The following is a 60,948-nucleotide window of genomic DNA, read 5'->3' as shown; positions in this document are numbered from 1 at the left end:
ATACATCTGAGCTTGTGAAGCAATTTTTGAAGTCGGAGAAGGCTACCGTCTTGCCACAGCCACCATACTCTCCAGATCTAGCCCCATGCGACTTTTTCCTTTTTCCTAGACTTAAAAAGTTCTTATCTGGTTTTCGTTACAATTCCCGACAAGCCCTTGGTTCAGCCATCAGTCAGTGCCTCAGAGGACAACTTAAATCAGCGTACCATGACGCATTTCAGAAATGGAGACCGCGGAGAATACTTTGAAGGGATGTAATGTTCATTTCACTATTTGAGTCGAATGCTTTTGAGATATCGTACAATACACATTACATATCGAACAGCCCTCGTAAAGTGTATGATTGCATTGATTGATTGTATATGGTTTAACATCCCTCTCGAGAATTTTCACTCATATGGAGACGTCACCATTGCCGGTGAAGGGCAATCTACCCACAGTTATCGTTCCCGCTACGCTCCACTAATACCTCTGTCAACGTCTAAAAATCATATCGAAACGTACTAAAACTAACTTAGCATATCAAACTGTAATGATCATATCTAAGCAAATCAAACACTTCTCTGAATTTTATAAATGCAGAAGCTGGTAAATATGAGACACCTGAGCGAATTAAAAGGTTTTATATAAATATTCATTCATCCAATAATACTAGAATAATCATGGAATTCGTTGTTTTTGTGAACTTACTGTAAGATTTTAAGCTTAACACTAAAACTTGTAAAATCATACTTTATAATGCAATAGGTAGAAATAAGTTTTGCCAAGAATCTTGACATTCAGACGTTGACAGAGGTGTTGTAGCGCAGCGTAATACGCCCTCTGGTGAGAGATTGGGTGAAGGGCTGCAAAATCTAGGCGTATGATCAGCACTTAACGGCCTTTGAGCAGGGAGGGATCTTTATCGTGCCACACCTGTTGTGACACGGGGCGTCGGTTTTTGCAGTCTCATCCGAAGGACCTCCCCATTTAATCGCCTCTTACGATAAGCAATGGGTACTGAGGACCTAATCTAACCTGGATTCCCACGGGAAAATATGAGATATCTTATAAAAACAGAAGATATCTTATGAATAAGATATCTTATAAAACATATCAGATATCTTACATGTTTTATAAGATATCTCATAAACTTTATAAGATATATATTTTATGAGATATCTTATAAACTGTAAATTCCTATGATACTTTATAAAGTTGTAAGATATCTTATAAAAAAAAACCCCAGTTAAGCAGTTAATAGAGTTTTAAACGTTTTCTATAGTCACCATTATTGATTAATGACGAAGAACCTTCCATTTGAAGAATGTACGTTTTATTAAGATATAACGTATATCCCGGGTTTTAAAATGTTCCAGGACTTTAAATTACAGATCTAAGAAAAGTATGCAAATGCTTTTTGAAAGTTTTATATGGTGTCATTTTTATATACATGTATGTTTTTTTTTTAAATTTCAGAAATATCATTTTAACGATAATATAGCTTTAATACACAACCAAACCAACAAGGACTATCTTGACCACATAGAGACTTTGAGGTAAAAATTTCATGCAATCAACTAATTATTGAAATAAGTAGATATAAGAAAGTCTCACCACATTTAACAATTTGTCAGCACTGTTATTGAAATGATGTTGGTGATGGAATATGGATTTGATGATTTTGTGAAAATACAATAAAGGCAGACAAAAGTTACTGACAGTTGTAAATGAAGAATGTTGTAATTTTTACAATCTACTATCAGTTGATAAAATTTCCTTGGTGGATGATCATTGAAAATTAAAAAATGTTTTGCCATTGTCCAAATTTATTTAGCTTCATTGTCATCAATATTGCATATAATACACTGCCTAATTTCCAACATCTGTGTGCAGTATTATGTTTGTGTAAATTATTCATAGTATATATATATATATATATATATATATATATATATACTAGCTGTCATGTAATTTACATTTTGAATATTGTTTTCTTGAGTGATAACTTCAGATCAGAAACTTATTACTTTACCGATATATCATCATTTTATTACAACGTACCAACATGGTCTAATATTAACCTATATTATACATGCATGTTCCTGTTGTTTCTCTGCTTTATATACAGACCTCTTCCTTGTGCAAAATTTCCATGTGCTCTATGTCTCCCGGGCCTCCATGAATGGCAGCAGATCATTAGTATCTGTTTATTGCATCTACATCAAATCCGTGTATATATAATAATACCACATTTATATAGCACCCTTTTCATACACTATGTACGCTCAAAGGTATATTGAAACATAGTCTGAGTAGAAAACACGTCACGGGTGGTATGGGAACATTGTGCATTGTTCCCACATTATAAGACACTTTTAGATAATTTTCCTCTAGAACAAGGATAAAATTTATCAATTCAATATGCAAACATTTTTATGTGGGGAATATTCGTGTAGGTTCAACGCATATCCTTCTGGTCATGATAACGGTTATAATAGAGCTTTGATATTTATATGGGAATGCATAGGACATTTAAAATAACCACTTGAATAATCCCTGGGATACAGTTACTGTATTTAGTATGGAAGTGTTCATTTGAATAACCACAGGGACACAGTTATTATAGTTAGTATGGAAGTGTTCATTTGAATAACCACAGGGACACAGTTACTGTAGTTAGTATGGAAGTGTTCATTTTGAATAACCACAGGGATACAGTTATTATAGTTAGTATGGAAGTGTTCATTTGAATAACCACAGGGATACAGTTACTGTAGTTAGTATGGAAGTGTTCATTTGAATAACCACAGGGATACAGTTACTGTAGTTAGTATGGAAGTGTTCATTTGAATAACCACAGGGATACAGTTATTATAGTTAGTATGGAAGTGTTCATTTGAATAACCACAGGGACACAGTTACTGTAGTTAGTATGGAAGTGTTCATTTGAATAACCACAGGGATACAGTTACTGTAGTTAGTATGGAAGTGTTCATTTGAATAACCACAGGGATATAGTTACTGAAGTTAGTATAGAAGTGTTCATTTGAATAACCACAGGGATACAGTTACTGTAGTTAGTGTGGAAGTGTTCATTTGAATAACCACAGGGACACAGTTACTGTAGTTAGTATGTTTTCTCGTGTAGTGTAGATTCAGTTCTCTTCATTCCATGACATTGGAGCCAGGATGGCCCCATAATGGAGGATTTAAAGATTGACTAGTACACCATCAGTGTGAACAAGGTAACCCAGGTGAACGTTATGGTTCATAAGCCTCTTGTTACATAATTATGGAAAATGGAGTTATTTCATGATTATGTTATAATTCCAATGTTATTTATTACAATTGTTTTGATTGGACAAAAATAAAGCTGAACAAGAGTTTATACATCAATAAACCCGAAAACGCGATGTATTCACACACGCCTGAAAACAAATAACATAGTGAGGGGAAACTATTCAAATTTTTGCAATTGTTAAATAAGTGAATGAATTGTAATTATAAGAATCAAGCATTCTTCAAAAAGAATGTTTAATCCTATAGTAACACCCTTTTCTTTTAAGGGTCCGCTAGAGTTGATCCGATATCTTTCAGTCATAAAGTATTTCTCTACGTTTCAAGTTGTTGACGAACACATACATGAGAGAGAGAGAGAGAGAGAGAGAGAGAGAGAGAGAGAGAGAGAGAGAGAGAGACTTATTTCAAAAAGTAACATGTTAGAAATAACAATTCCTCAGTTCGATACATTGTTCGTTCCGTTATGTTTAAGATTTTAAAAAAAAAAAATCTTGCGACATTTAAACTTCATTTCAAATTACTTTCATTTCCAGCTGTTTTTATCAGATTAATGAGTTATAGATATAAAAAGAATCTGAAGAAAATTATCGTGATTTTTTATTGCTTGCTTAATTGATAAAATAAATTTTCCCTGTCTCCTCCATAAAACTAAATGTAGTATTATCAGAAATTCAAGCTATAAGAATGAGTATGATTTCTTCACAACTTGTAGCTCTATAATTAGAGAATGGTTTATGCGAAATATTCATCTGAATTAATTTTGATAATTTCCGCACTTGTTTCAAACATCTAAGTTAATTGACACTGAACATCATTTAGCACTCGCGTTAAAACAATCTAGAAAGAAAAAAAACCCACCAACAGATGAACTCCGCAGTCCAGTGATAAAAAACGATCGACATTCTTCATTTTATAATCCAAATCACCAAGGGAAATCGTGTTAGCAAATTTCACAGCACAGATTATAAAATGACTCATATTGTCTCTTCCCAAGGCCAGTAATCCATACAGTCACGATCCACTGTCATTCCGCTGCTGACTTCACAAACATATACACATTTTTCACCAGCATATTGTGGGTACGTTACTTGGCAATATTTACAGTATTGTACACATTCCTGAATTTTCAAAGTGGAAGCTTTCTTGATTTCACCTGTCAGAAATAGACTACAGTGAGGGTCCAGTCGTCCTCTCACACAGCTATTTTGGCAAGCCCCGATATCATATTCTCCATCAGCAAACTCGCGGCACTCGTCACATCTTTCTAAACACTGTGGTACTCGAGAATCAGTGGACAGTATAAAGCAACAGAGGGCTAGAATCAGACAGGACGCTCTCAAGTAGGCCTACAAGAAATAAGAAGCGTACATGATTGTAGTTCTTTCGTCATCTCTATGGAACAAAGTTGGAGGGCAAAGATACTTGTCCGTGCACTCATTTGTTGGTAAATGACTCGCAATCTTAGACATCGTCCATTTGATTGTACCAGTTTCAGTGAACACATGATTCAAAGATGATTTAGAATGATTTATTTTTCAAGAATTCAGACATTGTATTTCATTATCTGATAGGAGAGAGTTATTAAATTTGTATCATATAAATCTATACTATTACTAAAGTACAAAATGTTTACACAAGCTTCCTACAACTGTAACTATGAAAACGTATACTAGTACTAATATTCCTACTGCGGATAATTAATTTATCACAATAATTAAAAAAGAAAGTATATCCATTCTAAATTTTGTCAACACTTGATTTTAAAGCTAAAACTCTCCTTCATTCTCATCTGACTGATTAGGCAAAGGATCCCAAGCGTCCAATGGCTGAAAAAGTCTGGTTCACCAATAATTTATACAGTTAAAATCTACTTTTAACCCATCAGAAAATTTACATTCGTCTACACATTTCTTTCCATTATACTGCGGGTATGTGACTTTACAATAATAACAGTATTTCTTGCACTCCAAAGAGCGTTTGTCGAAGCTTCTTTTCAATGGAGATGTTGAAAATTCACTACACTGGTAGTCCATTTTGCCTCTTAAACAACTGCTCTGACACAACTGTATATCGTAATCATCTAGTCGGTCCTTGCATTCATCGCATCTCTGGAAACAGCGAGGTACCAGTGTAGCTGACAATGCACCAATGAGTAGAAGTACGACACATGTTCTAAAAATAGTCTGCAAGAGATAAATATTGAAAACATATTTAGATATTCCGCATAGAAATACCTTCATTTACATATACTATGAAGAGTGCGACATTGTTTAACTGGAGGTTTGATGGCGGTGTACATTTAGATGTGTTCAATACTGGTAATGAAGTCCAAAGAGCCGTATTTCAACACATATCCTTACCCGCTTCTTTCGATTTTTCTGTCACCCTGTATTTTTGCCTACAGGATTTATCTATGATTATAATACCTTTGTACATGTTTTGTCTCAAATGATATCAACATACTAGAAAATTCGTAAAATACTACAAATCGAACATGAAAGATGATAATGATATTCTTAAATCGACTCATGCATTTTTTAAATATAATACGAACTACCGGGTAGCAATACAAATTAATACTTATTTTGATGCCAATTCACAGTGTCATTCGTAAAAGAATAGCTTTCCTTTTAAAATCTTAAAAACAGTGAAAATTTGCGAGTTTGTAAACATTTTAAAATATACCACCTCAATTTATTCCACGATAACATATTCGTCAGACTTATCAAAAGAAATGTTAACTGTGTTTAATTTTGAATATTAAATATATCTTCAAAAGATACACCTTTAAAAGTTGTTACCTGGGGGCGGTAGCTTAGTGGTAGAACATTCATTTCGTAACCGGGAGGTTGTGAGTTAGACTAGAGCTCCGCTCGGGGCATTACTCCTTCGCTCGGCATTTAGAAACGAGAATCACGTGTCTTAAAAACGAGATCCCGTGTCGCGGCAGGCGGTGGTACGTTAAAGAACCCTCACTGTTACGACATGCTAAACATGGGTCTCTTTGGTACCTCACCTGCAGCTCGTGACGTCTCATTATGAGACGGGACATAAAACGAAACAACCAACCAATCAAAAGCTGTCTACGTCATTCTCTAGGCGATATCAGTCCATTATGCACGACCATGTAGGCGAGGGGGCGGTGTTGCCATGGCAGGCTTAAAATTGTGGCTTGTACAATGTGATTGCAATGATCTGAGATATACACTCTGTAAACTTGCCTGGTTTCGGGATCATAGTTGAAATTTCTTGGTCTCGGAGAATACTCCGTCACAGCCACTGTTAACAATACAGCCATTGTTTCTTAAAGTTAAGGAACACTGAAAGCATTATAAAATATTCGCGATGTACACGTACCCATGGAAATACGAGTGATAATTGGTTTTCTTGTATTCAAAGTAGCCTTAATTCTTGTAGTTTATGATACATTTGGAATAAGGAAACCCCCTTAATGTTGAATTTGTAAAGACTGCTGTCAACCAAAGCCTAATGTGTTCAAGTGGACTTCTGACACGTTCGATTCTTTCAAAGTACAATATACAGAAAATCAAAAACAAAATCAAAATGTGAAAATTACTTGAGCGTTCTATCTAGAAATATATTTAAGCATTTCGAACAGGTGATCACCGTCTCCCTGTGCAGTGGGTACCCGGTAGGTGGAGTGATACTCCGAGAAATGAAGCAATATTATAGGGTTATTGAACTTATATTGGTGAATATTGGCACGAGTTGGCTGTGAAAATGCACGAGCTTGCGACAATATAAGTTCAATAACCCTTTTATTATATAGCTAAAGTATTTAGTTGTTAAGTTATATCCCCTTTCACTCAAACTACTCCAAACTAGACGAGAATTCATCAATATTGGCAGTGTGCAATATCAGCATGCATTTCTTAATTGTTCAATATTTAACCCGTCATTAATGCACACGGGCACTGGAAGTTAATGTAAATATATAGTATGTGCATGTATAAAAAAGGAAGGGTAGGACACTCTTTTTGAGGCAAATTCGGGTTTGGGTTATTGTGGACATTTCTCAAACGGCCTGACGCGATGAATCTTTCACACATGCCTTACTTTCAATATCTGTAGGGTTTCGTTTCGTTCCAATGCCGTTCATACGAAGAAATAGATGTTTTTACACCTTCAAGTGTCTAAGAATTTCGCTAGACTGTCTAACTTCCGGTTTAATTGCACTGAATTGAAAGGTAAGTTCTGATTGGTCATTAATAAAATTAAAGTCTGAATTGACACATGTTATCTAATCCATAAATACATATGTAGAAAAAAATAATTCTCAGGATTATTACTTCATGATGGTATTAGAGACTAGTGGTTAAGTACATGAGCCATGTTTGTTTTTATAGTTTAAATATTCTTATCATTATTTCAGAACCAATAAGAATGACATTATAAACTTATAAATGTTTATTACATTGACCAATTAGAACTTGCATTTCGATTCGGTGCGATTAAACCAGAAGAAAGACAGTCTAGCGAAATTCTTAGACACTTGAAGGTGTAAAAACATCTTTTTCTTCGTATGAACGGCATTGGAACGAAACGAAACCCTACAGATATTGAAAGTAAGGGATATATGAACGATTCATCGCGTCAGGCCGTTTGAGAAATGTCCACAATAACCCAAAGCCGAATTTGCCTCAAAAAGAGTGTCCTACCCTTACTTTTTTATACATGCACATACTATATATTTTCATTAACTTCCAGTGCCCGTGTTAATGCATGAAGCAAACTGATTTTGTAAATGGGGACATCATAATTTATGTATAGTAAAACATTTTGCGTAAGTAAATATCAAATACCGGCTCTGTCAGATTCGGAGGACCGTCGTCTGCCATTTCGGCTTGTTTACGTCGTTACGGTAACGTCGATATTGAACGCTCATACTCGGAATGTTTCGGGCGCATACAATTTACGCTATGCAAAGTTAGCGTTCAATAAATTCTCAGGATATTGAACGCTAACATTCTCTAGATTTTACGCAGATTTTATATTAGACTATTTATTAGCTATATAATAAATATAAATATTGCATGTAGTTGAGGGGAACATTGAAAATTTTCACCCCGAGAAAACTATAATGTATGTCAACCGAGACGTTGTTGTTTATATAACATCCAGTATAATAAAACAAATAAATTGCAAATTTTACCCCTTGAGACACCGTTGTCAACGTCGACTACGCCTCGGTTGACAATGGTTTTCTCGGGTGAAAATTTTCAATGTTACCCTCAGCTACGTGCAATATTTTATATATATAGCATTTCTAAACGCAATAAAATCATGTGTTAACTTGCAATGAAATACTTTTCGAAAATGCGTGGGGAAGTCTGTTCTCCTGGTCCTACCAATATAATTATGTGACTTTTAATTTTGAAGAAAAGACCATATACTTTGTTTCTTCTTTTTTTTTCTTGCTTTATATTTGCAAGAACTCTGCTTGATCTTTCTCTTATGCCTGTATCGGTAAAATTTGTACTATACCTGATATATCACATTTGTGTGTGATTTGAGTGTAATAAATAAACTTGAACTTGGTTTATGGTTCAGTTTTTGTGGATTATATTTTACAACCCCATGTAATCACGTAAATTTATCCAATCCACAATATATTTCTCTAGGAAAGAGACATCTGTCAAACGAAGAAAACTGACTCTAAAGAAAGTAAATAATTAATTATTTCACTGTAAATTCGCAAAAGTTTGTTCTCACACAAGACAGAAAGTCTTGATAAAGAATAACTATTTCGTTTCGTTGTTGTTTATAATGTGAATAAATTTGATGATGAGGTGATTTGCACAAACAAAAAGGAAAAACAAAGAAAGAAACAAAAATCGAACAAAACAATAATAACAAAAAACCCAACACATTGTAAACTGCAATGGTTTCAATACAGAATTCTTCAAACGCATACTTATTCAAAATCAAAATTAGAGATGGTAAGAATTGTACATTCTGTCAGATAGAAGAAGAAACAATTGAACATTTGTTTTGGGAATTGATAGTGTTCAGCATTTCTTAAGAGAATTTGAAGTTTGTTTTCAATAACAAAAAATAATTTTATTTTTGGATGAAAAGAAAACCATACAAAATAATCTTGTTCTTTGGCTGAAATATTATATCTATACTATGAGATGTAAAGGGAAGACACTGGATGTAAATGTTGCGATATCGCTAATGAATACATTTTATGAAACTCAAAGACATATTGCATATAAAAATGGTGAAAAAGATTTGTTTGACACCTGCTGGAACCGCTGGAATCAATTATTTCATTGAGTGTTTGGTTGTTTTTTTTTTGTTTAAATATATATATATATATATATATATATATATATATATATATGTATAAATTTCAATATATATGTACCTTTAATATATTAGATAATGACTGAATGCACCTCTCTCTCTCTCTTTCTCTCTCTCTCTCTCTTTCAGAAAAGAATATATACATATACCTTTGATAGCTTCTTATAAACATTTTGTACATGTTTCTTTGCATATATATATATATATATATATATATATATATATATATATATACACTGTATGTATGTTTAAAAAAAAATTATTAAAAAAAACCCATAAAAAAAAACCAACACATAAACAAACAAACAAAAAACCCCAGTTATTACATTTACATTATTACTGATTCATATATCCCTATGCTTATGATTGGAAATAGTCAGGTTTTATCATGGTTAAAATAGGTAGCGGTAACTCGGTGGTAGAGTGTTCATTTCATAACCGGAAGGTCGTGAGTTCGAGCCTCGATCATATGCCATGGCCGCGTCAAACATAGATAGTGATTGCTCCTTTACCAAACGTTCGGCATTTAGGAGTCTTTCGGATATGACTTTAAAAACGAAGGTCCCGTGTCGCGACAGGCGTTGGCACGTCAAAGAACCCTCGCTGCTACGGCCGTAAGCGCTAAGCATATTTTAAAATTGTGGTACTTCACTGATGAGCCGTTTGGCTCAAAGATAATAAAGAACTTGAACTTAAACTTGAACTGGCGACGTCTCAATATGAGTGAAAAATTCTCGACGGGACGTAAAACAAACAACCATTCTTTAAAAATTGTGCGTATGCAAGCCCTGCCCTGCACCCTAATTCTCAAATTGGTAAATTTATTACGTAAGCAAATCATATATTCATGAAAAAATATTTGTTTACGGAAACGAAAAGAATTCTGGACTAGGCTGTTTCACCACGTGCATCTGGTGTTTTTTTTGTTTTTTTATTACGCCCATGAGTTAAAGGAGTGTGATGACGCAATACTTATTTCGTAGTGTTACAACAGAGAAAGACACCGTGAAATGCAAATCTCAAAACACATGAAATTTCTAATCAGTTTTCCTATTTCAATATTGGTTTACCCACATGGATATGACGCACATGATAAATCGCGTAGGTATTTTCCCAAATATTTACCCAAAGTTAGGTACATATTGTGAATTTCTAAGTTTCTTTGGATTCGTTTTACCATTGCAATGATTTCGTAGAACGAATATATTTTCTCAGGAAAGTAAAAATGAATTACAAACAGGTAGGAGACTAATAAAATCGAATATATTATCAACACTTTGTCATATCACAAAAAATTGACCACACAAGGACATTGAACATTTTTAATATCAAAGGCATCGCCTACAACATAACATAATGAAGATTGAGAATGAGTGTGTACAACCTGAGGCAGTGTCGTATTATTTGTAAGAGACTCGGAGACAAATTACGAAAGAAATCCCAAAATATAAGCAAAGTTTGATGTAACAAATAAATTTGAATGACAAATTGTCGATTTCCGTTCAACGACGTTAACTAGAAATGAAATTGATTGCTAATGACATCTGTCAGCACCAAAGTAAACAGTCGATAATCGCTAATTGTTTCATTTGTTGTCAGTGTCTGGTAATAAAAGTAAAATTATCCCATAATCTCAATACGTATTCCAAATGATAATTACGGAGTATTTCTAAAGAACCATTGCTGTACTTGAATTATTACAATTGAACGATTTATCCCGCTAAGTTTTTGTATAACAAGTGAAGCCTTCAAGTGCACTTTAGTACTGTGTAATTATGCATTTTCAAAGGAATATATTTTCGTGGTCAGCAGATTTCTCTCTATTTAGTGGTGGTGTCGCAGTCAATGCGATGCTTTACCTACACGAGAAGTATACTGGTCAACACAGAGGGTGGGGTGAATGCCGTGCTGCAGTTAACAGTATAGCTAAAGCGTCGTATTGATTGAGATCAATAACTGATTCATCATGTGATTGAATAATTTGAAAAATCGAAACTAGTGTAGCTATCAGAGCTTACGAACCGAATCAACACTAGTGTAGCTATCAGAGCTTACGAACCGAATCAACACTAGTGTAGCTATCAGAGCTTACGAACCGAATCAACACTAGTGTAGCTATCAGAGCTTACGAACCGAATCAACACTAGTGTAGCTATCAGATCTTACGAACCGAATCAACACTAGTGTAGCTATCAGAGCTTACGAACCGAATCAACACTAGTGTAGCTATCAGAGCTTACGAACCGAATCAACACTAGTGTAGCTATCAGAGCTTACGAACCGAATCAAAACTAGTGTAGCTATCAGAGCTTACGAACCGAATCAAAACTAGTGTAGCTATCAGAGCTTACGAACCGAATCAACGCTAGTGTAGCTATCAGAGCTTACGAACCGAATCAACACTAGTGTAGCTATCAGAGCTTACGAACTGATATCTTGTCGGGCATCTTTATCTTCAGATAGAGTATAAGACCTATTCGAAAGTTATTTGAAGCACCAGGTTTCATCTAACGAACATTAAATAAAAACAAATAGTATCAATTTGTGAATTTCCATTTGGTTGATCGAGTATGCGAATTTCACCGAATTTCACTCACTGACTGGCCGTACGGTTTCAAAAAGAGTGAGTTTGGATGACCATGCCATTCTTTCAATGTGATTGGTCACTGAGAACAAAAGTAAAATCCGTTTCATTGAAATCAATAAGAAGTCTGGCCCAAAACTTTGCACGCTCAATCAAGCAAAGTAAATTTTGATCCAATTTTGGACAAATTAAATATTCACCTCGAAGGTACGTGAGGTGGATATAACGTTCTAGTTTTTCTAGTTTGATGGATCATCCAATCAGAATTCTCGGTATCAACCAATCATATAATGTTGTAAACATTATTGACAATTTTGATGTCAATGCGATGCTTTTCAATTACAATATTTACAATATTGTACTCCGATGGTTGCTTAAGCATCGTACTGACCGAGAAAATGTCATTATTTGAAACACCAAAAAAAAAAAAAAAAAAAAAAAAAAAAAAAAAAAAAAACAACCACTAAAAAAAACTCCCAACGATACCCGATCGGTCATCTTTGTTTGCAGCTAGACTGTTAGACCTAGTCGAAAGTGTTTAGAGACGCAAGTTTTCATTGGAAGATAAAAACGGATCAAATAATTTTTGGTCCGACGTTGGAAAAACCAAATGTTGTATTTGCCTCGAAGGAACGTGCAGGTGAACATAACGTTATATTTAATCATATAATAAAGCTACTGTCATTGTAAAGCAAATTTAATGTCAGCGATTACAGGTTTCCTGAGCTACACCTTTGTTTCCAAGAATACAGATGAGCTATCACGCCCCCGAGATAGAACTTCCGGACATATTGATTTTTAAAAAAAAAATTATCCATATTTGTTTGTCTGTTTGTCTTTATTCTGGCTGATCACAAATGAATTTGATCACGTTCATGGGAAAAATATTTCACAAACGCAGCTTGTTTTTCTGTATCGTACATTGGTAAAGTATAAAAGGTAAATTAACACAAGATTTTTCCATTATCATTACTGGTAATGTAACTTTCGAGTTGACCCCTCACTAGTAAATATATGTGTTGATTATCAGGATTTATAGACAACATTGGAAGGCATCCTTCATCTCTCCTTTTTTCTCATTTCATTTTTTGTGTGTGTGTTTGAGAATTATCCAACGTGACCTACATTACCACAACGTTTCTTCCCTAGGCGCCATTAAACATATAGCAACTGCTGTTAGAGTGACGTGTATCTTGATTAAGACATGCAGTTTCTTTGTCCAGACCCTATCAAATATGCTTACTAGTTACAAAGACGGCAGTAGCTGCAATAATGTAGCCCTATCCGATTTTTTTATTCTGACGTTTTCGGGATCTCCAAAAAAAAGAAAGAAAAGAAAAATCGGAGAGGGCTACATTATTGCAGCTAAGACGGCAGATAAGCCTATGGTGCTGTAATTGAAGATCATTAAAATAATTATTCACCATTTAAAGGGGGTGTTGACAGTGTCACCCAAAATTCAAGTATTTCTGCTACATGTAAGAAGGCAATGTTTCGTGCATATAATAATACATTAGTTCATATTTGTTTTAAAATAATTGTAGTATTTAACAATATCTGTCCCCATTTTGCTGCCTATGCTTAAAGGTTTGAGCATAAAGTTTGAAAATATATGGTTATTCTTTTTGCGCTATGTAAAGAACAATGGTAGGGCCTAACAATATCTCCTATTTTCATATGACCCTATATATCTATAATCCCCTGAGATCCCTGCCTTGTGAATTGAACATGAACTCGGTTTCAGTATCCTAATTTGATATATAAAACAAAAGGAAGGTTGTATTAAAAGCGACCCTATAAATAATTTAATGAAATGCAATATTGCTTAACAAAAACAGCAAACAGGGTAATTTCATTCTTTGTGATTGAAACGATAGTACAAATGTACGATACAGATAGAATTTTAGGGATTGAAAAAAAAGATGCACTTTCAGGAATTGATGTTCAAATTGGAAACAATACATCAATTAACAGTAAACGAAACATTTACAATTTAACTCGAGAAAGAGCAACTTTCAATTTAGTTTCGTCTTGAATTTCGGCATCATGTTAGAGATTCCGTTGTGTACACTCTAAAAACAATGTTTAGGTTTGGAACACTTTTTAAACGTGTTTAGGTCTAAACGTGTTTAGGATTGTGCTTATATCCTAAACGCGAAGTGTAATAAACATGTTCTACCCTAAACATGTTCAGACTGAGAACATGTTTAGCTATACAAAAATACAGTATCTAAACACAAAATAACATGCTAAACACTTGCTAAACACATTCCTAAACGTCTAAACACAATCCTAAACGTCTATGCGTTTAGGTTTTGAACATGATAAGCTTAGTAACATTGTTGACATTAGTTTTACAGTCTTCATGTAGAATATTCCTGTCTTCTGTAAATGAAATTCGAATTGCAGAAAAAATTGCTTGTCAGAATTGCCATACTTCAAACTGCTATAGTGTACCAGGTCCCGATAGTGACCATAGTGTACATCATACGCCGTATTGCAAGTATACACTGTCGAGGTCGATATCCAAAATTGATGGAACCATTAGAAGAGCCGTCTATGGGCTTCAACCCTTTCCTGTTGGAAATGAGCAGAGTTTAGGAGTATCCAGAAAATTTTGATCTGGAATTCCATTTCAACTTGAACAGGTCTAGACACATACATATTGAATTTAAAAAAATAGTGTAATTCATTGTCTCTGGTATTAGACGTGCCTTTAGTGTTAATTTAAACCAATGCATCACTCTTACTTTGCATTGGAACAAAATTCATTTAAATCTTGTGAAAGAGAACATCAGTTGCAATTGATTCCCCCCCCCCCTTTTTTTAATTCAACATGTGACAGTGCCTGTTATGCGAAAACTAGCATATCAAAGACAAAAAAATTGTTGAAGTTGTACTTGCCGGATGATATTTAACCATGTATAGTTTACTTCTTATATGTGCATAAGTGATTTTTAATGGTTTTGTCTTTAACATGTATCGCGGAAATGTCAACCGTGTTGTTTCGGCAATTAGAATTTAGAAATAGACTTGCAATGTAATTTGAGAAGAACCGCCCAAACCCGTGTAGTGATTTTGGGGGGTGGATTTTTAGTATTTCTGGTCGGGCTCGGAGTCCTCTGAGCCTGCACGTGATTTTCTCTCTCTCTTACCCGCGAACTCTAGGCAATCGGACGTGTTTTAGAAAGTGCAGCAGTGTAGTTATTGTATTTGTTAACCCCTTGTAAGTTGTTCTGTGTATTTGTGAATATATCTGTTTATAAGTGTTTTCCGGTGTTCTTTGTGTGTAGGAAATCACTTTACCCGCATTGTTCGATTTGAAACATCATGGATCCCATAGACACAGTTTGTAATGCAAGGGATATTCTTGCTAGATTTTGCAATGTTATTCTCCTATAATAGAAGAGAAAGCTACTATTTAAGACTCTTTAATGCTGTGGATTGAGTTTTAAATAGAAGGTTAGCAAATCATTTTGTAATTGAGACAAAGTCAAAACCTAAATACAAGGAGAACTAAACATGTTCAAAACCTAAACACAAAAGAGGTAAACGTGTTCAAAACCTAAACACAATAAGGGTAAACATGTTCAAAACCTAAACATAATAAGGGTTAAACATGTTCTACACCTAAACATAAAAAGAATTAACATGTTCAAAACCTAAACACAATTAGTTAGACGTGCTCCAAACCTAAACACAAATAGATTTAAACATGTTCAAAACCTAAACACATTGGGTTGAACATGTTCAAAACCTAAACGTAAGAAGTGTTAAACATGTTTAAAACCTAAACACAGAAAGTGTTAAACATGTTTAGATTTAGAACGCGTTCAAAACTGTACACAAGAAATGTGTTTAACTTTGTGTTTAGGATCTAAACACCATTTTTAGAGTGTACTTACTTCACATTCTATTAAACCGTACAGCAGGTATGCATGCGTGTGCGTGCGCGCGCGCGCGTGTCCAAACACTACTACATACATGTATTATCATATAAGATGAAAAAGAATTAACATTTTTTCTTTGTGTTTATATACATATTTGGAGGGAAATACATGCATGATGAAATATCAAAATCTTCATTAATCCACCGAACGGAGAAGTTCATAAAAGTTATTAAATATACATGCATATTCGTTCATATAATTTCCCACAGGGTGTTTTCGGCAATATGATATATAATCGAACTACAAAATTCCCAGTTTCCTGTTTCATTCCTTGAAATGTAATAAATGATTAATGTTTCGCATTTCATTGTTTTAATTTCCCATTATGCCCGTACAATAAATATAATTTTGAATTGTTACTCGCTTTCAATCATTAAAAATTGAAAACATGGATGCAATTTTCGTTCAAATTGAATTATCGCCGCTTAAAATTCCTATAATGATGTTGATCATGTTATAATATGAAAGCCTTTTGAGATAGCAAAAATTACTCGAGACTTCATAATAAGAATCAATTTCGAAATTAAACTTTCTACTTTATTTTTTTTTTTTTTAAATATTTATAAACAAACATTTCCCCATTGACCTCATTTTCGTTGCCGCAAATTTTTTTTCGCGTTATAACGCGAAACTTTCGCAATTAAAATGCGTAACTTTCACGAATTAACGCGAAACTTTCGCGAATAAACGGATAACTTTCACGTTATAACGCGAAATATTCTATATAGATATAGTTATGTAAAATAGGAACCCGTGATTAGTACAATGAATGAAGACTGACGTTTATGCATTTATAAGTAACCTTAAAGTAAAAAAAAAACTTATCCGATTCGCTTACTCGGACAGTTGGCTACCGAAGATGGAAAAACCTCTCAGAATATCTCTGGAAAGCACTTGGTGACCTAAGTTCTTCCAATAAAAGATGAATCCACACTTTTCAAAGGTTATGTCCTTTGGTTGTCATTTTTTGGAAAAAAACAGAATTCTTACAAATTTTGTTATTTGATAAGATTTTGGTTTGGTTTTAACATATCATATTGTCTAGAAAGACCTCTCCTATGTGACAACTAATAACACAAAATATGTACAACAGAATCAAAGGTCAATAAGATGATCTTAAAACAGTCAAATTATATCAAGAGATATGCATATACAAAATTACAAATCTATTGTTATTTTTCTTCATTGTAATGAATAAAATATTTCATGCTACTTTTTTTAATATTGGACACATTTAATTCATAAATTCGTGTTTGTAAGCAAAATCTATGCTTTATACCGGTAACTTAAAAGTTTCGCGTTATAACGCAAACGGTACGCGTTCATTCGCGACGCATTATAATGCGAAAGTTCCACGTTATAACGCGAAATTTTTTTTTTCAGCTGTGAAAATAAGCTCAATGGGCTATCATACTTGAGAAACGGCTTTGCATTTATAAAATATGACGTTTGGAAGGGTGGTGTCACCTATTATGCAAACGGTGGGTGGTTTTCTTTTGGGGTGTTGTTGTTGTTGATTTTCCTCTATTAGGTTTTTCATAATTGTTATGTCTTTTATAATTGTTATGCCTTAAATTCAGCTCCCCATATATAACACAACACCCCCACCCACCCACCCCCGAAAATGTACCGGTATACTGACCTCTATACCTTATTCTTACAAGAGTGTACTTTAATGAAATATAAGATCAGAGACATGTGTAACAAGTTATATATGTCTCTGATAAGATCAATACGACAAATACTGTGGCTATGATATGGACTTATGAAATATGCAATTAATACATGTACTTACTAAATTGGCATTGTACACTGTACATAGTCAGAAAGATTTTAACAGCAAATTTACATATACATGAACGTTGTAGAACATATTTGCCAGATATTTTAAATTTTTCATTTCTGTGATTTTTGCACAGATTTGAAGATTTATGGGATCATTATAGTCATATTGTGTTTCAGTAGAATGTATCAGTTACCAATGAATAGATCATTATATGCACATTTCTCACAAACAGAGCATTGATAACAAATGTGTTTTTCATCCTCAATGAATCATTAAAACGCATCGCGATAAGATCTCTTCAATATATACAGTACACTTTACAAAGAAAAAAACCACCACCAAAACAACACCACCACCACCCCCCAAAAAGACAAATAAATAGATGAGAGAGATCGAAAGATAGATCCAGAATGTGTGCACTGTTGAAATAACCAAACGTCACACAGAACTCGAACAAAAGTTGGACGTTTTCCTGATTCTTGCACTAGATTTTAAAACTTGCAACGTAATAGGTTTACTTCTTATAAGTTTTGTTTTTACTCAGATAATTTACTTATTTGACCTTAAAGGAGAAGGTATAATAAGGTGTGTATATATATGGCCCCCATTATGAGAAGTCATCATGGAGAAATATGGTAATCATTATGTAGTAACCCCGATCAAATCTATCTCAAAATAACTATCAGTTTTAACAAATGACCTATTTTAGTTTGATCAGGAAAAATACTCAGCGCACGTTGACGTTGACCACGACAAAATCACTTGTCCAAAGCCGTCAATTTATGTATCAGAGTAAAAAAAAAAAAAAGAAGATGTTTCTCGTTGGAAAATAGGTGCCTAACTCGGGTCCAAATCCCCCTTTTAATCTAATAAATGTCTTTCATTTTATGAAAGCATATCTTGATAATTCTCTGTATAAAAAAAAATATGGGCCACTTTACTAACCCCTCCTCACCGACATCTACACTCTCCATAGTAATTTGCCGTAGGGGCTGGTTGTACTCAGCTTGTATCCTACGAAGGAATGGTTGTATCCAAATGACGTTTGGCCACGGTGGTATCACAGGGGCTAAGCCCGTTTGGGCCCGAACTCTGTGATACCATAAATATAAATATTTATTTATGGTATTACAGAGTTCGGGCCCAAACGGGCTTAGCTCCTGCGGGTGGTATAGAGGGAACTTGTACTGCTTCGCTAATGAACTTGCTTTTCTAATGATGTTGTAGAGTCTCTCTCTCTCTCTCTCTTGATCACGCAAGTTTAGTAACGGCGCGATCAGCCCTTGGATGGATGACCGCTACACCTTACAATTTTATATGTATATATCCAATGTATTTGCCTTCAATATCTTTATAAATATGTAATGATAGTCATTTCCTCATGTATGCGTTGCAGTTGTAAACAACTCGGGTGTGAATCTTGATAAATATAGTATGATCTATTCATAATTAACGGCTGGAGATTCCAAATTCCGGTTGGATGGTTTGTTGTATATTGCTTAACGTCCCGTTCGAGAAATTTTCACTCATATGGAAACGTCAACATTGCTAGTGAAGGGCTGCAAAATTTTTGCCTATGCTCGTCGCCTATGGCCTTTGAGCAGAGAGGGATCTTTATCGCGCGCATACCTGCTGTGACACGGGGCCTCGGTATACATCCAATGGATCGCCCGATTTAGTTTCCCCTTACCAGGGGCGGATCCACTAATTGCGGTTATGGGGCGCAATGTTATAAGGCAGGGGGTCTGGATTTTACAGATTTTATAGGGCTTGAAATATGTTTCCTATGTAGTCATTTTTACTATTCTCTATCATATCTAATAAGATGAAATTATTAAAATTAGGAAATTTTAAGAGTTTTTTTTTTTTTTTTAATGTAAGTTCTCCCAATAAAAGTAATTCAATAAATCAAAAGATTTTGTCATTTATTTCTCCGAGGGTGGAAGAAATTATTGCTTCTTTTATCGTTTATGATTTTCTAAGCAACAGACCACAATTTACCTTAAATTTGAAAATCATAGGTGGCGCGCGCCGGCTATGCTCCCCTTAAATCCGCCACTGTTTACGACAAGCAAGGGGTGCTGAGGACCTCCCCACGGGAATAAAAGTATAACGTTAATATAAGAAATAATAAGATGATGCAATATGATTGGTAAATAATAGTTTTTATGTAATCACAAATCATGTTGCTTTTAGAAATAATTTCCCCCCTGCATTATTATGTGTCTATGGTGCGAACTCGTATAAGTTAGCATCCTTTCACGAACCGAAGGATAACGTTATCTGACAGATGGCAATGTAAACTAAAGTCATTGTCAATACCTATGTATTTCTTGGAAAGGTGACTGATTTGTGCCATTTTACATTTGGTCGTCTTTTCGTTATTGGTACATGCAAAGTTCGATTGATTTGCTGCACCCCCCACCCTTATTTTTTTTTAAAGCAGTAGTGAAAGGCAGTTGATGTTTAAAGTGCTGAATTGGAGAATGCGTTTAGTGAACTAGTCTTTTATGAAATTTGGGCAGAAGGACATTTTTCTTGTTTGCCAAGAGTTTTAATGCAAGTGTGAAGTGACTTCGGCTGTCCCTATACTCTTGTAAGTTTCCCCTATTATTGTCAATACAACATTTTAGAATAGTTGAAATTCATGAATGCTTGTAAGCATATATACTTATACCAGTGATCATTTACTTTTCTTCTGTGAAATAACAGTGTATATCGAAGTAAATCTCTCTCTCTCTCTCTCTCTCTCTCTCTCTCATGTTTAATAAACGAATATGTACATGTGGAATAATAGTATATAGCTGAATTTTCGCGTGGCGGGTTGTCGTCTTTTCGATATATGGGACCAAAAGCCGCTAATTATCGTTTCTCGTCTTTTCGCATCGAAAAGACGACAAAACGCTACGCGAAAAGGCGACAAAATTGGTCGCTGATTCGCGGGTTTTCTTTGTCGTCTATTCGCCTGTATTTTGTAGAATTTTCGTTTTGTCGTCTTCTCGTTATGTCGGGGCAAAAAGTCGCTAATTATCGTTTTGCGTCTTTTTGTTTTGTCGTCTTTTTGCCTCCAAATAAAAATGCAACAAATTATAAAATGGCAATTTTACAGACACCATAATCAGCAGCTGATCGTATGGCCGCACTGAAAGTATGTGAAGCAAGATGTGTTTGGAAAAAATAATGCAACAACAACGTGGAACTACTAGTTATTTGCTCATCAATGACTTCATGAAACACCCATAAGGCTGCAAAAATAATCTTTTCTAAATTTTGTGATTACGAACAAAAAAATGCAATCAAAGTATGAAGCAGATATCCTTTTCGATTATTTCAATAACTGTAACTTTTACCATTGCTATACGACTGAAAGATACAGATTGTTGATTTAAAGCGCCCTTTTATTGTGTCTGTCCATACAAGTACAACCATTTTACCAGTTAATTCTGATGAATGTGCTATATGTTGATTGATTGTATATTGTTTAACGTCCCTCCCGAGAATCTTTCACTCACAGTGAGTGTTATATGAAAGAGATACTTGTTACTGAAGAATCAGGGGCGTCTCTGGGATTGTAATTTTCTTTACATCTTGATTTTCATGTATTTTACGTTTATTGAGTTAATTCGACGGGGACAGAATTCTGAATGCGTTACAAAATTAATGAAAATGATATAACGAATAAAATAACAAATACAAAGATGTAGAAACGTCACTTTACAATTAATCACTGAATATTGATTAAGCATTTTCCTAAATCATATAGTATACACTCAGCACTCAACAGAAAACATTTGACATGAGGAAAACGCACTGCAAAAGTTGCTTCTATTTAGTGCGCCATCTGCTATCTCAAACTCGTTTGGTAAAATGCGAAGTTTTTGTGAAAGGAACAATTGGGATTGACTGACCAAAGTATATTTTATCAGAATTTCGACAATATGGATGCGTGGCTAGAAAAGTTTTAATTCAAACAACATGAATTAAAGAAATTTCAATGTTTCTTTTGAAACTTCTCTATGTACCACCTTTACATAGATGTATGCTTTTTTCACCCACCCCCTCTCTTTTTGTCTTTCATAATACAGAAATACTGAAATATACATACATGAACACGGCAATAATCATTCACCTAACAGATTGCTACAAACATTGTTGGTGGCGGGCCTCCTTTAGGCGAGTTGTTCTATTAAGTTCGGAAACATTCCGAATTGCTACTGAGTATTTGAATCTGAATTCTTTTCTTTCTTGGTAAGAATTGAACTCCTACAACCTGAATGCAAACTGCGATGTGTTGAACATTTAACACAGGCGTATAATACATGGAAAATAGTTCAAAAAACTTCAAAATAAGTTGAGTAAGAAAGAAAATCGTGAATTTCAATTAGTAGTGGTAGTCATTATAGTTGTAGTTGATGCGAAAAAATGTAAAATGCAATTTTAAAATTTGCGTTGCTCTTTTTTTTACATTTATTATTATTATTATAAACAATTCAAAATTTGACTACACGTTACAAGATTACGTAAATATACTTTGAAAATTTCAGCTTGGTGTTCAATGTCTGGTTAGTAAGCTTGTATTAAACTGATTCCGTATAACCCCGCCCTAAACAATCTGTGGAAATGTCCACGAGTTTTATTGTTATCCCCCTCTCTCTACGAATACAGTCCTGATGCTGTTTTCCTCCTCTAATGTGTTCCGTGGTTATCTGCAGACAGTTTTTAATCAACATGCGGATTTGTTATTAAAACCATGTATGGAAATGGACGTGTATATTGCCAGGGGAGTTTGAATTCTATTAATGGAACTCTCCAAGGTTTCAGTAAACTTATTCTTATTCATTCACCGTACGTCGGGGTCACAACTTTCATAATTGGATCTGATGAACTGTTCACGAAGTTCAAGTATTAATAATATACAATAAGTTGATAAATTGAGAGATAATTATAAGCAGCATGTGGATAGCACTGTGAATGGCATAATTTAGATTTAATAGCGGAATGTCAAATAAAGAAATATGTCTACATCTGGCCGGTATCCACCTGCTTCATTGTGTTTTTGTACATATAAAATCCTTTTTTTATATACCATGGAAAACAAGTAAAACATTTCTTATATACACGATATATTTTTTTTAAATAAAAAAGGGAAATCCGCTTAAGAAATTATGAAATCAAATACTTTTTTAAAAAAAATTCTAATTGTTCTTTGAACACTTGATTACCTTTAAACTCATAAAGTTCACATAGGAAATCCACAGTGAAGTAATGGAATAACTTACCGCCATTCTGTATCCTGTTGGTCTGCCGTTCGTTTTCACGACGAGTCAATGATGTCATATTCAGATTCCGTCCCTTTATATGTCATCCGTCAGACTCAGCAGCCATGCCAAACTGTCACTTGTAGAAAGAGGTGGGATTGCGGAGGGCCCAAATTCGATTTTTATGGATTTGACAATCTGAATCAACACCGGGGATTTCTAATGGATGTAAATCATTAAACGTTTCATAACTCGTTATATCTTTCATCTGATCTCTTCATATAACGGTCTCCTGGGTGAGGGGTGAAAATTATGCTCCTTCTATCTCCATATTGATTTCAAGGAGGATAAGTTTTGGATTTGTCACACAGAGAAGTCATAATGTATACATTTGTAAAATTGTGAGACCTTGTTCACTTCATCAAATGTAATTGTAGCTTGTTGCAAAGAATCCAAACTGGATACAAAAAAGAAAGTATAAAGACAGTTTCGTCAGGCGCATTGTCTTGTACAAATTTTAAATTACCATATTTGAAATTAGTCAAGGACAACAATTTCTGATAAGAGTATTTCAATTTTTGTCAGTTATCAATATGAAAATACCCCCACGAGATTTCACTCCTCTCAGTGTTATGTTTATGGTGAAATCAATTATATAATCTTTGCCAAATGGCAACTGATTCTAATCGTATTTCAGATGAGTACTATAACAGATGAACATTATAATTTGCTTTATAATCTGAAACACGATTTGACATTCGCACTCATGAAACAATTTGTTTAACAGTACTAATAGCAAGCATGCAGTTCAAGGACTATAGACCTTAAATTCACAAGAAACTATATGAGGTGGTATGGCTGTGTTTCTCTCTGTCAGCAACTGCATAACTTTTGATCTTCATGTATATATACAAGATGGCGACTTCATCCTCCGTTAAATGAGAGGTGAATGTCAACAAGCTGTGACTGAATGTCAAGATCACACAATAGTTCATTGCCATGCTCGGGACAAAGTGTTTCATAAACATATCTTGTTTTCTAGTGTTAAAACAAGTAAACAAATTCTGCTGCTTTCATCACAGAGCACTAACGAACACCCTGTCGCATAGTCATAATAATGCAAACGCCTTTTGTACGCACCAGGCAGACGTTTTTCATGAAGTTTTCGTTTTGGAAGTCGTATGGTTTCTTGTGAGCTGATTTAGTTAGATCAGCAATATCTTTTCATTCTGGACTGAGCTCTGGTCACTTGACAATTGTTACTCTCAAAGGGGTACCAATTTAATCTCATTATAAAAGTAACGTAACGTGAATCTGATTTTCCCATTAAAGAATTGTTGTTCAGTAGTATTCATCTTCCTGAACAGATAAATTTGGAAAAGACCAAAGTAAATAAGTTGTGATAAAATTTGAAAGTACTGACTTTTGTCTCCAGTAGAACAAAATCAAAGCAAGAAAATATTGCGACTATAAGAGTGAAAAAGTGAAGACAACTAACAGTTATATATCTAATAACTCCTGTAAGTCGTAACTGACAGAAGTTACAGGGTACAACTTACATTTCAATAATATTCTGAACTTGTTACCGATTTAAGATAATTTTAGACGCCTTACCCCAGATCTTTTCTGAAAGGGAAAATGAAAATTTCACTTTTCTCTGATATGTTTCGATGCCCTTTCTTTATTTGATGTTGTTAGACACTTTATTACACCAGTGTGAAGAAAGACTGTGACCTTGAACTAACATTGACACAAAAACAAGAACCGCGACATCCACTTTTCTGTGTGTCAAAAAAATCTTACTGCATACAAAATTTCACACCGCAGTGCTTCCAATATATAAATATGAGAAGAACCCGTCATTAAACACTTTGAGAACGCGTAGGATATTTTGCTTCCTAACCTTTTAAATAAGGAAAATGTAATACTTGGTGTAAATAAATAAATTTATCAAGAATTAAAGTTTATGTCCACAGATATGGTAATCGAGGCAAATGTGTGTATATGTATTAATATTCCTGAAAAATGAATTAGACCTTTCGGTTTGAGACCAATATTGAGCAATGACTTTAGTTTCACACAATGAAAAACGTCGATTTTTGCGTTTACCTTTGGGATACCATTGAAATTTATTGCCTTTCCCCACCCTAGCAAACAACACTTTTGCATCTGTATCCTGGGAATATTCTCGGCGATTTAGTGTGAAGATGAATACTCGCGTGTTACCGTGTATTTTTACTGCTAGTCATTAACTTTTAGTGCTAACGTCTGCTTGTTCTTTAAACGATGAAAAGCAAGCCAACAAATATTTCATTAAAACTAATTTAGTTTGTTTTCCTCTTTGAAAAAAGAAACCCATCTACTTTACTGCGTTGTAGAATGTCTTTTCAAACTGCTAAGGTTCTTGTGACTTTAGTTCGAAAGTGTAGCCATGATGTTACGGTGACTTGCCACTCCTGAACAAGATGTTTATGCAGACGATTTCAGCAGGATGGTACGTCCCGTACTTCAGAGTCCAATACCTCAAATGAACAACACTTGACTTTGCACAGCGGTCTTCGTATGAGATCGACACAAGCATTCATAATCCTTACATTTTACCCACGCAAACATGCAAGCATTTGGATTGTTTACGCAACATTACCTCTGAGACAATGTTTTCACAGGATGCGAGGATCATTTAGGTGAATGACAGGGTGTTTTCCCACTAAGCCAATTCCAATCGTAAAATACTCGTATCTGGATCCACTGATAAATAATTTAACAATGAACATCCGCTAAATTACATTAGTATCTACATTTATAATATGTACTAAACATGGAGACATTTTTCTTTTTGAAGGGGTGACAAAAATTCATTGAAATCACGAAGTACGAATATTTTGCTTTGTGTTTATATTATGTTTGATCATATCATCTGTATATCAAAAATTCGTATTGCCACTATCACTTCCTTCTGAATTACATTCTCTACCCAGAGTCCCATGCGTTACGAGCACTATACCTCTGTCAACGCCCAATTTACAGAAATCTTGTAAAAGTTTCTAATATCCAACATTTATGTGTTGGACTAAATATTCAGTCATATCATGAAATGCTTTTGGTGCAATTAAATTGATGCATACTGTAAATTGTTTAAAATCGCTATTTTTTTAATTTTGAAACTACTTCGTAATATGCTTATGAATGTATGAAATTCACGTGGTGGAGATTTGAATGTAAACATGGAATCAAAAGTAAGAAAGGCTGTAAAAAATACGATAAAACTTGTAAAATAAGAGACAAACAGCTAAATGGTAAAAATACTCAACAAACTGCCAGTGGGCTATGAAAAAAGCCTGATCATGTATCACCTGTTGCCAGAACTTTTAAAGGGAAAGAAAACGAGAGTGACTGTTTATATCATGGGGTTATATTTTGTCACGTGATTCCAAACGTTGACAGGTGTAAGTGAAGCTTGCGTAACACATCCTCTGGTGAGAAATTGTCTTAATTATGCTGCTTTCCTTGCAAAAAAAAAAAAACACCCCAAAAACAACAACAACAACCCCCCAAAAAAACAACCCGAGAATCCTGACGGTGTTTTGGTGATGTCTGAAACCTTTCCGTGCATGAACATTCAATATTTCTAGGGTCATCGCTTCAAGCACGTAGGAAAGTTTGCCATAGAACATGGGTTTCAAAGACAAAATACAAATATGGAATGTTCTGCGAGCTGATGCTCTTACAAAAACAGTACAGTACATGTGTATGTACCATAATGATTAATCTAGGATATTACAAAAGAAACAACTTTGATCGTTTTAAAAAATTTAACTGAAAGCTTGGGGGTAAGAAATTTTTTAGATTTTACCTTTAAGATCTGGAATAAGGCGAAGATAACGAACAGTAATCAATCTCATAACTCCTATAAAAATACACAATTAAGAGATGGGCAAACACGTACACTCAAGAGGTGGAATCGGTTGCCTAGGAGGAGTAATTAATTATAACAGTATTTTATTATGATATTTCATAATAGGATCGGACAGCAGACACTGCCTATTTAAGTCCTCTACGTAGAATGTACAAAGTAATACAAACATTAGAATATATAAATACACAAAGGAGATGGTAATTTGAACATTGTAGTAATATAGGTAATTCATGAGATGGCAGCTTATAATTAATTCTACTATAATATCGTATGACCTTATCAAATATTTTACACTTTAATGTGCCATTGGTAATCAATAGTTGTTGGTATAGATATATTAAACAGGAGACACAAATTAAGAGAGAGAGAGAGAAAAAAACCTAAAAAGAAAGAAAATCGGATATTGGTTCTATGACAATAAAATGAAATTGGTTACACAAATCTCTTTGTAGACAGAATAAATTCATGCACAATTTTAAATACGCAATATTTTGGTTGAATTTGATATTGCTATCTCCATTCAAAATAAGTTTCAAGGATAAGGGTAACAGCCACTGCAAATTACTAAAACTCTGGATTAGTTTCAGTCTTTATAAATTGTATTTTGACCTTAGAGTAATAAGCATCCTATTTCGACCGGTCACACCCGCCGTGAGCAGTACACACGGAGTAATCCGCAGTCAAAATCATTGTGTAAAGAACGGCTTGACGCAAGTTTAAATCTGCTACCAAAATTCTGTGTATCTTGGAAAACTTTTCATCGAAATAAATAAAAACTTTCTCCACAGGTTGAATTGAATTTGGTGTGAGGGGTTCAACAAATTCAAAATGAACAAGATATGACTCTTATTGCAATAATTTTTTAATTATAGGAGCATTCATGTCTGATGTTTTACCCTAAAGGCACTATAGTATACTAGATTTGGAAAACTGGGGGCTGATGAAATATGTTCAAAAAAGAAGACAATATCGAAACTTCAAACAAAACAAAACGAGTTATTTTCACTTTGATTATCAATAATCTCAATTCCGTCCAAATGAATTTTTATCCAATACACAATTGAAATGAGAAACCATTCCCTCAACAATAGAAAAGTGTTATGATTCCAGAAATGTATTGTAATACCGGAGTATTTCAATGTAAAAATGAAACAATATCAAAGCTTCAAACAAAATGTGTTGTTTTCACTTTGATTATCAATCATCTCAAATCTGTCCAAATTAAATTTAATCCAATACACAAGTGAAATGAGAAACCATTCGAAAGTGTTGATTCCAAAAAATGTATTGGAATACCGGAGTATTTCAATGTAAAGATGAAACACGGAAGATATATTGAAGTTTGTACACATAATTATAGTTTATGCTGCTCTGTCCGCGACTTCATATCATTTCTTTAAAAATCATGAAAGAAACTGTTTGCAAGTTATTCGTAAACTAATCCTGAATGTTTATTTTAAATCACAATTTTTTTTATCGATTTATCTATCTATATGTATTTCTTTGTGTTATACATATATTGGTAAGTGAAAAATATACGTGTATCTATTTGAGCAAAATCGATATGCTAGTATATTAATCACATTTCTAGATGCTCTTTTTATACTACATGAGATATATCTTTTTTTACAGAGAGAATTAATATACAAATACTTATATCTCGCTTTGTTACGTGACAACATTTTACAGAGAGAATTAATATACATGTACTTATATCTCGCTTTGTTACATCACAACATTTTCCCAAAAGAAAAAATCTATATAAGTAATATTTATAAAGACATATCTTTAAGAAAATGGGATCTCCAAAACAAAGATCAGACCGCATCAGGTCACGTTTTTATCAGGTCACGTTTCTTAGTGAGAGATTATGATCAAAATTCTATCACGAGACCCTCCATTCCTTACAGAGATAAAATGATATCTACTTTCAATGCATCGTCGCAAGCCACGGCCGAAACGTACGCTCCTCTTCCCTTTCACCCGTGGCTCTCTGCGTGACAATTTCTTTGTTTCGCAAAAATATGCACGACGTGTTTCATACCGATTGTTAGACTGTTCTTGGCACACTGATTTTGACTACGGATAACTCCGTTTACCTGATCAGGATATAGGGCTTACGGCGGGTGTGACCGGTTGACAGGGGATGCTAACTCCTCCTAGGCACCTGATCTCACCTCTGGTGTGTCCAGGGGTCTGTGTTTGCCCAACTATCTATTTTGTATGAGTTATGAGATTGATCACTGTTCGTTATCTTCACCTTTCATGACGAGAATGATGTAATCCGTTATCAATAGAGGTAAAACAGCTATCAATGAAAACGTGTTCTTTTTGCACCGAAATTATAGTAAATAAAAGTCCTACAGATCGATGACATCTGAACAGTTTCGCAGTTTATTTCTTATATATGTCCACTTGTTCCAAAAGGGGGGTGGGGGTGGTAATTACCAATACACAACAACTCAACATGAATGTTGTGAAAATGTGATTGCAATACTTTACTATCATAAACATACTCTAAAAGACCACTGTCATGACACTTCGATAACTGTAGAAACCAAAAACAGTATCGGAGACCTGGCGTTCTGTTACATGATAGACAGGAATAAATATATATAATACCATGTTAATCTTTTGCCCCGTGACCCTTTTCATACAATTCAAAACCACCCACCTTTTATAAAATTTGAACTAACAACTATTATCTTTAAACTACTAAATACATTTGAAAAGTGTTCAAAGTTTTCCTTGAAGACAACCAATCCATAGAGATTTAACGTTTAACGTTTCAAAAATGATATAACCATGACGTCAAATGGTATCAAACATTGAATCCACGTGTAATTTGGAGAATCTTGCAGGGCGCACTATAAAATGCGGAGCAAGCAAATAAAGATTTCCGAGAACTCGCTGTATTTCATTGGTGTGACATCAAAATCAATGTTTTTGATTAAGCATTGACGGTTTCTTTCTACAAATAATTAATATTTCATTGACTCAATTTGTTCTAACTTTTTTTGTTTAGATTTGCTTTTGACTGTTGTTTGTTTTTTAAATCGACGTAAACTCAGCTTTTTAAAAAAAAGAAGATAAATGAAGATAAACCGGGTTTAACGGGCACTTTTTGGCACGTTTGATTCAAATTCTCCTACAATAGATCAAACTGAACTACCCATGATCCAAGAAAACCACTCCATGAGCATGAAATGAATACTTTTTTCTTAGATTATAGATTTGATTTGACCCCACAAAAGAACTATACTCATCAAAAGTTCGTATCCTCCACGAAATGTGATAGAAAATCAAATGAATAAATAAAATAATCCTGCCCCCACTTGTATTCTCTAAACCTCACATTTAAGATTGAGGACAACACTACTTTCCTTCCATTGATATTTGACCTCACTAAAAGAAGTGATTTTACAGTGCTGTAAACAGAGCAACACATCGAAGTAATTCAGACGAGAGGCTATGATACAGTATGTTATACTTCTGTTGAATAATCTTGTATTTTAAAGGAACCGCCGCGGTGGGGAACCGCCGCGGTGGTCTAGAGGTAGAGCGTTCGCCCCGAATGCGGAAGGTCGGGGTTCGAATCCCGGCAGACCTAATTTAAGTCTTTAAAACGGGTAGTGACAGTTCCATCGCCAAACGCTCGGCATAAGGTGTGAATGTTACGGGTCTTCAGAGATTACCTTAACAACGGATGTCCCGTGTCACAGTAGGTGTGGCATGCTAAAGAACCCTCACTGCTCAATGGGCGCCGAACAAAGGCCTAACAGGTCTTGGTGACGTCTCCATATGAATTTAAAATTCGAGGTGAGAGAGAGACAGAGACAGAGATAGAGAGAGAGAGAGATACGTTAAACAAGATACAATCAATCAATCTTGTAAAGGACGTGTGACTTACTGCAATTGACAGCTTGATATTTCCAGGTTTTGAAATAATCCCTCCACGTCGACAACATTGCAGACTTTAACCTGTCATTTTCGAGTTTGATCAGTAAAATATTTCGAAAGCACATTTTGAATTTTTAGTTTTTGATATATTTAGATAAGGAAATGGCAACCATCTTAATTTTTAAAGACGTAGTTGTTTCAAATTGATTAAAAGTTCTTAATTAAGTTGGGCATCCAATGTCGAATTCGGTTTTAAGACCAGTGGGACTAACCAGCAATTTTATCCTCAACTCTGAATTTTGAGCACACATAATTCGCAAGATTTTTCTTTTCAATCATACATGCTATGGATGAAAAGAACTAATTGACTTCCGATAAGAATTGAATTTTTTCTCTCTGCATGGAAAAAGTCTGTCCTTAAGGGGGAATCGTTCATGGGAAAATAAGAACTGATGAGGCAATAACATAATGATATTCGAGTTCTGCTATAGAAATTACACATTGTGTGAGAGTATGTATAGTTACACAGTCAGTTTGGGACATTATATGGAGTCATCCAGGGTGAAATGGAAAATCGTATTGGGTGAGGCGAAACTGTTACTGGTGAGAAATATATGCCAATAATCAGTGCAACAAACTCATTAACTAATGATCTGGGGGGGGGGGGGGATTTGTCAAAGAAATGGGTAGTTCATTTTGATCCTAATATAACAATAAATCTCAGTTTTATTATAAAAGAGATATTGATCATCCATGTGTAAACTTTGGCTCCACTGGTTCAGATAAAAGTGCACATGAAAAACAAATGAAAAACAAAAAGACAAAACATGAGTTACTGTCGGAAACCGTGTTCCCTCGAATTTTGTACACACCTTTACAATTTGATAGCCTAATGAATTTCCGGCTTCTTGCAAGGTGGAAGAAAATTAAGGAGGTATACTACATCGTCATAATGAATGACTTCCTTTTTAAAAGATGAATGAAAATATCAATATCAGCAATATTTGCATGTTCTGTTTAATTTTGATTGCCTAGCTGGGTAGCTCAATCGACTGATGATCTGTAAATCGCGGATTCGATTACAGTAGGGTTTTTACTTTTTTCAGATTACTTTCTACTAAAACTGCATTTTTTGACTAGATAAAGGAATTTGAGATTGATCACTGTTCGTTACATTCACTTTTTCAAAATATCATTCAACAACTTTGGATTCTTGAAAAAAAAAAAAAAAAAAACCCGTGTAAAAAAATGGAAGTCTGTTTCTAAAATTAAGAAAAAAGGTAATAGCACATACCTTTAAATGGGGGGGGGGGGGGGGGGGGGGGGGGGGCTTAAGATGATTAAGAATGAGAATTTTATAGACTCCATGAACATGTCTTCGGTGAAAAGGTTACTGAAGGGTTCTGCCAAATGGCAGTTAGTTATGAGCAAACGAGCTCTGTCGGAAGTTTGATAAGTCATTTCGAAATATTTATGATCACGTGACGTTGCACGCGGAATTGCGAAAGTAAACCACTACAAGGCAACGTGAAAGCATGCACGGCCTGGTGGCTGCTGACGGGATACATCTAGCGATACAGACAGTGAGACGGAAAACAAGGTAGAGAGAACCACGTTGAGCAATAGCAGGGGAGGTAAATTTTAAGTTTGACATGAAATCACCATTCAGTACGACTATGTACCCTAACTCCCATAATGTTTCTAATATATTTTTCTCACGCGCTTGCCGACAACCACAATAAACTTCACTCCTTCGTAAATATGCACTAGAAAATCATCGTTTTTTCCTTACATTGAGTAGAACAGTACTCCTTTAATACCCGTATATGATATGTCTAAATTGTCAAATCGTATTATTTTTCATAGTTTATCATACTGCAAAACTTGGTTCTAGTTTTTAAATTCAAACAAAATATTGTTTAATAAGGCACATATATATTTAAAGCTATATGTGCCGTATGTTATACGTCTACGTTATAAACTTTTTACAAATCCATCTCCTTTCCTGAACCACTGGACCGGAGAAAGGTATTCCGTTTATGTAAGATTTAATTTTCGAGTATGACCGATAGGTGGCGTTAACCTCGCTAAAGGGTATATAGAGAAGTGAGGCGGTGGAATCATTATTTTGCACTACAGATGATGGGTAATATTTGTATTGATCAGATTGGCAGCAAATAAAAGGTAATATTCATATTGTTTATTTCTTTGGATTAAAATCAGACGCGACTGAACAAGTCCTTCCTATTTTAATTAATTGTAATAATCAAAACTCGATCTGTAAGAGCTGGGACTTAATAGAGCCAATTGAGCAGCGCTGTAAGAGCCGGAAGCCAAAGTGAACCGAGCTACTTGAGCCGGGAGCCAAACAGAGCCACGCCAGTAAAGTCAACAGCCGGGATTTATACAAAATTGATTAATAAATTTGGAAATACATTACTCCAATCATTTATATGTATACATATATATTGAACTGCAAGAATTCTTAGCAAGTTATCTGAGGGATCTCAGCCGCCGCATTTTAAAAATTAATAGGGATACACGCTACAAATTGTGGTGGCAAATATGGGATACTTTCTAGCAGTGTCCAGGCCCGTAGGCAGGATTTTTCAAGGGGGGGGGGGGGTTACATAGACTCGCAACGCGAGTCTATCACCTCGCACCGCGAGGTGCCACTACGGCAGGGGCTCTGGGGTATTTGGTGCAAAATCCTGCAATCTAGCAATTTCCTGGCACTTAATTTGAATTTTGGAATCATGCCTTTTTTACTATGAATTTTCATGATTTTCATAAAAAATGCCGACTTTAATAGTCACAATTCAAACAAAATGCCGACTTTAATAGTGCTTAGTAGTTTTCAAGGGGGGTTCGTACGAACCCCCCCCCCCCCAACCCCCACTGGCTACGGGTGTGGTGTCAATCGTTTTGGTCTCATGGAGGATATGAATAAGGGAAATTGAACAGCAAATTGCCGGATATGAACTGGAGTTGTCTAGACATTGCCACTCAACACCTTTGTAAGCTGTAAACACACCCAGCCAAATCCCATTGGACTCGGGGTTTGGAACAGCTCGCAGTTACTGACAGTGAGCCAGATGAGCAAATAGGAGCCAGGAGGAAATCTATGAGATTTGAAGATTCATCTCATGACATTCGTCAATACAACCTATCATTGGGTCAAATGCTGTCTGACGTGTTTCATACCGATTGTTAAGCCGTAATGGGAGTCAAATCAACTCGTACCCTGACCGACTCGTACCCAGGTCAACTCGTACCAAATAGGTCAACTCTTACCCAAAAGGCAAAAGTCAACTCGTACCCAAGAATCTGGTTACGAGTTGACTCCTCCTCTTCAATTGATGACAACTCGTACCAAAGGGATATGTGACTTATATGTGCATAGATGTATTGCATTATGGGCAGATTCTTGGGTACGAGTTGACTTTTGCCTTTTGGGTACGAGTTGACCTATTTGGTACGAGTTGACCTGGGTACGAGTTGACTAGAAATCCCGTTCTTGACACACTGATTTGACAGCGGATAACTCCGTTTACCTAATCAGGATATGGGGCTCACGGCGGGTGTGACCGGTCGACAGGGGATGCTTACTCCTCCTAGGCACCTGATCCCACCTCTGGTGTGTCCAGGGGTCCGTGTTTGCCGAACTATCTATTTTGTATTGCTTGTAGGAGTTTTGAGATTGATCACTGTTCGTTATCTTCACCTTTCATTCACAAGACAGACAGAGAACGCGATAAATACGACCTTTGCCCTTATCTTAAGACAGAAATGACATTGAGAAAACCTCAGGTTCGTAAGTCGTATTCCAGTGTAAGGCCAAAATATGAGACCTACAGCTCGTATGCAGCAATGGGAAGATAGAGCATCCTTAATACATGTATAAAACAAGAGACTTACGATGGTTTTACGCCCTGGCTAGGTTACAAATCACGTTTCGAAGCATGTGCGAAGCTTTTTTTAATGGTATGAAACAACAGAAGGTCTATACCTTTCTGTATCATTAAGAGGAAGTGCTCATGACGTTCTCGGAAACCTATCTGATAGTAGGGAAATGAGCTATGATGATCTTGTATCTACTAAGGATGATAGGTTCGCTCCACCTGATCAAATATATTTATACAGAACGCAGTTGAGGTAGCGCAGACAAAGCGCTTTGGAATCCATTCCAGAGTTAGGACAACATACATGTATTTTACATTTGGTAAAGGTGTTGCACGTCTCGTGTTAATTTCCTTAAAGGTGTTGCATGAAAAATCGATAAAATCAAGTTATTCAAATTTATGATAAAACCAATTGGAACTTATGTCTTGATTAAAAAAATTGTGAAAATAAGTTTAAAAGACGTGTATTGACAAAAATTAGCCAAATAATTCGAGTTTAAATCAAGCAATAAGCGATTTATATGATTTTTAGCATTAAAATGGAGGGGTATCCCCGAATTTCAGAAAAACTGCCTCAGTGAAACAAAATGAATTTAGCAGGACCATGTTCTTCAAGTTTTTCACTAAAAAAGACTGTCGCTTTGAAATTTTGTTTCACAGGGGGATTATTTTGTAAATTTCAAAAAACCGAAACGACTTCACTGATATTATTTTCAACTTCACCTGTACGTTTATTTTCCTTAGTAATGTATGGACTCCTGCGTGGTTCAGTGGGTAAGCTCTTCGACTTTTATAGGTAGCGATTTTTTGAAACGCCCGGGTTCGAATCCCTCACGAACACAATTTTTTTTCATATTACGTTTTCCATGTAGATGTTTTTTAATTGAAACACACTTCTAGTTTTTATAAATGTTTCTTGTCAAATCTCTCTTTATTACAATGTGCCGAGTTTAAAATAAGCTTCCAACCTGGACACTGTTTATTTTGTAAATAGGACTCCCAACAAAAACACCGAATACAGCATGCAATACCTGTGTTTTAATAGTCAATGTTGTATATGTATGTTTTTCTGAGTGAAAACATTGACAAAGGCATGGTGCCTTTTAAGAAAAACGTTACAAACGTTGCAAAGCTTTGAAAGAAAAACTTTAAGACCAAACAGGGAAATAATCATTAAACAGTTTAAGTGGATAAGATGATGTGTATTCCAGTAGCAAATTGCTGTAATGGTGAATCAATGTTTTCAAATGCATGTACTTTAAATTATGTTGAACTTTATTAATGCACATTAAACTTCTCATATTTTGTTTTGTGGTCAGAGTTATGTACAGTTGCCAACTGCTGGTTGTAGAAAATGATACATACGAGTATAAGATTTTTTAGGCTGTAGTAGTATAGAATATAACTCGTAACATGTAACCGTATACATTGTATCTGATACTCATGGGAAAAAACCAAATTGATTTTCACGATTTCAAAAATTGAGTTTTGACTACATGTATATAATGTATTGACCCATAAAATGTATTAAGCTTGCCCTTAGTACTGGGGAATCCTACAGGTATTTAAATGGCAAATACGCAAAGAGTATAAATATGAATGAAGGTCAGTTCTACGTCACAAGTGCTGGCACGGAGCTCCGATTAAGGAAAATTCTCGCTTCGGTGCAACACCCTCTTTGGCATACCCTATAGTTCCTGCAGACGTAAAACATATTTTGGCCAAAGATCATTTCTTCGAGGCATTAGCTATTTCAGATATGCGACTACATATTAAACAGGCAAGACCAAAGAATTTGAATGAAACATTGAGGCATGCCATCGAATTAGAAGCTTTCTTGAAAACTGAACAAAGAATTGGGGGTACTAATCCTTTGATGTGAACCGTTGGACAAGATTCATCTGGTTCAGTAGCTGATGAATTAGGTAAAGTAAATGACACAATCACAGAACTCTAGAGAACAATGTTTACAATCACACAGGAGCTGAAAGAAATAAGAGAATGAGACACGAGACGGAAAGCGGATTGCGAGTCCAGTAGATATGCTAATTAGCGAAAAGATATTCATGCTTTAACTGTGGCAAGAAAGATCACACAGAGAAAGAATGTTACTCTAAAATAGTAAGCCCAGACAGCTCTACAGTATCAAGCTCATTGCAGAACACATCTGGCAAAACAGAGCAGTTAAATCCACAAAATCCTCCCCAAAAAAGTTGGCGTTAGTGGAGAAGGGTGGATATGTTAATGAGCTTCTACACCTTCTAGTTGATTCTGATGCTACGTTGCCTCTTTTATCAAAACATGCATTTGATGGTAATGACCCGACAGTTATGAGGCGAGAGGTCAAAGTGACTGTACTGCAAGCAAGTTAAGGTCCTCTATTTATGCACGGACAGTTACAAATCCCGTTTATGTTCAATGATGTCGTTTACAATACGATGTGCATTGTTACGGATCTGTGAGTAGATTAGACTTTCTGATAAAGAATAAGTGTGTCATTCAAATGAATGCTATGAAATTACGGATCAATGGAACACCCGTTCCACTCATAAAGAATGGATATATAGAATGCTATCGCATTGCTACAGCAGCTACAGTCCACATACCATCCAGATCATAAAGTGTTACGAGGCGCGATGTATGTGCCTGTACCAAAAACAAATAACTGCTGGTATTGGATTGATAGAAGGGGATTAACACTTTCTGGAATCGGAGAAGGGTATAGTTGGCAAAGTGCTTGTAACCACTAAAGAGTCAGCACCTGTCGGATTCATGAACCCCTAGTTTTGTTGTTCAGACTATCTACAATGGAACCATAGTAGCGAAGTTGACTCCTGTACAATATGTTGTTGGAGTAATGAGAACTTCATTAGAGTCATTAAAGGATGTGGTTATTACCCGATATTTGTTAAAGAACATCCAAACCAATACACAAACTAAGGGGGAAGTTCCAACGGACAGATGAATGTCAGTTATCATTCGGCAAGTTGAAAACACATTTGGCCAGTGCTCTAATTCTTGATTTTCCAGATTTTAACCAGACCTTCATAGTCGACATCGATGCCAGTGATATGGCTATTGGAGCTGTACTTTCTCAGAAATAGAGATAGTCTGAGAGAGTCATAGCCTATGCAAGTAGGACACTTAGCAAGTCTGAAAGAAAATATTGCGTAACTAAGAAGGAATTGCTTGCTATTGTCTATTTGTGAAACAGTTCAGACATTATTTGTGTGAGAGAAGGTTCATCATTCGTACAGATCATGGTTCATTAAGGTTGCTCCTCAATTTTAAAGAACCAGAAGAACAGTTTGTTCGTTGGATCAAAATTCTGAATATGTACGACATGATGATACAGCACCGCCCAAGATATCAAAACAGAAATACTGATGGACTCAGCATACGTCACTGCAGTAAGAGTAAAGATGATCCTTGCTGTGAAAAATTTACTCGGTCTACAGAAGACCCAAAAAAAATCAAAAACATTTACGGATTGTTTCCGCAAATGAAGATGCCAGTGAACAAAATGGCGATGATGGTGAATTTTCATTAGCATGTCTGCAAAGAATAAAATAGTACCAATCCAATAAAAATGATTTAAGTTACAGTGGTGTTATGTAAAAATCACTGTAGGAAATTCAAGGTGAAATATTATACAGGAATTGGTTTACACGTGAAAGGAATCACACTACTGTGTATTTTGTTTAACGTCCCTCTCGAGAATGTTTCACTCATATAGATACTCTTGTGAAAACAGATTGAATTTGACTGTACTCATCAGGTACCTTGGTGGAATTTTTGAAATTTTCAATGATTTGTTTCCACGCATGATAATATCAAACATGTGAGTATCATTCAAAAGTATCACTAACCCCATGGGCTACGAAATCTATAGTAATTTTCCTGTTCTGCATATCTAGGCTAAATTCTAATATTCAGTAGCAGTATAAAACAAAATGTGTTCTTAAAAAGGCCTCAAAAAGTGTCCATACCTGGTGAAAGACTTTACATAATATAATATTTCTTACATTAACACCATATAACTGTTTTGGATCCGCCTTAGTGTCAAAACCTTTGGGATTTGAATGTTTGCATTGGCGCTATTTTGATTTGGGTTAGTGGCTTGGACCAACAACATACTTAATGTAATGTCTCACGTCTCACTTGTTAACTTCCCATATTTATTTAGCAATATTCCATTATCACCTGCATATGGTGTTTATATCTTTCAATACGCAAGAGCTTGTTCTGCGTATGATCAGTTTTTAATCGGGACAGGGTACTGACAAACAAGTTGATGTTACAGGGATTTCCACAGCCTCGTTTAAAGTCAGCATTTCGCAAATTCTATGGTCGTTTATAATGATCTAGTTTGCCAGTACAACCTATCTTTGCGTCAAATGCCGTCTGACGTGTTTTATATCGATTTTTAGGCCGTTCTTGGCACACTGATCTGAACTACGGATTACTTTATTTACCTGATCAAGATATAGGGCTCATGGCGGGTGTGAACGGTCGACAGTGGATGCTTACTCCTCCTAGGCACCTGATCCCACCTCTGGTATATCCAGGGGTTCGTATTTACCCAATTTTCTATTGTGTATTCCTTATAGGAGTTATGAGATATTTCACTGTTCGTTATCTATACCTTTCATTATACAGAAATAGTTTTTTTGTACGGGAAGACAATAATGTAATTTTGCTTCATTTGGAGCCTCTGAATAGTTTTCCTAACACAAGTATCAATAACAAAGATCTATATTCATTATTTTTCCTGTCATTGAGATAGTCACAATTTTACACACACAAAAATTCGACACCAAAATGACAGCTAATTAAAGAAAGAACAATACAATGAATTCAATATCGTGTTAATCACAATATATTGACCACCAACACCTTTTTAAAAATTATTCATAAATCAGATCAATATAGATCTATGTACATTCTGTAGCCAACAAGGAGAAACATTTATTGAATGACTGTAACTAGTTAAAATATATCTAAGAAATGTATATGAATGGAAGTGCGGGTTGATAGTCCCTTTGTACAAAGGTAGAGGCAAACCTAGAGACTTGTGCAAGAGTTACTGGCCAGTAGCCTTACTGCCTTGCCTCTATAAGATTTTTGAAAAAAATATTACTTTCTCACTTTGCATAGTTTATCTTGTCTTGTAAAGACTTCTCGAATGCACAGCAACAGGGGTTTCAAAAAATCTTGGTTTTTAACTGCTTCTTTCAATCTTCAAGAAACTGTGTTTCATAACTTAGAACAGGGAAATAATATTTCATTTACGTAAGTGTTTAGATACCAGTAATGCATTTGATACATTCTGGAGAAATGGACTTGTGATCAAACTGTAAAAGCTCGGTATTACAGATAAAACTTTGTCTCTTATCAATAATTGTCAGTGCAATACAATTAGTTAACAATCACAGTCGAGATGGTTCTCAGTGTAGCAAGGGGTTCTGCAAGGTGGTCTATTATCCACATTTTTATACCTTGTTCATGTGAGTGATCTTATAAATGATTTAGAACTTCATAGTTCAAATACAGGTATTTTGAGTGTGTATAACAACTGTCCTTTTTTAGCAGATGACATATCATGTATTGCACCATCCCCTGCGGCTCCCCAAAACTTATAGGACACAGCATACCGCTATTCAAGTACTTGTCGTTTTCAATTTAACGTGTCAAAATCATGCGTGCTAAAGTTTCGCGCAAAGGGTAAAAAACTGAATAAGAATACATTGTAGTATTTAGGTCAATCACCGATTCCCTGTAATGAAACCTACAATCACTTAGGTATAGTGATACACCATAAATACAAGTTCTCTCCAAGAAGCGCGTAACAAGGAGAGAAAATCACAATCTTTCTTTGCGCTAACTGATTTAGGTTCCCAGAATCTGAATTCAATTCCTGTATCCCATCAATTGACATATTTGTGTTACCATCGGTATACTCTATGGATACGAAATCTGGAACAACTTGTCCTCACAAGACCACAAGCAGTTTGACACTTTTTAACACTTTGTATGCATATACACTTAACTTACCGATTGTATAGAATGCTGTCTGTCGTGTTTCATACCGATTGCTAGCTAGCCGTTCTTGGCACACTGATTTTGACTACGGATAACTGTTTACCTAACCAAGATATAGGGCTCACGGCTGGTGTGACCGGTCGACAGGGGATGCTTACTCCTCCTAGGCACTTGATCCCACCTCTGGTATATCCAGGGGGCCGTGCTTGCCAACTTTCTACTTTGTATTGCTTATAGGAGTTATGAGATTGATCACTGTTCGTTATCTTCGCCTTTCATAGATCAAATATTTGTGACTCATTCTTTGATGTCCTTCCTGTTATTGCAGATGTAAACACCAGAAAACTACTATTTCTAGGACGATTGTGTGGTTTGGATTCTAATACTTTGCCGAAAAAAGTATTATATTTTGACCAGACTGTTTTCTTTTTCCACGACCTATCAGAAAGGCAAGCAGGATTCATTCCAGGTGTTGTAGCTGCCCAACAACTGCATGACCTGCTATACTATTTACAGAGTTGGCTAGACTACGAATATTTTTCGAATAAATGTGCATGGAAAAAAGATTGTCAGAAAAGCTTTCAATCTATCACACGATTTGATAGACAAAATAAAATGACTACTGTCCCTGACTTGACCCAGCTTAGTCAAATAACCAGCAGACATTTGGAAGCTTCCAACCTCTTGACAGTATGCAAAGTTGCCAAACTGTGTATCAACACTCATATAAATACGAATGTTCTGTCCTCTAACTGCTGAGTATGTGGAATCCCTTTCATCGATGCTTTCATTCACCCCTCCTGTTCATCCTCCGGATCCGTTCGCTGTCAGTACTGGAATGCCATTACTTACTTCTTTGCACAGAATATACGATTTGTACCTAGTTTTGCTTGGTGATCACACTTGTACTTCTCTACAGGAGCCAGATTATGACTCCTTTCGTTGGTTAAATTTCTGGCTTGTTCGCGCTGCTGCAGCTCACTACAGCAGGACATTGGTTCAACTGGGAGTTAGTCACCTCTAGGAAGGGCAGCTGCTACAATTACATACTCCCTTTTTTCTTTTCTAATATGTACATAGTTTATTATTTGTAATTTTTTTCTTTTTGTATTGTTTTTGTCACACTTACATATAATATACTTGTAACGTTTGTGATATTTTCAATGTTTTGATTTCCCAAGGGAGGAAAAAAAGCATTGAATGAATGAATAATGGAATGCTTAAGGGAGGAAATAAAGCATGAATGAATGAATGAATAAATGCTTAATCATATGACATTGATTTTGGTGTCACACCGATGAAATACAGCGAGTTTTCGGAAGTGTTTATTTTTCTAACCCCGCAAGTTATATTGTGCCCTGCAAGATTCTCCAAATTACACGTGGATTCAATGTTTGATATCATTTGACGTCATGGTTATATCATTTTTGAAACGCTAAACGTTAAATCTATATGGATTGGTTGTCTTCAGGGAAAACTTTTAACATCTTTCAAATGTATTTAGTAGTTTAAAGATAATAGTATGTCAGTTCAAACTTTGTAAAAGTGGTTTTGAATTGTATGTATTGTATGGAAAAGGTCTAGGGTCAAAAGAGTTACATACATACATACATATATAAAAGCACTGAAAAGGTCACGACACTGTTGATTATTTAAAACTAAAATTTTCGACGCAACCCGCGTATTTATCAAGAGACATATTACATAAACAAAAATCACACAACACGAAAAAACGACAAGTATCAATAATCTAAATTGTTAACAAGAATGATACACTGTTGTACTGAATGAGAAAAATGGTTTCGTTGTAAGTTAGCAGGGGACAGTTTTGCACTCAACTTTTTAAAAAAATGGAAATACCCCATATTTGAAGTGATATTACATGTGTAAAAATGTATACAATAATTTTAGGATGCATGTCAAATGTAGCTGAGTGCTTAATAAAAATGTTGATATACAACATGTAGGTGTCACCATGATTCCTAGCATATAGATGGGTGCAAGTACGAAACTAAGACACGTGATCAGTTGCTGAAGAAATTCCGGTAAAAACATGCAGGGTCCAGCAAAAGGTCTGTAGCTGAGAGGGAAGGTGGATGGCCCCATATGAAAGGTATATTTTTGAGAAGGGCAGATAGGGTTCTTGATTGTGCACAGTGTCTAAATCCCCATATTTGGTACTGTGATGGTGTGGGGGTGGTGCGGATTAGCCCAAATGAGAGAAAATCAAAGTAAAAAAGGGGCACCTGCTCAGAGCATGTTTTGTGCACCAGCACCAGTATTTATAGATTACATATAATTTAGGGTCATAATTTATTAACTACACCAATATGAAATACAAGTATTGACATAAAAGGGAAATATGATTTTTCATTAGTCTGTCATAATCTGACTTTGATGTATACCCGCTATCCACATGTTTCAGAACCAAAGAAACTGTCCCCTGCCACCTAAGTTTAAAACAATATTTGGTAGTCCGTACCATTGTTGATTTGGATATGGTAAACAGTGTCGACAACAAAAAATAATATGATTGTCACAAGAACACGATTAAACAACAAAATCAACAAAGTCCATTAATGGACACATAAATCTCGCATTAAAATCAACAATCAAAAAGATGAGTGGGAGAGAAGTCTAAGGAAAAGATACTGTATTAGTTTTCAAGCTAATATATTTTTCAGGGTCAGACAAATTGAAGCCGCAATCTTGATCTATCTATCTATTTATCTATCACCTATCTATCTATCTATCTATCCCGTGGGGATCCGGGTTAGAATAGGTCCTCAGTACCCCTTGTTTGTCGTAAGAGGCGATTAAATGCGGCGGTTGAGACCGCGAACACCGAGGTCCCGTGTCACAACAGGTGTGGCACGCTAAAGATCCCTCCCTGCTAGCCTAAATTTTGCAGCCCTTCACCAGCAGTGGTGACGTCTGAGTGAAATATTCTCGAGAAGGACATTAAACAATATCCAATATATTATATATATATATATATATATATATATATATATATATATATATATATATATATATATATTCTGTCAGACAACTAAATGACGGTCCTCTGGTATACTTTTTTTTTTGCCTCTACAGCTATCCAAGAGCTATGAGAGTGGTCTTTTAGGATATGTTTATCAGAATAAATTATTACTATCGCATTTTCACAACATTCATGTTGAGCTGTTTTGTAATTCATCAACATCAAAATATTTAAACAGATATCTCCTTTTTAAGAGATATCTGTTTTCAAACGAGATATGGTAGCATGTTTAGAAGAGATTTCCGTTTCATAAAGTTTTATTTTGCTTTATTCTTTACAAAACAAGATTTATCATTGAAAGTAGGTATCGTTTTATCTCAAATCTAGAAAGAAATGTTTCTCTGTAAGTTTCAGAAAGCTTGATCTCATTCGTGAAATAGAATCTCCAAAGGGAGGAAATAAAGTATGAATGAATGAAAAAGCAAAACGCTAGTGTGAAATAGCTTTAAATTGACTCTGTCAAATGTATTCAACATAGAATTGAAATTTGATATAGGAAACAACTATGTTAAAAACTTTTTACAAAAATTGAAGTTATTTGAGCAACTTAGAATACGATAGCAATAATAATTCATAATTTTATGTTGCTATATTATGTAATAATGTTACAAAGTATTCTCTTTGTAAATAATGTAGTAAATCAAAAGGCTGTCATTATATAAGAAGTCCTCTTTCTTTTAACCTTGGCCTAAAAGTAAAAGATAAGCAGCCAGAGTATTGTATTACATGTTTTTTTTCCTCTCATATCCCCTTTTCCCTGTATTGGTTAGTTCTCGTCGTATGAATACTCACAAAATACCCCATATCCATTGGTTAGGTTAAAATGTAGGGGTTTGCGAAAACCCTAACCCAATGATTATCAATAAACAACATATAACTGGTGAATAAATATATTTCATATACTCACCAAAACAACAAATTGTAAGCTTTTGAATAAATTTCAATGTATTGTTAACCAAAAAAGGAGGGGTGTTAATCACATACAGAAAACTTGATTCAACATTTATTTACCATATATGCAAATATGCCCAAATATTCTCACCATTTGGGTTACATATTAGGATTCAATGATAAATATTAAAAGACACCAAATAACATAATTCAGCTCTGTGTGTGTGGGTTTACTCCTTGTTGAGTTTGTTTCATTTTGTTTTGATTTTTGCTGGGGTGGGTTGTACGATTGATTTCTTCATTTACTGATTAAACTATGAAAAAGCTTCTGCATTATTTGACAGATTTAAATCTAGTAATGCATCAATTAAAACATAAATCACAGAAGAAAAATCCTTCATCATTAGAAATTTGACACAAAAAAATTGTGTGTGTGTGTTGTGGTGGGGATTGGGAATCCGGACCCTAAATCAGCCAGATGGAGGTGCAGCGGTGACACTTTTATTCTCTCCTATTATGTATATATATTGTTTTGTTTTTATTTTCATTATATTTTCATATTATTTCATTTTATTTTATTTCTATAATCGCATACCTCTAACATTCTCACAGCTGAAACCACTCTCCTGGGAATCTCTTGCTTAAAGGTAAATGTGGCGTATTGAACAGTAATTTTTCGATGTAGGAAACCAGATCAAAATTTGTCAGCATGATAAACCATAACATTCGACTAATTCCACTCTCATCTTGGGTCATCTAATTTGTATTTTGAAACCTCAATTCCCCTAGAGATTGACCAAAACATATTTATTGTGTATTTTTATTTTGATTGAGTTGTATCATGTGTTACACCCATAGTTAAGGTTGGACCCCTGAAAAAATTTGTCTGCGCTTTTAATTGTAACTAAGGATGTAATTTAATCGATTACATTATATAGAATGAAGCTTTATTTAGCTATTGAGATCCATGCTACTTTATTTCAAATATCATAGGATGCTTCTCTAGGTTGACAGGGTTATGTTCCTTCTTTATTTCAACGTCAACAGAAATTCTGTAGTATGAGCCTATACCTAGCAAAAATGATGTTTTCATCTGTAGCAATCAGCCGCAGTTACGGACCCTTTATACACAAGTCAGGCCCTTTTATACACAAATCAGAAACACTTTTTGGACAACCAGAATTATGAAAGGCGAAGATAACGAACAGTGATCAATCTCATAACTCCTATAAGCAATACAAAATACATATGTAGATAGTTGGGCAAACACGGACCCCTGGACACACCAGAGGTGTGTATTCTAGATCTATGTTTAATTTAAGTAATGAATGAAGAAACCACCTTTAGTGCCTAATTTCATCATAGGACTTCTTACTCCATTATGGAATTTCTAAAACACCCCAATATAAGTCGGAAAAGTATTTTATTTTCTATAAACCAGATTATATGACTGAAGTAGCAAATATTTACCAATGTTGTATTAATTGAAAACTCAGATGGTAACCCACACCGAACAAACTGTGGTGCCAGCGCTTGGCACATATTGTCCTTACTGTTTGAATAAAGGACAAAAATGAGTTCGATATATTTATTTGAATCAACAGGTTCCATAAATATGATATAATTATAGTAGTGGCGAAATGGACACATATACACTCTTAGGGTGAATTGGCAGTTCTGGCCGCATGTTACATGTTCAAAGAATAAAAAGTTCCAGGGGATTATCCAGAGTACCGACCCTAAATATTAGGACAAAGTGGTGAGCACGAGTGTCAACATCCCAGACTGATACACCACGCCATCTGGTGACCGAAAGGGACCGCCCGATCTGTTTATCCTGCTCCTGCTAGATTGCTCCCCGGCGAGGCGTACCAGAAACCCACTGGTATTTCGAACGGGGTCTCCCATTCAAGTTAAAGAGGTGGAGAGGACATTAGGACAGCAGTCCTGTGTGCCCCAATTAACTTTTATTGATATTAATACTTTTTCATATGAGTCACTTTACACGTGTAACATACAGCCCTCTTTGTATGACAGATGGGGTTGGAACAACAGGCCAGATCAGACGGACACTATACCGAATTATACCCCCTTCAAACCTACCACAGACATCGATATGATGTTCCTTCAACTACCTGAAATTACAAGCACCCCAAAAAACCAAACTAAAGATAAAGAACCCAATTAAGCAGGGCGAAGGTGAGAATTGCCCATTTGTTGCTAAAGATGAGGAACGTTGTCTGGATATTGTTCTAAAACATTTCGGTTCCTGTATCTGAAAGGTGTGTTCCATCGTATATGAATAAACTTACATCGTGGACTGAAATGTTGTAATGATTTATGACTGAAACCCCCTAAATCTTGGCCTTTGATAATTGAAATTAAGACCCGATTGGAAACCTTTAATACGAATTTTTTTTGGTAATTGTAAATGTAGTTGGTAACCTTGGAGACATGCAGTGTATATGGGGTTTTTCTCCAAGTGTATATACATACGAGTAGTTATTGTGTTGCCCTGCACTTCGTAGCTGGATGCTCACCGCCACACTTTTGCATTTGTGACTGAACCTGCAATTTGGTGTGAATGTACAAGTTTTACCCGAATTATAATAATTGCAAAATGAAGGATTGACACGTGCTTCAGCTTCGGGGTAATTGGTGACGGCTGGATCACGAAGCGAGTTCGAGGACACGGTTGTTTTTGGCGTTTTGAGGAGGATAACACCCGTTATCGAATCGACATATAAATGAAATTATTATTGCTAGTATGTAAAACGTCGTCGATATATCTAAATCAAATGTCACAGCAAGAATTTTTTCTTCTCATGTAGAAACTTTTGAATAACGAAATGCTTTGAAACAAATCGAATTTTGGCGGGAAAACATTAATTTTTTTAACAAAGCTGGTTGTTTTATTGGCAGTTTGATGCATCAGATATACGCACTTTACATTTATTTTGTGATGTGGGGTCATGATCTTAACAAATTTGAATCTTCAGTACGTCAGGAAGCTTTCATATAAATTTCAACTTTTCTGGCTCCGTTGTTTTTGAGAAGATTTTTTTTAATGACCTTACTTTATTTTTGTGATGATCTCCCATTTGAAGGTGGCATGGCCCTTCATTTCAATAAACTTGTATCCCCTTTACCCAAGGATGATTTGTTCCAAGTTTGGTTGAAATTGGCCGAGTGGTTCTGGATAAGAAGGTGAAAATGTGAAAAATTTACACCGAAGACACTGACAGACAATGGGCAAATTTCGATCAGGAAAGCTCACTTGATCTAAATATTTGATCGTTTGACAGATACCAATGATTAGTCGACAGTCGGTGAAATATTTGAATAGTATGAAAACTTATGGGGTTTACACACTATCGACAGGTTTGCTACACATTACAATAAGAAATGTACTAGATTCAATTCTTGGTGTCCAGGGACGGAAAGCATAAATGCTTTCAACACTTGCTGGACGGGAGAAAACAATTGGTTGGTTCCACTTCCAAACATAATTCCAAGAGTTATAAACAAATTGATTTCATATATAGCAATTATATCCAATTATCACTTGCATATGATATTTATATCTCTCAGCTGATTCGATACACAAGAGCTTGTTCTGCATATGGTCAGTTTTTAAATCGAGACAGGCTACTGCTAAACAAGTTGAAGGTGCAGGTGTTTTAACAATCTCGTTTAATGTCAGCGTTTCGGAATTCTATGGTCGTAATAATTATCTAATTTGTCAGTACAACCTAGCATTGGGTGAAATGCTGTCTGATGTGTTTCATACCGATTGATAGGCCGTTCTTGACACACTGATTTGGAATACGGATAACTCCATTTACGTAATCAAGATATAGGGCTCACGGTGGGTGTGACCGGTCAACAGGGGATGCCAGGCACCTGATCCCACCTCTGGTATATTCAGGGGGTCCGTGTTTACCCAACACTCTATTTTGTATTGCTTATAGGAATTATGAGATTGATCACAGTTCGTTAATTTCGCGTGTGTCTATACAACATGATTTTGCGTTATATATATATCAGCTTCAAATATCAATGTTGCCTTCAGATATTATTTTCTAGCCTATTTACAGGAGCAGAGATGTTGCAAAGCTGATAACAAAAAAAAAAAAAAAAAAAAAAAAAACACAACAAAAAACTCTTTGTAGTCTCTGTTTAATGTGTCATAACCCTTCCATATTTTTATCCTGTAGCGTAAACGCATTGAAAGCCCTTATTCTCCCAAGTTGTACTCAATTTTATGCTTAACCTCTGACCCTGGTCTCCTACATGTACGTCACCTTATCCATCGGCTTGAGCGGCAGTTCTGCTTGCCCCTTCCTTAGAAACACATCGTAGTTATTGCCTGTTGTCTTCAATGCTTAGTTAAGGTCAGGCACCAGATATTTCTTATGTAATTTCCCGGCTACACAACAGTGGCGTCGCCGGTAAATTTTTCTGTACATTTTGTGTATTTTTAGATATTTTGTCCACATGGCGATACACATATCGTCGGTTGGGCAACGTTTGGTGACATTGTAAATTGCTAGGAATATTTTTGCATTGGGCGTTTTATATAAGCGTCAGGTGCGCAATTCCTACAAGTTGACCGTTTGTTTAAGGTATTTCCACCCTCCTGTGACGTCATAAGATTTTGCAAAGTCAATGATTTAAAAAGAGTTATGCATGACAGGAACATAAATTTTGTTAAAGTCTTTTTAACAATGGTTATTGTAAAAAATCTTGTTAACCATAAAATGTTTCGAAAGTCTAACTTACATATGATTAATCAATTATATGTTTCAAAATATTGAATCCAAGGGCAATAACTCTGTTTCATTAAATTATTTGTCAAGTCCATTATGAGATATATTTCTTTTATTTTCCACCAACATTTTGTATATTTTTTTAAAGAAACAGTTTCATGAAATTGTTATGAATACTATTATATCGTTGCAACCAGTTTTTGCGAAATTTTGATAATTCTGTTTAAAGAAAATTGCAATTTTCTGACGTTGATAACAGGTATATCGTGCTAATTGATGAATATTTGATCAATACCGCAACATACTTATTTTATCAGTTTTATTTCTTACTAAGATATATTATTTGAAGAATCAACAATCAAATAAAAGATTTAACCTATAATTCTAGAAGGGTGTAATTACCTTTAACTTGGTTGTAGTTTTCTTAGTATGTTTTTGTCACGGCGTGTTGACAGCTAGCACATAATGATATTGTTGTGATACAAGGAGCATATCAGAACTCAATTTCAAAGAACGACGAAATTTAGCAGTTTTTGAATTTGAATTGTATTGTGTATTTTTCATATTCGCGTTTCTTTTTCTCAAACGCCCTTTTTTCTCGTGCAAACTTGGCGCCAATTTGTCAGTGCGTCATGGAAATCCCTTTCCGGTAAATGTTATTACGTGTTTAGAACTTCCAAGTTCTGACATTCTTTGGTTGTTTACATTGTATAATTGTCATTTTTCAAACAAATTATAAAATATTTTTCATTTTCAATCAAAAAAAGTTTAGGGGGTACAATGTTGTAAAATTAAAATATGTTAATTCCCAGTTTACTTTCGGAAGGTCGGTGGTCTCTTCCCAGGTACATTGTATCTGGGTTCTTTCTTCCACCAATAAAAACTGGGCGCCACCATATAACTGAAAAATTGTTCAGTGTTGTGGAAAACATCAATCAATCTAAAGTTCATTATTCATTTGACTTTCAATTTTCTACCTTATCAAATATTTGTTTGTTTGGGGGGGGGGGGGGGGGGGTGTCAAACATCAGATATCACAAAATGGCATATAATTGTGACAGTAATGTTATAAAAATCTACGTAAATTTTGCCAACAAGAAAGAACCCCAAGCCATCAGGGAAGGTGGCCCTGCGGTGGCGCGTAATATCTCGCTGTTCCGAGAAATGTCAGGGAACATCACGAATGTTCAGGAACTTCGGCAGATCAAGTTCACAGATGAAGATGCTGCTGTAATAGATTTTACTGAATTGTCAAATCATTTATCTTTGCGATATTCAAATATCAACGTCCAGTAGTTCAAATACTACAACTGTCACATCTACACTACCTTGGTTGAAGCCACTGCATCAAAGGAGACAACTAGTTTTGTTTCTTCTTATCCCAGTGTGCTGAATTCTCAGGTAATGGATATGATTGAGAACAAAAACAATGAAAAAATATTAATCTGGGTACAAAGCCCAAAGATTCAAAGTTCTCTTGGCCTACCAAAGATGCAGAACCAACAGTGGCAGCGTATAAATGTGAACCAGAATCCATTATGTCGGCCAATGTTTTGGTCTATCTCGTACTAGCGTTCCATATGCACCTACAAATACATCTACTGTGGGGTCATTTTCATTGTGTAGTATTTCGAGCTCACCTTACCGTTACTCAACCATTCAGTTTTCTATCTGCAATGTCAAGTGTGTCACATTTTAAGGCCATGGGTCATATTCATCTGAAGTTTTTATATATCCAGGTGTTTCTGTGAAATCTGAAACAAGTGACACATATACCGGTATGCCGATTGGAAGCTCTTCCACACCACAAGGCGGTATTTTATCGTCAAGTGCTTATAGGTGGATGCCAACTGGACATACTGTTTCTATGGCCACTGGCACACTTTCCCAGACACAGGATGGAGCTATTTCAAGTATTCAGGGATTAATGATGTCGCACCAAACATTATCAAGTGTATTAGTGGGTTTCCTTCTCAGACACCAGGAGGTCCTCAACCGTTTGTTGCCCAAGGGTTGATACCACCTACCAACAGTGCACTCATATCACAGTTATGTATCGTTTAGTGGGCAAGGTACACATTTCAATATAGTGTCAGAACCATCATACCCTGTTAGCCAACACTATTTACTAAGCCATAAATATTGGTACTTTCCCAACCAACTCAGACCACAAACACCAAGCTCACCAGCTTTTCCTAATTCAACCATGCAATATTCGCGAAGACAGACTCTTCAATACGAACAAAGTGAATGCATGTCATACCCACAAAGTCAGGTTGTGCAATATGCACCACTTCAACAGGCACCACAAACACCACCACAATATCAGCCCACACAACCTATACCAATATACAAATCAGTACACAACATCATAAACAAGACAATACACTAACACAACAATACAATCAGGTAAACATGCCACAACAAATTACACCACAACAAACACTTCATACACAACAACAGGGCACCATGCAACAAAATATTGTCACATAAGAGCAACAAAACATGCAAAATGCTTACCATCATGGTCTACAGCATCACCAAATTCCAATGGAACATGTACAACAGCCCCAACCAATTCAGAACTACATACCACAATTCACTCCACAAGTGCAACATGCATATCAACAGCATGTACAACAACCTGCACATCAGCACACAGCAACTCACTTGTTCATATAAAAGACCAAGTATAAATGATGCCTCTATTGATTCACTTTTACCTTACGCCAACAGACAATTAGGTCTACATCGTATTCGAACAAAACTCTGTTCTGTTCCATTGAGAGTTTTACATACGTTATTTCAGAAGACACAGCTAGTCTATACTTGGATTTTTCAACACTTGAATATAGACTGAAGTCTATGATTATGAATAAGCAATATTCTTCGTCATAAAAAAGTTGTGTATTCCAACTTATTTCGAGTTCAAGTCTACACCCAGTATTCCCTACAAATATACTTCTACCATTGCATCCAAACTTTTCAATTATAAAGCAACTTTGCAGTACCTAGATATAGACCATCTTATACGTAATCCACATACATGTTCTTGTTTTTCATCTTTTTTCAACTATAGTCCAGCTGGACATGTCAGTACTGGTGATGTTGATAAAAGTTGAAAATGAGGACCTCAAATCACTTATTCTAAAAGGTCCTAAATACAGAGAACCTCGGTCTTTCAATTGGCGACGGAACTTCATGTCTATTATGAGTTCTGTCAAGGATTAGGCCAGACGATGGGCTAAATATGAAAAAGAAGAACTTGATACATTGGCAGAATGAGTTAAAAGTATAAGAGGAATATCAAAATCCCGCATTAGACATATGAAAACAAAAGTACGTACCGTCTATCCTTCTGTGTTTAGTAAACCAGAAGTAATAAAAGAATTAGATAGGTTACACGAGGATTATGTTTTGGTTTTGCATTTGTTTGTAAGGCTCATTATTACAACTGTATTTTTTAACGAACTTGGCCTTACTTCCACTTTGGTAATCGTACCTATACTCCAACTGCCCCTTCAAAATACGAAATCCTCTATCTTTGCTCCTCACGAAAATATCAACAGATGTGAAGGAGAAACTTCAAACGTACTGTGCGACTACATATACCAGAAGTGGTGTTAATCAAATGTGGATTCTAAAAAATTATAAAGAACTTTTAGTAAACTTGAAATCCCAAAACTTTTCTCAAATCAACATCACAACGTATGACTTTTCAACTCTTTGCACGACCATTGCTCATGATAAATTAAAGACTAGACTTTTTGACATCATAGACAGTTGCTTCTTCAACAAAAATGGATCCGAAACGCAAATATTCCTATCTAGTGATCAGTCATCCAAAAAATTACTTGTTAAACGCCACTCTGATTCCACGCACAAGTACTCTGAAGTTGAAATAAAAAATATGTTGACAATATCTTCCTGATCTTTGGTGATCAGGTCTTCCAACAGTCTTTTGGAATCCCCATGGGCACGAATTGTGCTCCCTTGTTAGCTGACCTGTTTTTATATTCCTATGAAGCAGAATTCATTCAAAAACTTCTACGTGAGAAGAAAAATCTCTTGCTGTGGCTTTCAATTCGACATTTAAATAGCTCAAGTGACCATTATATTTACGCCTTTCATAAGCTTTATCAGTCTTTAAAGAAAAATCCCTCTATCTTGTGTAAAGTTACTTTGCACACAGCTGGACTGGACCTCAAAATGATTGGTTACAAAGTTGGATCGGTAAGTATTGTTGTTTGGCCGCAAATTTTCTGGAAAATGAAGTTTATGTGGCACCAGTGGAAGGCGAAATGCTCCAGGGGATTTGATTTCCTTCAACAACACCAGGCAATTATTAACATGAGCAATGGTGAACTAGAGATTGGTCATAGGCGTATAAGTATGAATTGTGATACATATAGTCTCAGTGATTTACAAGTGGCAGAAGTTAAAGTTTTGAACAATACATTTGCGTCACCTTGTTCTGTGCTGAAGTTACCTTTTAGTACAACCATTCATAATGGTTTCGTTACTGGGCCAATCGAGTTTGATACTACTTTATCTCCACAATCATTGCATTCTAAAGGACAATACCCATTCGCTGTCTGATTGATTTGTCTGATAGAAAAGTTAAGCTGAAGCAAGGACATATTGTGGAGGTTGCTCATCCAGTACATGAAATACTGCCTGACAGTGATCAATAGATAGTCAAGATCCAGAAGGTTATACCAACTAAGGATTCATCAAACGTAGAGATACGTTAGCATTTAAGAGATCTAGTGGCAAGGTATTCAGGACATCTTTATCCAGATGAAAGAACTCAACTCCAAAATGTCCTTCATTCATATGCAGATGTTTTTGCCACAAACGAATTCGACCTTGGATTTTTCACCGCCATAGAACACAGTATAGATACCCGTGATTCTAGGCTGATTAAACAACGGCGGACGCCAGCTTGTTATGCCGATGAGGAAGAAAAACATCTTGACAAAATGCTAAGCGCAGCAGTAATTGAACTCTCAACATTTGAAGGGGCTTTAGCACCAGTACTAGTACGGAAAAAAGATGGGACTCTACGTTTGGTGTATAAACTATAGGGCATTAAACGCAGTCACTAAAAAGGATGTATTTCTTCTGCCTTTAGTGGATGAATGACTTGATACATTGACGTGGAATCTGTTGTTTTCTAAACTAGATGCAAACTGTGCCTATTTGCAGATTAAAATCAAGGATTCTGATAAGGAAAAACTTCATTCATAACCAAATATGGAATGTTTCAGTTCAACAAGATGAGATTTGATTATTGCAACGCACCAAACACCTACCCACGAAATGGCAGTTCCTTCGTATGCAGTCACAGGTAAGAACAGGTTTCACAGGGGGGGGGGGGGGGGGGGGCAACAGTCGGCTTTTGATAAAATGAAACTGGTTCTCACAAGTGCTCCATTTCTTACATTAACAACCAGAGAAGGTCACTTTATTTTGGATACAGACGTCTCCGAGTTTACCTTAGGAGCGGAATTATCTCAGATGCAGGAGGGTCAAGAGAGAACAATTTCGTATGCTAGCATCGCTCCTCCTCCAGAACAGAAACGGTACTGTACGACTTGTAAGGAATTACTAGCGGTTGTAACATTTACCTGATATTATCGGTATTACCTGTTTGGAAGACCAGTTTACGATTTGTACGGATCATAGTAACCTTCAGTGGTTACTAAACTTCCGTTATCCAGAAGGTCAGATTCTCGTTGTATGGAAGAATTGAGCCAATACAACGTGCAAATTCAACATAGGGAATGTTTAAATACCACGATGAGTGCCCCTTTTACCATGGAGATTTTGAATTACAAGATCTTGCCTGTAGATGGTGTCACTATTGTCGTCGTGACCACTAAAACTGGGGAGAGTTCTTGAATGATGTAGATGACATCATCCCTCTTGCCACATCTCAAGGGCCATCCAAGGATAATGCCACTCAGTGTGACGATAATCTTAGAGTTAGACTTGTTGACCACCATCTGAAGGTTCAGACATAGAAGGTGGCAGCTCCACTGTAAGCAGACCCCAGAAAAGCGTTCTGACATTTTGGAGGTTTAAAGCGAGGACATTGTCAATGTGAATGAGGCCTTTGACAGCCATTTCCAATTGGATCGGACCAGCTCCCGCATATGGCAAGGACACAGGGGTAGTTTTAAATTACTCTGTCAGCATATTCGATTACCCAGGTCATCCAAATATTTTGTTTTCAACCACATTTTCAGAAATGAAATTTAAAAAACGCATGCCCGCATGTCTATCATTCCCGAAAATGCCCAAAAGAATAGTATTAATTTAATACATAAAACCATTTTTGAAAAGACATGGTAGAAACTCTTGAAACATGGATGAAGATGTTTTAAATGTATAGAAAAAAAAACCCTAATAATTCTTGAAAACTACTCACTGTACACCTCACCTGGCCGTTGAATACAGGTAAACTCCCCTTGAGGGCACTAATCATCAAATTCGGCCAACACAAAATTGCACCACACAAAATAAATGCTGATGATCTTGATTAAAGCATACGAAATGCAAAAGGGTTTTGATACATTCATCAGAGACTGTGAATAGTTTTAATTTCTCATGTGAAACTTTGTACTAAGTATGTTGTTAAACTTTTCTCTCGCCACTCGATTTGGCCCCTCGGTTCGCTGGGCACCAAACCTCTTGGTACTCGAGAAAAGTTTACCAACATATACTTGTTTATATGGGTCTGTTGCTGGGTATTCACTAACTCAGGTCAGGTGGTGCCTCGACGGCAGACAGTTTAAGTGTTGATGAAAGATGTATACAAAGGCATGGTCGTTGGAAGTTATCTTTTAGTAAAAATATGTATGTCAAAGATTCAGTTGTAATGTAAGATATTCGGTTTATAAAACATTTTCTTCACATACTACTCCCCCTTTCTATTGTATTTTTAGTGTCATCCTACAATGCGCTGAAATACAAATACCCTTCCCAGAAGGGAGACACATTAGTTTTAGTGTGAATTTCTGGGGTGTTTTTTTTTTCTTCTTCTCCGTGGGGATCCGGGTTAGAATATGTCCTCAGTACCCCTTGCTTGTCGTAGAAGGCAACTAAATGGGGCGGTCCTTCGGATGAGACCGCAAAAACCCAGGGCCCGTGTCACAGCAGGTGTGGCACGATAAAGATCCCCCCTGCTCAAATGTCATAAGCGCCGAGCATAGGCCTAAATTTTGCATCCCTTCACCGGCAATGGTGACGTCTCCATATGAGTGAAATATTCTCGAGAGCGACGTTAAACATTATTCAATCAATCAATCTTCTTCTTTCGTTTCTTATAAAAAAAAGTTTGTCTGGACCATAACTTTTAACATAGGCCTTTGGTATTTGGGTATCCTATGATAATACAGTGTGTCGCGTATCATTTTGATGACCTTTGACCTTGCCCTTTTATGTAAACGTCAAGCAATACAATTTTGGGGCATTTTTTTGTCCGGATCATAACTTTTTTTTTTTGTCTTTTGACATAGGCCTTTGATATTTGGTACATTGGTATACCATAATAAGTCAATGTATCTTGTGCCATTTTTGATGACCTTTGACCATGATCTTTTATATAAAGATCAAATAATAGAATTTTTGGGCTAGGCCTTTGATATTTGGTATGTGAGTATACCATAATAAGACAGTGTGTCGTGTGTCATTTTTGATTACCTTTGACCTTGACCTTTTATGTGAAGGTCAAATAATAGACTTTTGGGGGTGTTTTTGTTGTCCGGACCATAACTTTTTTGTCTTTTCATATTGGCCTTTGATATTTGGTATATAGGTATACCATGATAAGACATATGTGTCATGTGTCATTTTGCTGACCTTTGACCTTGACCTTTTATATAAAGGTCATTTAATAGATTTTTTGAAGCATTTTTGTCCAGACCATAGCGTTTTTTGTCTTGTGACATAGGCCTTTGCATAGTCTCTAACCACGGTTACTGAGTCCGGTAGTACCTACCCTACCTCAAACCGTGGCTGCATGATCAGCGAAACCCTTGGTTTTCATGAATATTTATGAAATAACACAATACGTTTTTGACCAATCACAGATTTCCGATATTTTAATGGCTGCACCCACAACTAATGCAGTAATTATTTACAAGTAAGAACGGACAAAAAAAGGCTACAGATCCCCGTTTACAGAAGCAAGTAAAGTGTATAAGCATTTATCAAATGAAATTTGCATTAACAGCAGTGGTTACGCTTGTAAATTCTGTGTTACTAGACTTAATATTTTTCTCAAACGTGATGAGGAAATTCAGGGTAAAGTGGATGTGTTTAAATCTGAAAGACTACAGTTGATCGGACGATTGTCTAAAGAGAGTGGCATGGTTACGCATATTATTTACTCCGGTGAAGTCAAGAAAGTTACAACGGCTAAAAAGCGTCCAGTTTGTTCTCAATCGGCAATCCTCAGATTATTCCGCTACGAGCACGCAATGATCTCCGAATGATTTTCTTTCCACCAAAACAATTATGGAAGCTCACCAATTGGTTGACTAATGAACATAAATATTCATGAAGTCGAGGATTTTTTTTAATCATACAACCACGGCATTTGATGTCGTGTAAGTGGAGACAATAGGCGTGGCTTGCGATGATGAGGCCTTTGATATTTAGCATGTTGGCAAGTTTAATTTACTATCATACGTTCACAACGCTGTTTCTTGTTTTAAGCTCATATACATATAGGTGAATGTTATGTACCGTATCTCTTAATTTTCTTAATGTTTTTTAAAAACTGGAAAATGGAAGGGAAGACATCACTTTTAGTGCGCTAAATAATTCTTCCTAGTTGTTTTGTTTTTATATAATCAATGAAGTGAAGTGTGGAGTTTTAATTTCTTGCGTTACGACAGTATAACGAGAAATAGTTATCCTCACAACATGTAAACTATATACGTGAGTCGAAACATAAAGTGTTGTTTTGGGTAATGATTATTGTGTACTGGGTAATAGCCAATGAAAATTTGTTTGGGATTATGACATGTTTGAATGGGGATACTATGTTATAAATGTTCAATTTCTAGCGCACGCCGAGCCGCTGTGTTGGTCTAGAGGTAGAGCATTCGCCCCGCATGCGGAAGGTTGGGGTTCGAATCCCATCCGCGACAGACCCAAGTCGTTAAAACAGGTAGTGGCGGTTCTATCACCCAACGCTTGGCATCAGGTCTGAATGTCACGGGTCCTCGGAGATGACCTTAAAAACGGATGTCCCGTATCACAGTATGCGCGCTAAAGAATCGTCACTGCTCAATGGCCGTAAGCGCCGAGCATAACCTGAATTTGAAGCCCTTCACTGGTCTTGGTGACGTCTCCATATGAGTAAAAAATTCTCGAGAGGACGTTAAACAAAATGCAATCAATTAGTCAATCTAACCGTGGAGTGCGTGGTGAAGCTTACTGTACTAGTCCTGGAGTTAATGAATGGAGCCCCTGGTGTGTGTGGTGAAGCTGGCTGAACTAATACTTACTTACTTATCCTCTTCGTCCCCGGTGGGACATAAGGCTTCAACAAGTTGTTTCCATCTACCTCTGTCCTTGGCAATATACTGTGCCTGTCCCCATGAGTAGCCCATTTCCTCTAGTTCTGATGTTACGGTTCTCCTCCAGGTGGTACGTGGTCTGCCTCTTTTCCTCTTTCCAGGTGGTGTCCAGTGTAGAGCTACTTTGGGAATCCTGTTCTGGGGCATTCTCATTACGTGACCAAGCCATCTCATTCTTCTTTGTTTAATCTCTGCGCTGATGTTCTTGCTTTTGCACTTTTGGTGTAGGTTTTTATTACTGATTTTGTTTGGCCAAAAGATTCTGTTTATTTTTCTAAGGCAGCTGTTGTGGAAGGCCTCAATTTTTTTTATGTCACTGTCTATAACACGCCAGCATTCAGACCCATACAGGAGGACTGATTTCACATTGCTGTTATAAAGTTGGACTTTGGTCCTCAGACTGTAGCTGTTTGATTTCCAGATGGTTTGGAGTTGGGCGAATGCTGCACGTGCTTTGTTGAGTCTTGCCTTTATGTCTTTCCCGGCACCGTTGTCCTTGCTAAGTATGCTGAACTAATCCTGAAGTTAATTAATAGAGCCCCTGGTGTGTGTGGTGAAGCTGACTGTCCTAGTCCTGGAGTTAATGAATGGAGTCCCTGATGCTTGTGGTCAAGTTTCTTGTACTAGTCCTGGAGTTAATGAATGGAGCCCCTGATGTTTGTGAATAAGCATTCTGTACTCGTTATGGAGCCCTTAGTGTGTGGTGAAGCTGACTAGTTAGTTATGGAGCTCACTTTGCTAGTCCTACAGTTAATGAATGGGGTTTCTTATGTGTGTGCTGAAGTTTACTGTACTAGTCCTGGAGTTAATGAATGGAGGCCCTGGTGTGTGTAGTGAAGATGACTGTACTAGACCTGGAGTTAATGAATGGAGCCCCTGGTGTTTGTGGTGAAGCTGACTGTAGTAGTCCTTGAGTTAATGAATGGAGCTCCTGATGTTTGTGAATAAGCATTCTGTACTCGTTATGGAGCCCCTGATGTGGTGAAGCTGACTAGTTAGTTATGGAGCTCACTTTACTAGTCCTACAGTTAATGAATGGGGTTTCTTATGTGTGTGCTGAAACTTTCTGTACTAGTCCTGAAGTTAATGAATGGATGCCCTGGTGTGTATGGTGGTGCCTACTGTATTGGAGTTCCTGGTGTATGTGTGGTGAAGCTGGCTGTACTAGTCCTGGAGTTAATGAATGGAGCCCCTGGTGTGTGTGGTGAAGCTGACTGTACTAGACCTGGAGTTAATGAATGGAGCCCCTGGTATGTGTGGTGAAGCTGACTGTCCTAGTCCTGGAGTTAATGAATGGATCCCTGGTGTGTGTGTGGTGAAGCTGACTGTACTAGTCCTGGAGTTAATGAATGGAGCCCCTGATGTGTGTGGTGAAGCTGACTGTATTAGTCCTGGAGTTAATGAATGGAGCTCCTGATGTTTGTGAATAAGCATTCTGTACTCGTTATGGAGCCCTTAGTGTGTGGTGAAGCTGACTAGTTAGTTATGGAGCTCACTTTACTAGTCCTACAGTTAATGAATGGGGTTTCTTATGTGTGTGGTGAAGCTTTCTGTACTAGTCCGGGAGTTAATGAATGGAGGCCCTGGTGTGTGTAGTGAAGATGACTGTACTAGTCCGGGAGTTAATGAATGGAGCCCCTGGTGTGTGTGGTGAAGCTGACTGTACTAGTCCTGGAGTTTATGAATGGAGTCCCTGGTGTGT

General features: G+C 36.0%; 1 protein-coding gene across 4 annotated transcripts; it reads right to left on the bottom strand.

The window, feature by feature from the left end:
- Positions 1 to 3,298: 3,298 nt before the first annotated feature.
- On the bottom strand, positions 3,299 to 23,390 carry LOC125652180 (uncharacterized). 4 transcript variants are annotated; one of them, XM_048881183.2, is made up of 2 exons: positions 23,212 to 23,390; positions 3,299 to 4,628 (listed from the first exon to the last, which is right to left on the bottom strand). In XM_048881183.2, exons 1-2 carry the CDS (start codon positions 23,215 to 23,217, stop codon positions 4,257 to 4,259), a joined length of 378 nt encoding a protein of 125 aa, XP_048737140.1. In that variant the 5' UTR covers positions 23,218 to 23,390; the 3' UTR covers positions 3,299 to 4,256. The 4 variants fall into 4 exon arrangements, with proteins under 4 accessions (XP_048737140.1, XP_048737142.2, XP_048737139.2 ...); XM_048881185.2 differs by lacking the exon at positions 3,299 to 4,628 and adding an exon at positions 4,796 to 5,465 and having other exon boundaries at positions 23,212 to 23,334; XM_048881182.2 differs by lacking the exon at positions 3,299 to 4,628 and adding an exon at positions 4,796 to 5,465 and having other exon boundaries at positions 23,155 to 23,259.
- Positions 23,391 to 60,948: the final 37,558 nt, after the last annotated feature.

This window comes from Ostrea edulis, chromosome 5, assembly GCF_947568905.1.
Source record: "Ostrea edulis chromosome 5, xbOstEdul1.1, whole genome shotgun sequence".
Classification (NCBI taxonomy): domain Eukaryota; kingdom Metazoa; phylum Mollusca; class Bivalvia; order Ostreida; family Ostreidae; genus Ostrea; species Ostrea edulis.
This window is presented reverse-complemented; position numbering and strand designations above follow the sequence as displayed.

Coding starts and splice junctions, on each gene's coding strand:
- LOC125652180 (XM_048881182.2), bottom strand. CDS start 23,217: ATGGCGGTAAGTTATTCCATTACTTCACTGTGGATTTCCTATGTGAAC. Junction 5,466..23,154: donor TGAACTTTATGAGTTTAAAG/GTAATCAAGTGT, acceptor TATCTCTTGCAG/ACTATTTTTAGAACATGTGT.